The sequence below is a fragment of the Gymnoscopelus braueri genome, assembly GCF_963280865.1.
Source record: "Gymnoscopelus braueri genome assembly, chromosome: 3".
In the NCBI taxonomy this organism is placed as follows: domain Eukaryota; kingdom Metazoa; phylum Chordata; class Actinopteri; order Myctophiformes; family Myctophidae; genus Gymnoscopelus; species Gymnoscopelus braueri.
The window spans coordinates 15057126-15118947 of NC_137612.1; the positions used below are offsets into that span (position 1 = coordinate 15057126).

Here is a 61822-nt window from a genome sequence, read left to right on the forward strand (position 1 = left end):
ACTGAATGTTCAAAGTTGAGTTTTTTGGGGTGGAATTGAATTCACAAAACCCCCCAAAAAACATAAAAAAAATTAAAAGGGAAAATTTATGTCAGACTAGAGCCTTTAAATGCCATCATGATTTCAGTGCCTTTATTAGTATCATTGCATTACACACCCCATGAAGCCAGTCCAGTGTTATATACATGGAGTGAATTGTAGAGTGAGTCTCTCTACCGGTCTCACTGCATGATGATGATGAGGATGACAATGACAATAACGATGCCGTTGATGGTCACGGTGATGACAATGACGATGATGATTCTGGTGCACCTGACTCCGCCCACTGTGAACCCTGAGGTGAACAGAGCTCCCTCGTCCTCCACGAGCTTCTTGATCTCCTTTGGCTGAGAGACAGACAGGCAGAGAGACAGACAGGCAGGCAGAGAGATAGACAGGCAGAGAGAGAGACAGATCACTTAGTTGTTTAAATAGATCAACCTGTGCAGATTATTGTTTTAACCCATTCAATCCAGGAAAGCATCTGTCATTTCAGATTTTAGATATAACCATTATTGTATACTTTGGCTACTCAAAAATAGCAGATCTACAAGCTCAGAGCTTGTAGATCTGCTATTTTTGAAAAATCTTGAACAATTGTGCAATATAAGGAAACGGAGTGTACAGCACACACGCTGTAAAACGTTTAAAATAATTAAACCTGGTTTGTTACTAAATTATAACTTGGTTGTTTAATATTACTTTAAAAACTGTACTACAAAAGTAGTGAAAATAGCTGATCTACAAGCTACATGCCTTGTGAGCTTGTAGATCGGCTATTATTTGATCATTCTTTACCTTACTTTTAGCCAATAGAAAAGTATTAGCATCAAAAACTATTTAAAATGCCAAAGTAAAAGTACTTATGTTTTCAAAATGTGTCAAACCTTTTCAAAGATAGCAGATCCACAAGCTCACAACATGTGAGCTTGTGGATCTGCTACTTTCAAACGATTTTTGACAAACTTGTGAAATAGGACATTCTGCATAATGAGTACTTTTACTCAAGTAAAAATGTTGAATACAGGACTTGTAACAGAGTATGTCTAAGCACTTTTACTTTTAATTTCTTGGACCCAGACTTACAGAAAATACATGAATTAACACAATTTCAAAAGTAGTGAAAATAGTAGATCTACAAGCTGGTGTAGTGAGCTTGTAGATCTGCTATTTTCACTTTTTTTATGTCTGAAAAGGCAATGCATCAATATAAAAAAAGAGAAAATGCACTTTTTAATTGTAATTTTGAAAACTTTGGCATTTTTTAAAATAATTATATACTTCACTTTCACCAGTAGTGTAGTAATATTTAACCAGCTGTATTTATACTTTAACATCATCAAATTATAAATCATCAAATGTTGTAGTCCATTTGGGACTTGTAGTCCATTTGGGACTTTTAGTCAGTTTGGAACTTGTAGTCTCTTTAATGATCCATTAGAAGTGTGAAGTCATAGTGTGTATATTGTATAGTGAGTGTGTGTTACATACTGTAATGTCCTTTAAGGATCCATTGGAGGTCCAGATCTCATATCCAGGCTGCTTTCCAACGATGGCTTCCATGCTGATGTTTCCATCTCTGCCTGGAGCCATGAGGTTAGGGAGGTAGGCATCCATGATTGAAGACATTCTGTTATGGTAGAGAGACAGAGATATAAGAGAGACATAGAGACATAGAGACAGAGAGACAGAGAGACAGAGAGAGAGAGAGAGAGAGAGAGAGAAAGGGGGAGAGGGAGAAAGAGAGAGAGGGAGAAAGAGAAGTGAGGGGAGAGGGAGGGGGAGAGGGAGGGAGAAGTGAGGGGAGAGGGAGGGAGAAGTGAGGGAGAAGTGAGGGGAAAGGGAGGGAGAAAGAGAAGTGAGGGAGAAAGAGAAGTGAGGGAAGAGGGAGGGAGAAAGAGAAGTGAGGGGAGAGGGAGAAGTGAGGGAAGAGGGAGAGGGAGAAGTGAGGGAAGAGGGAGAGGGAGAAGTGAGGGAAGAGAGAGGGAGTGAGACATCCTATGATGCGACACATTGTGAGCTTGTAGATCTACTATTTTCAAAAGATGTTTTAGACATTTGAAAACTTAATGAGAACATTCTACTTTTGTTACTTTAAGAACATTTTGATACTCAAGTACATTTTTTATTCCAGACTTTACTTGTAACTTAAGTAATTTCTACATTGCAGTATTGATACTTTTACTTAAGTAAAAACATTTAGTACTTTTTCCACCACTGCTATGCAATGAGAGAGACATTTATCCATGTGTGTTTGGCTCTACATTAGACCATGGATGTATGGTTTTAAAGGAGTATTTCACCCAAAACATGACTTATTTTCTATCGATTACACTCCCCATGAAGTCTTTAATTCATGAGATGTTTTTCCTCCTACTCAGTCAGTCTCTTATTGTTAATAATTGTCTCAGGAATGAGAGAAAAACTAAACAAATCTCCATGAATTCAATGCTTCATGAGGAGAGTAATTAATAGAAATTAAGTCATGTTTTTGGGTGAAATGTTCCTTTAACATGGATGTACTGGTTTAGCACGCCTGATCTTGACCTCATGTGACAGGCTCTATGCACAGCAAGACACTGGGTCCTCTTTTTATTGTGGTATTTTTTACTTTACTGGAGTATTTCCAATTTTCCTACTTTAGTTACTAGTTACTTTGTAGATTCTGATTATTATTACAAAACCACTTCAGGCCTATATACATTTTGGCCATTTGAAAATAGCAGATCTACAAGCTCATTGATTGAGATTATGAAACATATTTAATCAACAACAGTTAAAACTATAAATCTAATAAAGTCCTACAATGTCTTCAAAGACAAAAAAATAATAATATAAAATTATAGTTATACATTTCTTTATGTGAGGCCTATAGATAAGCATATCGTTGTTGCCAGGCAGAACACATACTTGTAATCAAAAATGAATGCCTTGGGTCAAAAATAGCCGATCTACAAGCTCACTTGAGCTTGTAGATCAGCTATTTTGTCCACGAGCTATTACCCTGGGTTAGTGCCATAGGGTCCATGTACTTAAAGTCTTAAAGTCGACTTTTAAAGTACTTTTAAAGTGTATAAAGTAGTGTAAAATTCACCTGCTAGGTTGAGGAGTGTGAGTGAATCAGCGAGGCGACGAGGTGGAGAGAACAGAGAAGAAACCTGAGGATAGCAGAGGAGGTGAAAATGACTTTGAGAAAAAAGGAACCACAAACAGCTTTTATTGCCCTGCCACTAATGCGCGCACACACACACACACGCGGTAAATGACGAGCACCCATCACAAAATCACATCTTCGGAGCGTCAGGGGTGTTTGGAGGTACGGCCGCTCCCCGGCCCGGGACTCCAGGGGCCTGGCCCTCCAGCCGTCAGATCACGAGCACACAGACCTTTGCTTGGTCGCACTTTGCGAGCCCACCCTCCTCGACATGTGGAGCAGCAGGCAACGGGCGGCGGGCCCATTTAAAAGCATTATCATTATTTACCCCTCCCCGAGCCCCTACGGAACCTCTCCCTCCGCTGTATAGCTCCGAGATGAGGTTCCTCGTTTCCCTCTGTCGTTTTAGCAGGACAGTGTCGCACATTTTCCACTTTATATGTTTCTTACCCCTTTCTGCACATCGTATCCAAAACGTAAAGCTTTTCCGCCATTCTCTCAGATGTTTTAAGTTCTAGCGCACTATAAAATCTATCCAACGAGTTGAAAAAAGTATTTAATTCGCCTCTGTCCTCAGCCGGTTCCATAATATTTTGCATTAGAAGATGCAATTCAACATTTGACCAGTAGGGGAATCAGTAATGTTATCTCTACGGGCGCAACTCTTGCGCAATGTCTTAAAAACATGTAACCGGATGAGGACAGAGGCAAATTAAATACTTTCTTCAACTCGTTGGATAGATTTTATGGTGCGCTAGAACTTAAAACATCTGAGAGAATGGCGGAAAAGCTTCACTTTTTGGATACGATGTGCAGAAAGGGGTAAGAAACATGTAAAGTGGAAAATGTGCGACAATGTCCTGCTCAAACGGCAGAGGGAAACGAGGAACCTCATCTCGAAGCTATACAGCGCCGGTGTTTCAAATTGTAAGGAGACCAGATCAAGTTGAGACCGCGTCTACTGTCGTCCTAGTAACAGCAGATGTTGTCCCCGGTGAAAAAAACACGTAGCTGTCCTCGTCAATGCCGTTTTTTTTTCATATCACAATGTCAAAACATACCGATCTGATTCTTGTTTGGGTGAAGAAACGCCAGACAGACGAACACTGACGTTGCGTTGTGGACGGCTCTCCGTTGGTTTTGTTGTTGTTGTTGAGGAAAAGGAAGACAACCACTTCCTGTGTCAGTCTCTCTAACAATAGATTTACACGTTTTATAAATGCAACTATTTGCCATTGGAGTCGGAGTCAACATGTGTAAGGTACAATCACTATTCAGCCCATTCAAAGCGTGCAAATAAACGCATCAATTAATTAATAAATATATAAATAAATGTTCATTCCCTCCTGGGATTCGAACTCTTCCCAATGTCAGCATAAATACACCAGAGAGGCGCTTACTCCGGTGCGCCATTCTTTTCACAACAAATAGGTACCATAAACAAATCATAGAATATACAACCAGCCATTAAAAAACAAAACAGACATGGTCACAGATTAACTTGAGACCTCAGTCACCACACTGATTTTATTTTACTGGTCTCCAACACGGCTGTTTACTACAGATTTGTTTCTAAAATATCTCACCATGATCATCTATTATTCATTATGTTATAGGCTACTTAGAAATAGTAAATATGACGCATGATATAGGTTAGATAAACTGTTTATAACATGACCAATTATAGAGAAAATATGGCCAAAAGTGTCTGAAACCCCACATTACAGTGACGTGATTATTGACCAGTCAATTTTAAATGTCCTACAAATTATTGAAGCTAATGTTTATGTAATCTAATCACCTGGAAATAGTATGTTTAAGATACAGTTGCAGTCGCTGCACAGAAAATGGCATTTCAAGGCATGTCCATTTAGAGCTCTGGTCTCCGTTAGGAGCGGTGCTCCTCCCATTGACTGCAAATTCCACTACCGTGCGAGGTCTCCAACTGTAGTAAAACTAAAGAAAACAATTTTGCTACTCATCGAAACAAAGGCTGTTTTGTGTTGCTGAAAAACTATTCTCCACGGTGGGTTACATCTCAGCACACCACCTTCTCTGTATAATACACTTTTTGTGCAGAAAATAAAATATGTATTGCAGGTGAGTATTAAATTACTCACCTGCGCCCTCTACAGATCTGGTCAATATAAATAACCATTGATCATTAGGCCTACCATTGATCATAAACGAACAGTTTATCTAACCTATCATGCGTCATATTTACTATTTCTAAGTAGCCTATAACATAATGAATAATAGATGATCATGGTGAGATATTTGAGAAACAAATCTGTACTAAACAGCCGTGTGTTAGAGACCAGTAAAATAAAATCAGTGTGGTGACTTGAGGTCTCAAGTTGATCTGGCGACCATGTCTGTTTTGTTTTTTTAATGGCTGGTTGTATACTGTATGAGTTGTTAACGGTACGCAATTGTTGTGAGAAGAATGGCTCACTGGTGTAAGCACCTGTCTGGTGAATTTATGCTGACATTGGGAGTGGTTCGAATCCCCGAGGGGATAAACAATTATTTATTTATTTATGTATTCATTGATGCGTTTATTTCCACGCTTTAAATGGGCTGAATAGATATTGTACCTTACACACAATGACTCCAATGGCGAATAGTAGCATTTATAAAACGTTTAAATCTATTGTTAGAGAGACTGACACAGGAAAGAGTCTTCCTGTTTCTCAACAACAACAAAACCAACGGAGAGCCAGCGCCCAACGCAACGTGAGTGTTCGTCTGTCTGACGTTTCTTCATCCAAACAAGAATCAGATCGGTATGTTTTGACATTGTGATATGAAAACAACAGGCATTGACGAGGACAGCTACGTGTTCTTTCACCGTGGACAACATCTGCTGTTACTAGGACAACAGTAGACGCGGTCTCAACTTGATCTGGTCTCGTCTTAATCTTTGTCACCGGGAGAGGTTCCGTCAGAGCTAATTTACCCCCTAAACTATCAACAGTAGGTGCAGGGCCTATGCACATTTACCAATAAAAGCCTCCGTTGTCTCCAAATGTATTTTGCGTAAAATCGTCATCGTAAAATATTTGCCCTAAAAAGTCCATTCCTGTCACCATCAATCATTTTGTCAACACTGTGTGAATGGGTTCCACTGGCACGGTGCAGTCAAAGATGTAGGATATCAATCTAATCATAACGGAATCGCTCAGTGGCTATATATTATTTGATAAAAACGTGAAGACAGAAACAAAACAAGTAATGTCTGATCCAAATTAAGTGCATATATATTTGTTTCGCTCTCATCCTCCACCTGTTGTAACTCCATGAGCCTGCCTGACAGCCGCTCTGCTTATATCATGCCCATCAATCGGTGGCTAATAGTAGGAATTTGAAATAGAATTTTGTACTTGTTTGGCCGCCGTGCCAATTCTTGTAAACATTTGAGTTAATTGATTTGTTCGCCGTGCACAATGGTGCTGGATTCTATTTTGTCCACCAGCGATTACCGCGTTAAAGTAGTTTTTAAAGTAGGCTACTTTTAAAGTGTATAAAGTAGTGTAAAACTCACCTGCTAGGTTGAGGAGTGTGTGAGTCAGCGAGAAGTGAAGAGACGATACGCAGAGACCGACGTGAAAATGATTTTGGTGAGCAGGAACATGCAACAGCTTTTATAGCTTTGGTCCTGTCCTCTCCTGTCTCCACAGTTCTCAGTTCTCAGTCTCCACAGTTCTCAGTCTCTCTCAGTCTCTCTCAGTCTCCACAGTTCTCAGTCTCCACAGTTCTCAGTTCTCAGTCTCCACAGTTCTCAGTTCTCAGTCTCCACAGTTCTCAGTCTCCACAGTTCTCAGTCTCTCTCAGTCTCCACAGTTCTCAGTCTGATGATCTCAGTAGATCATATAAAACAATACTAAAACACTAAAAGCGAGGATACAAAAACAAACAAACAGGCTTACCAGTAAACAGGTTAGCAGCTGCACCCAAACATCCCCCTCTAACAACACACTACATGTGTGGTGTGAGGACCCACAGATTGGCACTCTGATTCTGCCTGTTCAGAAGGCCTTAAATACCTGTGTCACTTATGTGACTTTATATCTGCCTCCCTCTAGGGGCTACACTTGCAGATATAAATTACTATATTATAAGCCATACATTAACCACTTTAGCCCTATTTTATACATAGGCTATTTGAAAATAGATCTCTTGTGAGCTTGTAGATCCATTATTTTCAAACATTAGTACTTTTACTTTTGGTACTTTTAAGTATATTTTGGTGCCAATACTTTTGTACTTTTACTCAAGTAACATTTTGAACACAGGCCTTTTACTTGTAACAGAGTATTTTTCTATTGTGGTATTGCTACTTTTACTTTTTTAAGTAAAATATCTGAGTACTTCTTCCACTATGGGTGCGTTTTATGATGTGCATCTGTGTGCCAGCTTTGGGTTAATCTCTCAAGAACAGATTCTGCTCTGCGTTTGAATCTGTCGGTAGCCCTGTTGACAACCCGTGCATATTGGCTACAAGTGGGCGTGCCATCAGATCAGAAAGCAGGCCGCGCTTTATCCAATCAAATGTAGTGGCCGGGATTTACGTGTGTGCCGTTCGTTCCCCACTGGAAACATTTCCAGTGGAGAACGTCCTTGAAGCCGACAAAACCATGGAAAGTTAGTAACATTTTAAATTGCTCTTTCATTATAGAAACAAGTGGGCTTATAACCAAAACGATCCATGTTCTTTGGGAGAAGTGGTGTTAGTGTTCCGTGGAGAAATATTGTTAGTGGGAATTAAAACATAGTCGCACCACCGGAAGTGAAAGGCTGAAGGCATGTCCAAACCCCGGTTTCCCTGAGCACGGGTCCTCCGTACAACTCCGCCCAGAGCCAAATGAATAAGTGAAAAACAGCAGAGGGCGCTGTTTTTCCTTTTTATTTGGCGATGGGTTCCCAGATTGGCTTTGGGTTAACCGTACAGGAGTTGTCCATGCTGGTAGTAGGGTACACAATAACGCCTAAACCCACAATTATTATACCTTCAGCTGTGTTCATCCATGTCAAAATGTCTGCAGTGAAAAGAGTCTATTGTTTTTTTTAGAGTAGCCAATCATTTTTACCCCCTTTTTCTCCCCAATTTAGTCGTTATGCCAATTAATTCCTCCCCACACACATTTCTGTGTTGTCACTGCTGTTGTATCCTACTGACTCACCTACCAGTGAGGAGCCCCCACCAGGAGGAATACATGCAGTGACAAATATCACTCTCCCCGCCCGGCTTACCTCCCCCAAAAACGTACAGTAGCCCAGCGCGGCAGCGCCGAAAAGGAGTCTATTGTGATCAACCATGATCAATTCAAAATAGAAAAAAAGTCATTAGTGGGCAAGGCTAATGAAGAGATTAATACTGGACCCCTCAAATGCACAGGGGTTTCATAACAATCAGGCCTGCACTGAATCTAAAAAAATATATTGTAGTCTGATGTTGACGGTGGTGTAAAGTAACTAAGTACATCTACTCAAGTACTGTACTTAAATACAATTTGAGGTATTTCTACTTTACTGGAGTATTTCCAATTCTCAGTAAGTTTTTACTTCTACTCTACATCCCAAAGGCAAATATTGTACTTTTACTCCACTACAATTATTTGAAAATGTCCGCCACTGCTATGCCCTATATACATTTCGACTATTTGATATTTGAAAATAGCCGATCTTGTGACATATTGTGAACTTGTAGATCTGATATTTTCAAAATATCAGATCTACAAGTTCCATTTCCATTCCATTTTTATTTTCCTTTTTCTCCCAATTTAAGTCATTTTGCCAATTCTCCCTGTCACTGCTGACCCCTACTGTTTGGTCGTGTAGCCCGGTGGTTTACAACCTGGGGTCTGGTCCGGGGCCCATTTGGGGGGGGGGGGGGGGGGTGTTCAAATGGAACCAAATGGACCCGTTCCATTTCTACCCTCCCAGAGTTATGTTGGCTCCTTGAAATTAAAAAGTTTGAGAACCACCGAGTTTGTAATTTGTATATCAGACGTTTAAAGTCCACATTACCAGCTCTGACAGTGTGATAAAACCGGTTCCAGAACCGGTTCCAAATGTGATGGAACCGATTCCGGTTCCTCAATGAATGTTGGATCCAGTTCCTCCGATTCCGATTTCCCAACCCTAGTTTGTTATGTTTTGTGTATAACATTAACATTACTGTAATGCTGCTTTGCTCCTTTTGTTAAACTTACTGACAACAATTGTGGGGAATCTGTTCTAATATAATAAAATGCCTTGGGAAGCTGATGGATACTATTTTGCAAATATCTCTGGAAGATTTGCATTCTTACTTAATTCTTATATTAGCATGTTTTCATGTTTTATCAGATATGTACTGTTAATGGTTTTCTGACAAACCAAAGACTGCGATTGTGTTGTGTCTGTTATTTATTACCTACTCAGTCTGCTAAAGTATGTTTAAGAAAAATATGATTATTTTTGTAGAGACAGCTACACCAAAGAAAGTGTTTTCTCATCAGCATCATCAGTAGATAATTCTGTATTATACATTTACTTTTGAACTAGTTCCAGTTGTTTATGGAAATGTTTCAATTAACCATTATGGCAGCTTAGCCCTTTTGTTCAGTAATATTATAAGTAATGCCATCAGTTTCACCAACACAGGATATGATATTATTACCCAAAGTGCCATAGACTCTGCATGGCAGGGGCGTCCTCCTCCCTGACCGCATACCTGAATGGGACTAGGTGTTAAACGTGGGTGGGGATGATAAAGTCACCATAGGGTTGGGTGGAAGGGGCTAAGGGGTGTCATTGGGGTCGTCAGGTGGGCGACCTCCTTGGGTGTTTCATTGAATAGGCCCACGACACCTCCAAGAGGGTTCAACAGCAACAACTGGTGTCCCAGGTGTGCCCCCCCCCCCTTCTGCCATACCCACTTCTAGACCTCACTCACCTTGATGTCATCTTGGACTTAGACGTCATTTTGGAGCCCAACTGTTGTCTCTCCTCCTGATCCAGAGCCACTGGCTTGCCCTTTCCGCAGCACTGGACAGGGCTCTGATGGCTTGACGTTTGGCCTGGCCTCGGATTCCCATGTCCTCGAGGAGACTGGTAGCTGACCTGCCCATATCATCATATAAATCAGGGGTCTTCAACAGGGGGTCCGGGACCCGTAGGGGGTCCTCAGAGTTACTACAGGGGGTCTGCCAACTCTTTGTGTGATATGATTTTCTTTTTTACATTAACCACTTGAACCTAGCATCCCTTTTCTGAGGAGAACTTTAGCCAAAAATAGCAGATCTACAAGCTCACAACGCCTCGCGCTGCGAGGCGTTGTGAGCTTGTAGATCGGCTATTTTTGGCAAAGAGGTATAGGTGTAGAGGGAAAAAAGAGCAGACCACGTAAAAAAAAAGTCTAATCTGAAACACAATTTTATATAATATAGAGGGGGGTCCCTGCTTCATCTCTCTCTCAGCTAGGGGGTCCTTGGCCTGAAAACGTTGAAGACCCCTGATATAGATGTACCAACTGAATTAGTTGGTGTCCCATTATAAACCTGTGTCTCTACTTATAATAAATCATAACCTGGCTGTCAAGTTTAGTTGAAAAGGTGAACACAGACAACCAGGTTTCCCTGACAAAAAATGTTAACAAAATGTTATATCGCAGGAACCAGCTATTCTGCTTTAATATTGTTTGGAAAATCTAAATAATAAGCAGACTTTTTCAACTCTAAATACAATCATTTCACTCAGACATTTAAGGAATAAAGGTTGCTGAATGTCAATAAATTCAATTATTAACAAATGTATGAATAGATGCCAGCCTTTAGTCAAGAAACTTCAGGTGATACCTGAATGATGAAAGTGACACAGACGGACAGTTGTGTCAATCTGACCCATTTGAGACTATTTGATCTGCAGTGGAGTCCCTGAGAAGGATAAAATGTGGAAAACATTGTGGGAAAACCTAATGAGAGTGTACAGTCATTCTATATCAGTCATTCATCAGTACTAGTCAGTGTGCACCAGTCACCTTGACCTGTGTGGCAATCAGGAAACACTACCCTTCCTCTTCGCCTTGCCTACTTGTTGTACGAACTCTTGCTTTATTGTTGTATTGTTTTATTGGATCTTGTTTAGTCGATACACTTATTTGTTTTAGCTCTTGCTCATTTGATTTTGCTATTTGTCTCATCTGTTCAAGAAAGTAGGTAGCTGATATATTGCACTTTTACCTTAGCGCTAGGTATACTCTTAGTTGCTTGTTTTAGCAGAAAATGTACGTAAGACTATTAGTAGTTTTGTTTCCCTACCTATGTTGAATGCACTTATTGTAAGTCGCTTTGGATAAAAGCGTCTGCTAAATGACTGTAATGTAATGTAATGTGGGCACATATTAGGTTGAATAAAAAGGCTTAAATAATGGACCTTTTTCACAGCAGACATAATAACATAATGTTATTAACATTAACTTTGGGTGTGTTTTATTTATAATTGTGCTTCTGTGTGCCAGCATTGGGTTAACTGTACAGGAGTTGTCCATGCTGGTAGGTAGTAGACAGTACACAATAACACCTAAACACACAATTATACCTTCAGCTGTGTTTATCCATCTGACATGTCAACATGTCTGCTGTGAAAAGGAATCTATTGTGATCAAATAGGATCAGTTCAAATAGAAAAAGTCTTCATTGGACAAGGTGGCTAATGAAGAAATTAATACTCCATGAATCCTCCAATGAATTGAGTACCTGAGGACCCCATTTGAAACAAGCCAGTGCGGCTTTTCTGGGCTTTTCAATCCTATTTAGCTGACCTTGTTTTTGTGAACTGTATACTTCCATGTGCTTTTTTTCTCTGCAAACTTCTAAATAAAGTATTAAATCAATCATTCAATCAATCAACCAATCAATCAAAACTGGACTTGAACTCCTCAAATGCCCAGGGTTTTCACAACAATCAGGCCTGCACTGAATCTAAAAAATGATATTGTAGTCTGATGAAGTTGATGATAAAAACGTCCATGGTCAAACTCGGTCATCAATGTTTGACTCTGCTCTCCAGTGGTGGAAAGTAACTAAGTACATTTACTCAAGCACTGTACGTAAGTACAATTTTGAGGTATTTTTTACTTACTTGAGTATGTCCAATTTTCTGTACTTTTACTTCTACTCCACTACATCTCAGAGGCAAATATTATACTTTTACTCCATTACAATTATTTGAAAACATTCGTTACTTGTTAGTACTTGATGGTTTAGATTATTATTACAAAACATGCATTAACCACATCAGCCCTATATACATTTTGGCCATTTGAAAATAGCCGATCTACAAGCTCACAATGCCTCGCTGTAGATATTCTCAAAAGATTTGTATACATTTGAAAACTTGTGAAATGCGACATTCTGCATAATGAGTACTTTCTACTTTTGGTACTTTAACATTTTGATACCAGTACTTTTTACTCAAGTACATTTTTAATTCCGGCCTTTCACTTGTAACAGAGTATTTCTACATTGCAGTACTTTTACTTAAGTAAAACATTTGAGTACTTTTTTCCACCACTGCTGCTCTCTTCTGCTGACAGCCAATCAACGAGCTCATTCGGGCCATTTAAAAAGCAAGTCCCGGTCAACCGCGCAAGGATATTGTAGGAGTGCGCTCGTTTCGTATAAAGAGAAGATGGTTGTTACTCACTTCCCGGGCGGAGTTAGACGTTTCTCCACTTCTTCTGTCACATTCACCATAGTAACGGTATCAGCCTGTAGGCGAGCCGAACGCACCCTGAGCAAACTACTATAATCCAACCTCTCTGTGCCAGTGTTCTCTTGTGTACACACACACACACACACACACACACACACACACACACACACACACACACACACACACACACACACACACACACACACACACACACACACACACACACACACACACACACACACACACACACACACACACCATTTACTCAAGTACTGTACTTAAGTAACATTTTTTAGGTATTAGGTATTATCTTGAGTATTTCCAAATGTCAGTACTTTTACTTCTACTCCACTACATCTCAGAGGCAAATATTATACTTTTACTCCACTACAGTTATATGAAAACTTTAGTTTCTAGTTACTTTGTAGATTTGAAAATAGCCGATCTTGTGAGCTTGTAGATCGGCTATTTTAAAAAGATTTGTATACATATATTTGAAAACTTGTGAAATGGGACATTCTGCACAATGAGTACTTTCTACTTGTGTTACTTCAAGTTTATTTTGATGCCAATACTTTTGTATTGTAATTTTGAATTCTACATTGCAGTATTGATACTTTTACTTAAGTAATAAATGTGAGTATACTTTTTCCACCACTGACACACACATTTTAACCATTCATTTATGTCCACATAAAGGAGAATACATACAGGGACACACATATTATAGGTGCAGTGAGGTTACATTCACAAAATCATGACATATGTCTTCATGATACAATAAGCATGTCACTCAGTACTCTATGGGTATAAGCAACAGCGTCTCTGCCATATATGGCGGCTGCCAATTATAGCAGAGACAGCACAGTACTTTGCCAGCCTTTTTGGGCATCCCAAGTTGTTGAAGTTCTCTAACAACTAGTCTTTTTATTCAACCTAGGCTGCCAAATATAAAAGCAAATACTTCACCTATTGCCCAGCTCTGAGATGGTATGTAGAAACGGTTGGTATTTAATGACCTAGGTCATAAAGGCTTCCTCTAGGCTAAGGTCAAGGTGCATGCCACCTATAATACACTCTATGACACTTCCCTGGACTCCTCATCAACCACAATAACATCTGGTGTATTAGCTGTCTGTCTGACTGACTGACTGTATGACTGTCAAGATGTCTGGGTTATCACAGAGATGGAACATGGATGAAATGACACGGGATGTTTGTACATTCTCACTGTAGATGCATGATATTTTGATATGTCCTTTGCTTTGAGTTCCACTATTCTATTGTGACGTGCTATGTACATCCCTTTGTATGCACAGCAGCCACACAGACACACACACACACACACGCACGCACGCACGCACGCACGCACACACACACACACACACACACACACACACACACACACACACACACACACACACACACACACACACACACACACACACACACACACACACACACACACACACACACACACGCACACAGCCAATAGGGCTGGATCTGGAACTATACTCGATACTACATGATCTAAATTAAACTGGATTACTGTGTTCCTCTGTTGAAATGGCCCATTCCGATTAGTGCAACACTGAATTTAAAAAAAAAAAGACACTGAACTGTATTTTAATTAGTGTACGCATATAATTGTTGTTTAGGGTATTTAACCATTAAATTATTAAGTGTGACTGTTTGAATATTATATAGGCTACAGTATTGGATATATAAAAGGATAGGTGGGCACTATAGGGACATCTGGGCACCTCTATGTAAAATTGGCTATTTTGTCCAAAATGTCCAAAATAAAATATTTGGACAATGCTCTTAAGTAATGTGAAGTATACATGATGTGCTACATCATTTAATATCAGGCTTAATGTTATCCTTCAACTTCTTGTTTATGTCCCATTTTGGGGTATAAAAAGACTGGTATAAAAAGTAAATAAATAGAGAGAGAGAGAGAGAGAGAGAGAGAGAGAGAGGAGAGAGAGAGAGAGAGAGAGAGAGAGAGAGAGAGAGAGAGAGAGAGAGAGAGAGAAAAGAAAGAAAAAGAAAAAAGGTAAAGCTCTGTGGACGACGAGACAATATTGATTTATCTTAATAGTCAACAAACACAGCTTCACACAAGATGAGCAATAATTAAATTCAGCTTGATTTATATGATTATTATTAGATAACTCAACACGGGGCGGAGGGTGGGGGGGGTCTATTTCCTCAGGTGGATGCATACATTAATACTCCACTCTCTCCCCCATCACCACCTCGGCTCGCTCGCGACGCCCCGCCCCCAACTGGATCATTCGTTCCAGAGTGTTAGTTCAGTTCAGAGATAATACACACACACACACACAGTACTGCTGTCTGGAACATGGGCTGTTATTATTAAATTCTACCACAAATACACCGACGGTTTGGACAGTCAAAAGACTCATCTTTCAGAGGGTTAGAAGGGGGACAACCACCGTAAGATGCGACCATGAGTCAGCCGCTGCTCGCAGAGTTCGTGGCCCCTCCGGAGTGTCCGGTGTTCGAGCCCAGTTTGGAGGAATTCAGAGACCCGTTCAGCTACATCAACAAGATCCGACCCATCGCCGAGAGGACGGGCATCTGCAAGATCCGCCCGCCCAAGGTAAGAGAAGTTTGTCCGTTTAAAGTGTTCGTTTTTCGGCGGAGGAGCTTGTGTTTCTAGTGTCGCTTCTCGCCCGGTTCGTGGCTTCATTTAGCAGTAAAAGTTGTGTTGTTTTGGGAAGAGAGAGAGAGACTCACTCAGCGGCGGCTGATCCAACATGGCGGCCTGGCTGAGGCTGGAGGCTCGAGCTGCTGCTCAGTGCTTCGGCCAAAGCTCTGTTTGTATCGCTCGAGCAAAAAAAAAAAGCAGATCTACAAGCTACCCGTTTGTAGAACTACTCGCTTTCGCGAGGGGTTGGTAGTTTGTCGATCTGCTTTTTTTTTCTCTTCAAGTTTATTTGCATTTCAACCTTTTTTTCCAGCAACAAGGCAATTCATTTCAAAGTGATTCTTCATACGTATAAGATTATTAGCACAATAAAAAGCTAAACAAAATAAAAATAATAATAAATAGAATGTTTTAAATATTTTTATTATAAAGAAGTTAATACAAAACTAAAAAATAATAACATTACAGTGCAAGATGATTTAAAAATAATAATGTACAAAAGATTTGAGTTGATCGAAGCTCTGTACTGTTTTGTCTTTTGACTGTTCTGTTGTCCATCTGTCATTTTACATTTAAGATAAGATAATAAAGTTGATATGTTTTTTATAATACAACCAACATTTGTTGTTATAGGCCTAGCTGGTATTATATATGGCACATTCTCCCCCCCAAAAAATCGACCCAAAGTTTGTCCAGTATGCTAAAAAAAAAGGTTGAATGTTTTGGTTCTATTATTAAACGTTGCATAAAGAATGGTTGGTTGTTGCTTCCTGGATGATTTTGGGCACGGAAGGAAATCAATAAAATGTAGTAATAATAATAGATCATTGAAGCCACCTGTAATCCATTTAAAATACCTTCCAAGTAGAAAGAATAAAGGCTGCATTTTGGTGTTTGGGGTTTCTAACGTTAAGTTAGTGGGACCAACAACTAGGCCCAATTTCTGAGGCCGTTTCGTTGTGACAGTTAATCGTCACCTACGTGCTTCGTGGCCATCTGTTTATGGAGAGATGGATGGACGGACAATGAATGACACGTTTGGTAAAACGTTGCATTTCTGTCTTAAAAAAAGACTCAAGATTTGCATTTTTGCATCGACGTGTTTTTTTTTTTTTAAACCAAGGGGTGACGTTATGTTTATCCTCCTAGGCCTCTTTCTCTCTCCTGTCCTGTTAGATAATACAATTGACTTAGCAGTTTCTCGGACAAGTGTGTTGTGTTTTTGTTTAGTTTTTCCTCGTTTACCCCCCTTTGTATATAATTGTGCTTTCTTCATCTGATGAATTATCTACACTGTGTCTTTAGTTTATATACTGAAAGGGTATATAATACCAAAGTCAAATTTCAAATGTATATATTTTTTTGTGTGGGGGGTTGATTGAAGAAGAACGCCCAAACAGTGAATGTAATTATGCACTTGTTTGTTTACCTACATTAAATGTAGGCTTGTTGACATATTTTGAGATTTGTTTTCGTCCTTAAGTATCTTGTTTGTTGGGTTTTATCCACACTGTTAAAATTAAAATCTCTAGATGTCACCTGCCCCCCATCCCCCCTCTTTTGGGCTTATTATTGCAGAGAGGGCAGATAGAATTCAGTTATGCATGCAGTAGGGTGTGTCCTGGGTGACTATGCAAATATGACAATGAGTATTCTGTTAAGCAGAGATGGCACTGGCAAAGTACCCTGTTTGAGGGACTATCTGTTTAAAAACATTTAGGGTGCAAAAAACATCCTGGATTATATCTATGATGTTGAATAACTTTATCTATTCTGTAAACACAAGACTTGGCAACTTGTGTGATAATCTATTTTGTGTGTCATGACATGAAGGGACTGTGTGAGTTTCTGAAAATGATTGCACCCATGACCAAGGTTGCCAGATCTGCTTATTATAATTTCCCCGCAAGATTTTATTTGAAAATAGCCGATCTTACAAGCTCACAAGCTTGTAGATCTACTATTTTCAAATAGCTGTTGTATATGTTTAAAGTGTTCATGTAGCCCATAGTCGCTTCTTTTGGGCTGGTTTTCCTAGACCTGGTTGCTTGTTTCTCTCACAGAATCTGGCAACACTGCCCATAGCCACCTGCACAGCAACAAACACAACATAAGCATGGCTGAATATTCATAGTACATGTAAACAAAGGAGGTCCTAGACTAGAGGAAGGCCAGAGCCAAGACTAGGCTAGTTATTATCTCATAAACCATCCCTCCTTTAGCAGGGTCTAGTCCAGTGTTGCCATGTCTGCTTATTATAAGCAACTTTGGGCTTGTTTATCTGTTAAGTTGCATGTAAATTATTGGTAGTTGTGGCTTGCGTTTTTTTGGGCTTATTTATTAAGTGAAGTTGATTATTTGGGCTCGTTTCTAAAGTATAGTTGCTTATTTGGGCTTGTTTCTATGGTGTAGTTGCTTATTTGGGCTTGTTTCTAAAGTATAGTTGCTTATTTGGGCTTGTTTCTATGGTGTAGTTGCTTATTTGGGCTTGTTTCTAAAGTGAAGTTGCTTATTTGGGCTTGTTTCTAAAGTGTAGTTGCTTATTTGGGCTTGTTTCTAAAGTGTAGTTGCTTATTTGGGCTCGTTTCTAAAGTGTAGTTGCTTATTTGGGCTCGTTTCTAAAGTGTAGTTGCTTATTTGGTCTTGTTTCTAAAGTGTAGTTGCTTATTTGGGCTTGTTTCTAAAGTGTAGTTGCTTATTTGGGCTTGTTTCTAAAGTGTAGTTGCTTATTTGAGCTTGTTTCTAAAGTGTAGTTGCTTATTTGGGCTTGTTTCTAAAGTGTAGTTGCTTATTTGGGCTTGTTTCTAAAGTGTAGTTGCTTATTTGGGCTTGTTTCTAAAGTGTAGTTGCTTATTTGGGCTTGTTTCTAAAGTGTAGTTGCTTATTTGGGCTTGTTTCTAAAGTGTAGTAGCTTATTTGGGCTTGTTTCTAAAGTGTACGTAGTTGCTTATTTGGGCTTGTTTCTAAAGTGTACGTAGTTGCTTATTTGGGCTTGTTTCTAAAGTGTAGTTGTTTATTTGGGCTTGTTTCTATAGTGTAGTTGCCTTCTTGGGCTTGTTTTCTAATGTTGTTTAAACCAGTGTAAACCACATTTTCATGTCAAGGACCCCCAAATTAATATGTATTTGTTCACGGACCTAAAAATATGTTCTGTGTTGTTAGAATGTTTAACTTTTGTCCAGGATTCCTTTGAAAATAGCTGATCTACAAGCGCACAACGTGTCGCGGTGCGTTGTGACCTTGTAGATAGGATATTTTCACATATCCGATGCATACAGGTTTAAATTGCCTTTAGTCGCTTATTTTGGACTTTCTCTCCATCTCATTTTCATAGACCTGGTTGCTTATTTCTCTCTCAAAATATGGCCACAGTGTTGGCTAGTTATCTCATAGCCATCTCTTCTTCAGTAGCGGTGGTCTATTCTGTTTAGAATTGGCCTCAAGTGTTTTCCACAAGTGGTCACACACAGATTCAAGATAGACAGGAAACATGGAAGCTGTCACAAATGCTTAAAAATGCAGTAAGTAGTAGCTCCATAACAGTGCCCTTACTTTGAGCTATTGTGCCAGGATTGTACCGTAAACCAGCTATTCTTATCAGAGCTCAAACAATCTATGCTAAAATGAAGAGAAAGATATAGCTTTCTCTGTCCCAGCTTTTTAAGTTTTTAGTAAAAAAAAGTATTTAGCAAATATTCCAGGATGGACCGACTTAACCGCATAATTCGTAACATATTGTGAACAAACATGAATTATGTTTTTGCTTAAGCCACTAATAATTTTACATGCTGCTGGGTAAAAGGTGATTTGACAAAATGCCAGTGGAAATGTAGCTTTTCTGTCTTATCCCTGGTGTGTGCCAACATTTTTAACCAGCTCAGTTGTGTAAAGAAGGCTTAACGTCTCTATTCATTTTTCAGTTGAGTTATGAATAACCGTCTGAAACACCTAAAAGTTTGCATGTGTCATTTAAATAATGTTGTATTGGTTGATATATGATTAAAGTATCTTTATTACAGTATATATCAACACATAGCATACAACAGTATGTGGACACAATTTTTTTTTCTTTTCGTAAGTTAACGCCCTATTTGATCATACTACAGTGCCACATTTCGAGCTTGTAGATCTGCTACTTTTTGCTAGTTTTTCCACCTGACAGACGATATCCAGTTCTGCATGCAGAAGTGCCAGTAAAATCAAGAAAACAAAGATGGGTGCAATTAATAACTATTAACGTGGCAATGATACAACAGTGTTATATCTAGGTTTTTCATTTGTTAATTCTGTTTTAAGATCCAAGTCCTTTGTGCAGTAAGTTAGCTTAAAGATCTGTGAAGATACATCTACTACATTGGACGGATGCTACATTCTTTATGGCATTGGTTCTCAAAGTGGGGTCCGGGGACCCCCAGGGGTCCTTGAGGGAGTTCCGGGAGCCTTATGGGTCTGTAACTCTGAGAGTGTACAAATGGAACCAAATGCACCCGATAGGGTCCATTTGGTTCCATTTGTACGCTCTCAGAGTTCAATTACATTATAAATTGGGGTCCCAGAGATAGAAATGCCATTAAATGGGGGTCCTTAGCCTAATACATGTCAAACTGAAGCGTCCTTCACTGCTAGAGCCGTAGAAATCTTCTCTTATGGGGGTCCCAGGGACCCAGGCATATCTTTTCAAATGGGGGGCTAATGAGTGTCAATTTAAGGGTCATTGACATGAAAAAGTTTGAGAACCACTGCTTTATGGTGTAGAAAGGAAAATATTTCCCTTCAGTTGGATCAAAAACAGTGATTTGAATCGACGTTGTTTGATAAACTCAAGATTGTCAGACTTGACAAACCGTCCCGGGTCTTGTCCTGTTTTGAGTCTACAATAAATAGCGGAGAACGTTCTGGTCCATAACAGCATTGTACAGTAAATTCACACACAATGACTTACAGCAGGTCTGCGGTTCAGTGTGTTCTCATAATGGAACTACTAATACTAGTGTTTATTCATTGTCCGTCGGTGGACTAAATGTGTGGTCAGGCATAAATTCTGATTTCTAGGCATCCAGAGACATACCAGTTATTATGTTCAGGCACGAACGGGTGATACAAAACTTGATTTGAAACAAAGTAGTTTTTGTCACATCTATAAATCTATTTAGTCTATTTCTCTTTATATATTTTTTAGCAAAGATATTTGTATTCTCTGGATTAACAATGTGGTTTTGTTTCCCCTGACAGGAATGGCAGCCACCATTTGCTTGCGACGTGGACAGACTGCAATTCACTCCACGCATACAAAGGCTCAATGAGTTGGAGGTACTTTCGATGCATTTGTATTATTATTGCTGTATAGTATTTACACAGTAAAATAGTAGTATTTTACTGCGTATATTAATCTAATTCTGTGTTCAAGTCTGAGATTGGAATACATCAGTTATGGATGCAATGAACTCTACTGATGAGAATAGAACTGTTCACACTGTAACTAAAAATAAGAGTCCCATTCTGCTCCAGTGTATATAAACTATACAAACGGCAGCTTTTTAAACTGATGTGGTCACATTCTGCCAGTCATTCTGCCACACGACTACAATCAGCACATTTATTCTGCCACATTCTTGTCACGTCAAATTAAGTTGATAGCCAAAAGCCTGCAATTGAAATGGATTGGTTCTTTGAAGGAGTGTTTTTAATAATCAGGATGCCACATCAAATACCTCCCAACTTCAGGCTACTACAGTTCATTTGAAATTGGCCTTATCTAGGAAGTTGACGACATTAAATATGTCATCAATGCAACGGTCATCTAGGCAAAGGTCACTGGTAGTCAGACCTCCCTGACAGTCTTTGAATTTCCTTCTGAATTATCTAATTCAGGAGTCTTCAACCTTTTCAGCCCAAGGACCCCCTAGCTGAGAGAGAGATTAACCCCCTCTATATTGTAGAAAATTGTGTTTCAGATTAAACTTTTTTTTCTCTTTTTTCCCCTCTACACCTCTATACCTCTTTCTTCGCCAAAAATAGCAGATCTACAAGCTCACAACGCCTCGCAGCGTTGTGAGCTATTTTCGGCTAATGTTCCCCCTCAGAATAGGGATGCTAGGGTTCAAGTGGTTAATGTAAAAAAAAAAAAAAAACATCCTCTCACACAAGATTTGGCGGACCCCCTATAGTAGCTCTGAGGACCCCCTAGGGGTCCCGGACCCCCTGTTGAAGACCGCTGATCTAATTAGATGAAATAACAGCAAAGAAAACCAAAGTTCTGTTTGTGGTGAGGCAGCCCATAGGGGGACTCCGTCTTCAGGTGAAAATATATTTTAATTTATTTAGCAGATGAGCAAGCTGACCATCATCTGCTAAATAAATTCATATATTTTTTCACCTTAACACGGAGTACCTCAGTATTTTTTCCCTATGTAGACCCTCCAGAAAAGTGCGATTATGCGATCGCAGAATTTACCGCATAATCAGCAAAATGGCGCATAATTATGCGCGGGTAACGTTTTTTCAAAAAGGCCGCATCGCATAATATGCGCTTCGCATTTTTTCAAATCAAGGATCAAGGATTTTAGCCCGTATAATCAAGAGTTTTAACTCGCATAATCAAGGATTTTTGCCCGCCTTTTTCTGGAGGGTCTACCTATGGTCTGCCTCACCACAAGCAGAACTTTGGGTTTCTTTGCTTCTATTCCAATAGAGACACACAGGTACTACAAATTTCACGCCCACTTTTGAGACAGCGCCGCTACTCGAGGTCCGTTAGAACGATGAACTGCAGCTGCCAATGCATTCCCTAGGATATGAAAATTAGCCTACTTTTAAAATGATCCTGCATTAACTGAAGACGATATTGATTTAAGTAAAAATATGTTTCCAAATGTATGGAGTGTCTTTGTCAACATATCTTCTTGTTTTCTTAATAGTTGATGTGTTTCACATTTAATTTTTAACACACTTTAACGAGTTACCCATAATGTTAACACAGCAGAGGGTAGACAGCAGACAGACAAGTTGTCGCATTTCAGTCACATCACTGTCTTTACGAGCGCCGAGCGCCGACCAGTGGCGTACCCACTGTAGAGGCAGGAGAGGCGGTCGCCTGCCCAACTAAGATCTCGCCTCCCCTAAAAAAAAAAAAAAACTGAAAATGTGTCATTGTGTGCTTAATGTCCTCAAAGTCACGCATCCAACAAGCTTTGAACTGAGCAGATTGGACCTTCTGTTCCAGAGATAATGACCTAAACCTATTGAAAACGGCCACTTTCGCCAGTTTTCTGGGTATTGAAAACCTCAAGGGATGCGTCCGTGACCTATATACCATGCGACCACTTAAACTCTGGATCTCCGATGCTAGCGGTTTTGACATACTGATGGAGTATATTATAGTATATTGTGGGTAGTATATCGAGATGAAAGATATGGGACATTAAAAAGGACAAATTAAACAAATGGGACAGATTATTAGAACACAAAAAAAATCGCTACAGCCTCAGTAGTTAACCAGTGAAATGACGGTATTTTACAATGCCTCTCATAGAGATTGCATTGAGAGCTGCAGTTCATCGTTTTAACGGACCCCGAGTGTCAAAAGTGGGCGTGGATTTGTAGGCCTTCCGCTTCCGGCCGTGTGTCTCTATATACCTGTTCCACTGAAGAGCACCTGTTTTGAGCCACTGTGATTGAACCCAGGCAGCACTTCCCTTTTCTTTTGTTTTAGATGAAATAACACTTCCCCCCCCCTCCTGTGTTTTTAGGCTCAGACTAGAGTTAAGCTCAACTTTCTGGATCAAATAGCAAAGTTTTGGGAGCTGCAAGGATGCACTCTGAAAATCCCCCACGCAGAAAGAAAGATCCTGGATCTGTACCAACTGAACAAGGTACGTACACATTGTATTCCTCCTAGATCAACCCAGACCAGTGGTGGAAAAAGTTTTCTTTTTCTTAACTCATTGAGTGCTATTGACGTGTTTTACCGCTATGGTTTCACATGTTTTTGAAAAAATAGTGAAAAACTCAAAAAACATTTTTTTATAGATATCATTATCTGAAGATTTGCAGCTCCATCCACTCCTTGTTTAACTTATAACTGAAAAAGGCTGTATCTCGCTTCCTAAGCACTTTTTTTTTACTTTGAAAAAATCTCTGGCACTGGGACAACATAGCCAGAAATAATTCTTTCACTCAGTGAGTTAAGTAAAAGTATCAATACTGCTATGTAGTACAAGTAATAGTGCGGAATTCAAAATGTACTTGAGTAAAAGTACAAAACTATTGGTATCAAAATATACTTATAGTACAAAAGTAGAAAGTACTCCTTGTGCAGAATGTCCCATTTCACAAGTTTTCAAATGTATAAAACTCTTTTCAAAATAGCAAATCTACAAGCTCACAATGCGTCGCATCACGACGCATTGTGAGCTTGTAGATCGGCTATTTTCAAATGGCCGAAATGTATATAGGGCTGAAGTGGTTAATGTAGGTTTTGTAATAATAATCAAAAACAAAAAAGTAACATGTAACTAAAGTTGGAAAACATATACATTGGAAAACATATACAATAACTCTGGTGATACTGGACTGTATTATCTGTTTCTTTTCAAGTTGGTGGAGGAAGAAGGAGGGTTTGAAATGGTCTGCAGAGACCGGCGCTGGAGCAAGATCTCTGTGAAGATGGGCTTTGCTTCAGGCAAGGCTATCGGCTCTCACCTGCGGGCACACTACGAACGCATCCTCTACCCGTACAATCTCTTCCGGAAAGGAGCCAATCTACCGGTATGTCTCAACTCTGTCACATCATGTCTCTTTCTACCTGTCTTCAGTGATCAAAATTTTGGTGGTCAGTTTAGGGAGGTTTTGATAGTTGATTTCCTGAGCCTTAACAAATATCTCAGAAAATATATCAGGTGTTTCCCAAACAGTGGGTCGGGACCATTTTTGTGGGTCACGAGAAAATATTAATGTTTTAATTTAATTTACTACAAAACAAAACTTCAAAAAGTAGAATTTAAAATAAAATTTTTTTTAAAGGGAATTTCATGAATTTAAAAGAATAAAAAATAAATAAAAAAAACTTAAAGGAGAATTTCGACCGACATCTCGCTGTAGCGAGACTTCCGGCGCCCCACCGGAAGTCTCGCATCAGATCTCAGAAAAAAAATAAAAAAAATAAATGGGTTTTTAGCTGAGGCGGACCCGAGATGGAGTTATGACATTTTTCTACTCTACCACTCGTCCTAGGATATCATAAAATCATAAAAAAGGTAAGAAAAACGTCGAGCGAAATTCTCCTTCAAGAACTAGTGAAAATAACCGATCTACAAGCTCACAACGTGTCGCGATGCGACACGTTGTGAGCTTGTAGATTGGCTATTTTCACTAGTTTTGGGCCCAGGGTAGACATGAAATTTATCTTTTGGGTCTTGAGCTAAAAAGTTTTGTTTTGTGAGTTGGGAGGACAGACTGTTCATGTGAATTCTTCCGATTTCGGAAGCCGGAATCTCACCAGTTCTCACTTGGCATGATCGTACACCCTAATTATATGTGTTCCCCGTGGCTACTTCCCTTGTTCTAGTGTCTCTCAACCACAACAAGTTGAACGCATTGCCCTTGACATTTGCCTATGCAACTCAGCCAAATTGTGCATTGTTATGCACAATGACAATTCAGGAGCAAGGCCTCCATTGACATTGGAGGAATGCGTTGTAGACTAACTAAACACCAAACTCAGAACTAAGGCTTAATTTGTACATAGTGTGCACACGGGTGGCATGGACCTCAAAAAGTTGATTCTCGCCACGCGTTGTGAGTTTGTAGATACTATAGGCTATTTTCAGTTGGCGCCACCCACCGCTCGGTTATGTATTAACACATTGAATGCCAATCGCGTAGATCTACGCAAACCTATTTAAAGCCGCAGCGTGCCAATCGCGTAGATCTACGCGAACCGCCGGTTCGCGTTGATTAAACCCCAGGTGCACTTTCGGATTTTTTTGATCCATTTCCGGTTCCGGTTTGACGACCGGAAACAGAATTATTTGGGATCCGGTTTTGCCGATCACGTCGGCCCTCGTTCTAATGACGAAACTGAAACTCAATTCTCTTCCTGTAGTTTTTTCTCCTCGCATATCCCTGTTTAACGTAAACCCTTCTAACTACAACCATGGAGCTCCGTTTGACATGTGGTTTTCACTGGTAGATTCAGTGAGATGTCGCCGATGTATACAGACAGTGCACAGCTCAATCTTAAGGATTTTAACAAGATCTATGGCGACGTGAAAACAAAAACAAAACAACAATAACACGTTGGCACTGGTGAGTACATTATGAGATTAACGTCTGGCATGGAATGTGTTAATCAGGCTTCAGTCTCTTTAGTCAAATATTTTTTATATTTATTTTACGTTCCCAACCACCCACCCACCCACGTATACCCACAGGCATAAAGCGTGGGGTAGGAAATGGAATACAATAAAGTAAATGGGAAAATAGAATAATAATTACAACCTAACTAGGGATCATGTATTTGACATTTGAGAGGGGGGGGGGGGGGGCGACTCGAGTTCAATATAAGAAAGAAGGGGCTGCGGCTGTCAAATCTTTAGGAACGCCTTTCTTTCCCTGAATGGTAAATCTTAGATGTTCAATCTTTTAATTATGCCATCACCTCCTCCACCCAGAGTGGGTGGCAAAACCTTCCAGCATATCAGGATCAGTTTACTGCCTAATAATAACCCATTAAGACTGGGAAAGCATCTGTCATTTTAGATTTCAACCATTATCTTATACTTTTGCTATTAAAAAATAGCAGATATACAAGCTCATAGCACGGCACCGAGTGCCGCGCTATGAGCTTGTAGATCTGCTATTTTTTGAAAAATCATGAAGATTTGTGCAAATCTTTGAATATATATTTAAAGTGCATATTTGTAACCCAAATCTTTGCTCCTGGGGGATTCTACAAATGTCTTCTAATCTAAATCCTAACAGTTTTTTTGAAAAAACATATGTTGCTATAATCAGTGGTTCTCAAACCTTTTCAGGTCAAGGACCCCAAAATGTGTATATGTATTTGGCCGTGGATCCCCATCTCAAAATATGTTGTTCCAGGGACCCCCCAGAAGCAAAGATTTGAGTTAAAATTGTTCACTTAAAAAATCTATATATATTCAAAGATTTGAACAAATTTTCACGATTTAAAAAAAATAGCAGATCTACAAACTTGTAGATCTGCTATTTTTGCAATTTTTTAAAAGTATGAAATAATGGTCAAAGTGGTTTAACCATTATTAACCAACACAGATGCGTTTTAATGGGTTGATGAAGAGGACGTTATGGCCTTAGATTGACCTGGCGGCACCACTAGTTTATCCAATGAAACCACACCAAATAACGCTGTCAGGGGGACTGGCATCCATGACAGTGTATATGAGAGAGTATGAAATATTGCTGACCAAAATGTGGATAATTGGCAGCCGCAGAACGGTGACCAGGTCATCATGACCACATCTGAAGCAAGTAGAGTATAAGACCATACTCAAGGCCAACTTGATTCTGAGTAGATGAAGCCAACTTCATGGATTAAAGTTCTCAGTCGCCACGGCTGATTTCAGTCATGTGGATTCCATAGAAGTCAGCATGTCTTCTATGTGAAGCATGTCATGCACCGAAAATAGCCGATCTACAAGCTCACAACATGTCATGTTGTGAGCTTATAGATCAGCTATTTTCGGATCTATTTTAAGATCAGAGAGTGTTTGAAGTGGCCTATGCTGCTGCATTGCCTGAAGGAAGACGGACAAAAATATGTTATACTCTTATGTACCTGTACACAAGATGTAACAATAAAGCACAACCTTGAACCTTGACCTTCAGTCTAAGACCAGGAGAAGACGAATGCGTATCTTTTTTCCTATATATTCAACATGATAATATGCAAATATAAACATGGACAATTTAAGCTTTTTAATCTTCCCGAGATTGAGTACAGCACCATAGTTACATTGCTCTCAATGTGTTTTCCTCTACAGAAGGCGACCTTGACCAACGACAAGAAAGATAAAGTGTACAAACCGCACGACCTTCCACAGCGCCAGTCTGTGCAGCCGGTGGAAACGTGTAGCATCGCTCGCCGCGCCAAGCGGATGAGATCAGAGGTGAGTTCTATTCCGATTTCCGACTACAACCGTTGCAATTCTTTTGAATACCCCTTTGTGTATGTTCATTTTGCGTGGAAACGTTTGAGCCATTTCCCATTCCTTTAATAATCCATTAAGACCGGGAACGCATCTGTGTAATTTTAAGATTTCTTTGGCTATTCAAAAATAGCAGATATACAGCTTGTAGATCTGCTATTTTTTTGAAAAATCGTGGAAGATTTGTGCAAATCTTTGAATATATATGTTTTGAAGCGAACATTTTTAACTCCGATCTGTGCTTCTGGGGGTCCCTAGAACAAAATATTTAGAGATGGGGGGGGGGGGGGGTCTGCGGCCAAATGCGTATCATTTTGGGGGTCCTTAACATGGAAAAGTTGGAGCACCACTGATATAGTGTAACATTTTTAGATACATATTTGGCCACAGGCCCCCCATCTAAAAAAAATGTAGTTCCAGGGACCCCCAGAAGTAAAGATTTGAGTTACAAATGTTCGCTTTATAGATTTTTCAAAAATAGCAGATTTGGTTATTTTTGAATGACTAAAGAAATCTAAAATGACACAGATGCGTTCCCGTTTAATATCTTGTTGAAGGACACTATGAAACATGAACTTCTTATGGATGTATCAATCCTTCACTGTCTCTCTAGCAGATGGGCTGTGTTAAAACTGAGCCGGATGACGAAGACTGTGAGAACCGTCCCAATCTCAGGAGGAGGATGGGAATATATGTGGCCAAGCCAGAACCTGGTAAGCAGAGAGTCGAGTCCTGTAGCGTAGTGTTTTTCCGGTGCCAGATTTTTGGGTTTTGATGCCAATCCTGTATTTGGAAAGTCCTAGATCACTGCTTAACCCATTAACGATGTTTGACCAATATTTTGTATTTTGTGCATGCATAAACTGAACTTTTATACAACCACAAAAATCGATCTACCAGCTCCCAATTATTCTTATTATTTAATGGCATGCCAAAAATAGGGATGGCAGATTGAAAGTGGTTAAACTTTTGGACACATTGCCTGCATAATTGCAGATACCGATCGGTTGGACTCTGTCTGGATAGTGGATACCTACAATGTTCGATCATCACGTTCATAACGTTCATAACGACATCATATCTGTCTCTTTTCAGTGAGAACGGACATTATGGAGGTGAAACAGGAACCTCTGAAGATCGAAGATCCAATTGATGACAAAGAAATGTTGCAGCTCAAAAAGAACGATACTGGAGTGAGTAAAGGAAGGCTGTTCTTTTGTATTTTTACAGATATGACGCATGCACCCCCATAGGGTTGGGTACTGAAATTATTGAATTTTTGGTTCTGCTTATCAGTTCCTAAACACGCTAATATCACAGCTTTTTCTGAAAAACTCTAAACGTAACATGTGTGGCGCTTTGACCTCAAATGCAGTTACTGCTCTGTGGCACTCTTCAGTTTAACCCTTTGGTCACCTTTCCCTTTATTCAATACATTTTTCAATTCAAAGAGGCTTTATTGGGCATGCACCCCCATAGACATGTCCCCTCCGTATCACTATGATTCTGAGATGGTGCAAAAATGGAAGTGCATTCCGTTGTCTTTTTACATGGTTGCATAGTGTGGTGTGTTGCTTACACAACAATCTGGGAACCCATCGCCAAATAAAAAGGAAAAACGGCACCCTCTGCTGTTTTTTACTTATTCATTTGGCTCTGGGCGGAGCTGAACGGACGACCCTTGCTCAGGGAAACCGGGGTTTTGGTCTGCCTTCAGCCTTTCACTTCTGGTGGTGCGACTATGTTTTCATTCCCCACTAACAATATTTCTCCACGGAACACTTAACACCATTTCTCCCAAAGGACATGGATCGTTTTGGTTATAAGCCCACTTACCGACAGATTGAAGCGCAGCGCTGGATCTGTTCTTGAGAGATTACTTACACAACAATCCACTGTTTTTGTCCGCCAGGTGGAGCAGTACATGTGTCTGATGTGCGGCTGTGGGACCGCCGAGGACCGCCTGCTGCTGTGCGACGGCTGCGACGACAGCTACCACACCTTCTGTCTGATCCCTCCCCTCCACGACGTCCCCAAAGGAGACTGGAGGTGCCCCAAGTGCCTGGCGCAGGTGAGACTGATGCCCGCCCAACTCTCTCTCTCTCTCCCTTATGAGTTGATTTCTTATTTAGAACAACAACAACAAACAATCATCTGAAATAGAACCCCTTCCTGGGGACCATAGCAATCAGCTGAAAAAGAAAAATATGTTTTTCACACTTTTTTTAGACCAGGGGTCTTCAACAGGGGGTCGGGGACCCCTAGGGGGTTCTCAGAGTTGCTACAGGGGGTCCGCCAAATCTTTGTGATTTACTTCTTTTTTTTTTACCGTAACCACTTGAACCCTAGCATCCCTTTTTCTGAGGAGAACTTTAGCCAAAAATAGCAGATCTACAAGCTCACAACGCCTCGCAGCGCGAGGCGCTGTGAGCTTGTAGATCTGCTATTTTTGGCAGAGAGGAATAGGTGTAGAAGGGAGAAAAGAGCAGACCAAGTAAACAAAAATAGTTTAATCTGAAACACAATTTTATACAATATAGAGGGGGGTCCCTGCTTCATCTCTCTCTCAGCTAGGGGGGTCCTTGGCCTGAAAACGTTGAAGACCCCTGTTTTAGACCATATCCATGGTCATAATGGAGACATAGTTAACAGTAGATGGCAGAATCTTTTTGTGTATTTGTTGTAGCTCCAACCCAAAAAAACACTGCCAGGGAGACCTGCTGCTAAAGCGATAGCAAATAAACTAATAAACGGAATCCCAATACTTCCATCCTCACGTCCTCCACTTGCGTTGTTTCCTCACGCCTTAGTCGAAGGAATTCCAGGTCACGCTGGAGGACGGAGGAAGCGAGGAGGCAGAAATCGGGGGTATTTGTTTTATTTTTAGAACGTAGTTCTTATATGACGTGATCTAAGATTCCCCCCTATGATAAAAAATAACGCCGCGACCCTCTAGCGATGTCAGAGACTTCGGTGCTCTATTGAGATTTAGCTAAGGAGCTCAAACACACAAACCATGGGATAAGAGAGAATCACCATGGGATAAGAGAGAACCACACAATGCCCTGAAGGCATTGGCTAGGTTCCTCCAATCCCCCTGATAGCCTCCATCTCAATTAACCAGCACAACCCTGAAAGAGACGACACACACACCCAGCTCTGACAGAGAGAGAGAGAGAGACAGATATGTAGAACACTAGGCGTCCTGTGTCTCTGACGTATATTATTACGGAAGGACGCATTCAACTCACTATCGATGCGTCCACGGAACGTGGTTAGGTTTAGGGTAGTTATTAACACATTGAGTGCCAGAGGTTTTTTAAAACTGGGTACAGCCAGTGCCAGCGTTTTTTTTTTTAAATCTACCTTTTTCAAGTATTCACAACATATTTTCCGTGATCACGGTCCTCACGGTGATCCCCTCATTACACACACAGGGGTCTCGTAGAATCGGGGGGGGGGGGGGGGAACATTCGGGGGGAAAAAGTACACAGGAGCTGAGATACAGGCTTTTAAAGTAATAAGTTAACTAGGAAGTGGATAGGAGTTTTTTTTTTTTATATTCTTTTTTTCAAAAATGGCTATAGCCGTTTCTGGCACTCAATGGTTGGATTATGAAAAACGGTCTGGGCTGTTTTTGGCACTCAATGTGTTAATGAGGACCCACTTTAATGACCACTCCATGGGTCCAGGGACCCACCATTACAATGAAAACGGTTTTAACATCAACTGCAGAGAGCCGGTGGCTGTCACGAAGTGTCGACACGTTTCACGTCAACACTTCTCAGTAGAAAAAAGCATTGTTTATGTTGTTCGTTAAAGTGTACACACACACACACACACACACACACACACACACACACACACACACACACACACACACACACACACACACACACACGTGCAGCATCTGGTCTGCCTTTTAATGAGATACTCTCTGCGGGAACGAACCGCCACTTCCTGATTAGGAATGGCAGGCACATCGTATAATAGGGAGTTACAGTTAATGACTGACGACAGTCACAATTAGTTAACACTTTCTGTGGGTTTATTTATAATTTTCCCCTTTTTATTATTCCCATCTTTCCACAGGAATGTGGCAAACCTGCTGTCGCGTTCGGCTTTGAACAAGCCAGCAGGAAGTACAACCTCCGAGCCTTTGGAGACATGGCCGATTCCTTCAAGTCAGATTATTTCAACATGCCGGTCCATGTGAGTATGGTCAGGGTTTCCTCTGTTCTTTGATATTGTTGATAACGGTGTTGATTTTGACAGCAAATTTTGAATTCGTTTTTGTCAGAGTCTTTTGAATACAATTCCATTTAGTTTTAGTCATATTTTAGTCATCTGAAATGTTTTAGTCGACTAAATATCATAAGATTATAGTCGACTAAATCTACAGTTGATTTAGTCGACTAAAATGTATGTTGGCGGTGCCTTGATGACATCTTAATGGCTGATTTTTTTTTACTTGGTTGCATACTGAAAATAGCCGATCTACAAGCTCACAACGCGTCGTTCGGCTATTTTCAGAGCGCAACAGCCGAGCGCAACCAAACATCAATTTTAGTTTTTATCATTTTAGTCTAGTTTTTATTTGTTGACGAAATTGTCAATATATTTAGTCATCGTAGCTTAGTTTTTATCTAGTTTTCGTCAGTGAAAAAAGCTAGTCGACGGAACATTTTTCGTCATCGTTTTAGTCGACGAAATCAACACTGGTTGATAAGCGGATCAAGCCAATCTGCGTTATATCTTAACTCTTTGAATGCCAATTTCCCTGTGACATATACATCAATGAACTCACCAGTGCCAGAGAATGTGGTGTTTTTAAGTGGTTTTCAAGTGGTCACAGAAGATTTAGATCCATATTGATCGATCGATCCATTGTGTGTAGACCCAGAGAGGGTCTCTGACTGCTGCCGAGTGGAAAAACATTCCACCCGTGAGGTAACATTTTTTTGCCACAAGCACGCTGAAAATACCCTATTTCATAAAAAATCTGCTTATTTCCCACCTCCCCAACTGTCCACAGAACATTTATATACATTATCATCGCTTGTAAGACGGTTAGTAAAACACAAAGGGGACCACTGATCGTCACCGAGAGAAAAAAATAATCAAACCGGAGCTATCGGTCCCTAAGTCACAGGCTGTTGAAAAAACGTGCCTCGTCGAAACGAGGGCAACAAAAAAAAAACTCGAGTTACAGGCAACTGCAGGAAACTAACTGACAGAGAGTGAATGGAGACGGAAATGACATTATTTCCGTTATATCCGTATCCGCGTGTGCTACAGTTTTACTTTCCCCTCCAGATTCAAGATCAGAGCGCGATCCTATATAAAAAAAAACAATTAAAAACGCGTGTCTAAACGCGTCCATGACCAAGTAGCAATTGACTCGAAAACGCGTCCATGGCAGTCAAAGAGTTAAACAATGACTTGGGTGGGTCGTTAGTTTTTAATCTAAATCAGGGGTCTTGCCTGAATGTGCCGAAATCGTCGGACCTAATATCCTTTTTGTATTTTTGTGCTTATAGATGGTTCCTACTGAGCTGGTGGAGAAGGAGTTCTGGCGACTGGTCAGCACCATCGAGGAGGACGTCACCGTGGAGTACGGGGCAGACATCGCCTCAAAAGATTTTGGAAGTGGTTTCCCCGTTAAAAACGGTCAAGTCCAAATCTCCCCTGATGACGAGGTACAGTGTTTTGTTTTCTAACTTTTTTTTGAGTTGTACCAATACCAATTGATACGTATCTAAAAAGCAGGGTTCATGTGGTTAACCCATTTAGACCAGGAACCCTTATACGTAACTACCTTTTCAATCTGGGAACCCCTTTTGGGGTTGTTGTTGCTATGTACAGTATATAGCAACATACATTTTTTTGGTACTTTTTGTGGAAATATTTGGGAGTTTTTTAGAAAACTTAGAAGCTGTTTTTAGAGTCTAAATGGGTTAATGGGACTCTTGGTCTAAAACACAGCAACTAGACAATTTGCCCGGTCATTCTGCAAATTAGTGACATTCCTGTTGTAGGTGAAATTCACAGATGTTCTCCTATAGTCAGGGATGAGCTGTAGGGGGAGCTCAGGGGGGCGGCGCCCCCTTAGCTCTGAAGCTACTATGGGGGCTGGGAACTCCACATGCACGCGCGAGCCACACCGTCAGCGGCGAGCCGTCTTTAACACCTTAAACAATGGCCTCAACCTGGCTGCTTTGCATAACATTAGGAAAATTCCATTGACCAGATCTGTAGAGGGCACTGTGGAGTAACCAAAAACATGTTTTAATTCCGGTGAAATATATTATTTTCTGGCCAAAAAGTGTATTTTAGATGTGAGGTGGGAGGCTCACAGTGTTCCCATTTAGTAGAGTAGGCTTTCAACTCCATAAAACCGTCTTTGTTTTGGTGAGTAGCAAGAGTGTACCTATTTTTTTTTTTTTTTTTTTTGTTAAAGTAATTCAAGTAAAGACAAGTTGACTGATTATTTTAAGTACTTATGTGTGAGTGAATCTATGTAAAGGGCTTTTATATAAAACTAAAAGGAAAATAGAATAATTAATTCATTGAAATAAAAACAACAAATTAACAATGCAACTAAATAATAAGAAATATAATTACATTAAAAATCATATGTTGAATACATGCATTTCAACTAGCACTGAGCTGGTCGGCTATGTGCACATGCGTGCGCGTGCACTTGACGTCATAAAATAGAGCCCCCCCTTGCTCAAAATTCCACAGCTCATCACTGCCTATAGTGATAGTAATGCCATCTGTTCAAGGCTATATAGCCTGCCTGTGAGTGATCTAGAGCAGTGCTTCTCAAACCTTTTTCATGTCAAGGACCCCCCAAATTGTTATGTATTTGGCCGGATCTAAAAATGGATGGTTTATAAGTGGTTAAAATAAGTGTTGTGGCCTTCCTTTCTTACTTCTGTCCTGCAGGGTTACCTCAACAGTGGCTGGAACCTCAACAACATGCCCGTGCTGGACGCCTCGGTGCTGACCCATGTGACGGCCGACATCTGTGGGATGAAGCTACCCTGGCTCTACGTGGGCATGTGCTTCTCCTCCTTCTGCTGGCACATCGAGGACCACTGGAGCTACTCCATCAACTACCTGCACTGGTAAGAAGAAGAGTGCACTCTCTCTCTCAAGCATGTTGCAGAATTGCACCATCATGTAGAACAGTGGTTCTCAAACTTTTTAGTGTCAAGGACCCCCAAATTGATGTGTATTTGGCCGCGGACCACCAACTGAAAAGGTTTTTGTGCCAGGGACGCCCAGAAGAGAAGAGTTGTGTTAAAAAAAAGAAGAATTCAATATATTTCAAACGCTTTCAAGATTTTCACAAATATTTTTTAATAGCCAACAATACGCTGGGGGCCCCCTGGAACCCCCTCAAGGACCCCTAGGGGTCCACGGACCCCACTTTGAGAACCACTGATGTAGAAGTACTGATGGTGGATGGCAGTTCTTGGTTAGGCTATGTATAAATTTAGCTTGGGCTTAATTTATACTTAGTTGCCAGCTGGTGCCGCACACCGCAGATACAGCTGATCTACAAGCTCATACCGCGTCGTGACACACAGCACAACTAAATATAAATCAGGCCTTTGGGTCTCTGACGGTCTCCTGCTTTAGATTGACACAAATCAATTTCATACATTGAACACAGCTTGCTTGAAAATAAACTAATCACAAATTCCACCAATCTATCTGAATTCAGGATTCTTTTCCTGCACACAATTGTTCAAACCAAATTGGGACGTTAGTGGAAGCCCCCCCATTTCTATGCTTCGCTTGCATCAATGATGTATTTCTGTATTCCATCAAGGAAGCACACAAAATTGATTCTATCTTAACACATTGAGGCCTGAGGTTCAGATTCTGCAAAATGTCTTCTAAATCCTAACATACGTTTTCTGAAAAACGTATGTTTTTATATCAGTGGTTCTCAAACGTTTTCATGTCAAGGACCCCAAAATTATATGAATTTGGCCGCAGACCCCCATCTCAAAGTGTTAGTTCCAGGGACCCCCAGAAGCAAAGAATAGAGTTAAAAATGTTAGCTTTAAAACAATATATATTCAAAGATTTGCGCACATTTTCACGATTTTTCAAAAATAGCAGATCTACAAGTTCATAGCGCGGCACTTGGTGCAGCGCTATGAGCTTGTATATCTGCTATTTTTTAATAGCCAAAGTGTAAAATAATGCTTTTTAGCTCAAATCAAAAAGTGACACAGATGCGTTCCAGGTCTTAATGGATTAAGTCTGCAAAATCTATTAGTAAACCACTGATGATAAAATATATATATATATCACAATTGTATTAGCCCTATTTTTGTCTTTAGTAACTAAATCAAGATTTTTTTTTAACAGGAAATATGAACGTCACTGGTTTCGTGGTTGTGGTAATGTTTGCCCTAGGGGTGAAAAAAAAGAGAGAACTATTAATACCAACCCTGTTAAATCAGTTATGATGGTGATGGGCACAACACGCCGCACAATCCGATTTTGGTTTCCCACAATTAAAGTTTCCCACATGATCGTCCGATTGTTGATTTTTAAAATGTGTGACGCATTATGAGCTTGTAGATCGGCTATTTTCGTCACGCAGAACTGTCGTACTAGAAAGTATCGGTAACTTACAACAATGTATGTCAACTAGTGAGGTTCACCATTTTTATTCACATCCATCATGCAGGTACAATGAATGGAGTGAAAGAGTCACTGGAGAGAGTGAATACAAACAGTATTTTAAGACTGCAAAGATGTGTTTATTTGCAGGAATATGTAAAAAATGAAAGCATTACTCTGTTGATTTCATTTAGTGTTAGCTAGGGGCAGTTGAAATTTATTTTTTGGGGGGTTATAAAAAAAAAAAAAACTTTTCTTCACGGAACCCGTGGCTCGGCCCGGCCCGACTAATTAGCATAGATTTTGGGCCAGAGTAGGGTCTGTTTCGGGTCGGAGTAGGGTCGGTGCTACAACACGCCATTCAGTACTGTTTAGCTTTATGCCGTTTTGATCATATTCACCCCAGTTGTTGCGAGTGCCATTAATTAACCAAGGTGTTATTGTTTACCACCTGCCCAGGGGGGAGCCAAAGACGTGGTACGGTGCCCCGAGCTATGCCGCCGAGCACCTGGAAGGGGTCATGAAGAAACTGGCCCCGGAGCTGTTTGAGTCGCAGCCTGACCTCCTGCACCAGCTGGTGACCATCATGAACCCCAACACACTGATGAACAACGGAGTCCCGGTAAACACACTCTTCATTTATCATCGTTAAGCACTTTTATTGTAATGTCTAATAATAATGATGATGATGTCTATAATAATAATGTCTGTTTAAAAATACAAACTGTAGTCCACTTTTAAAAAGCGTAATCTCTTTTTTTTCTAGATCTTTCGCACCAACCAGTGTGCTGGTGAGTTTGTCATCACATTCCCCAGAGCCTACCACAGTGGGTTCAACCAGGGCTTCAACTTCGCCGAGGCCGTCAACTTCTGTACCATGGACTGGGTAAGAAGAGAACGTGTTTATGCAGTCTTATCCATTTGAACATCATCCATACAGCTTCCTTATTTAGTCCACATTGCACAGATTTTGAAAAGTGGGACGACGTTGGTTTGTACATTTTAGAATTCTGCATCGTCATCTTCTATCTTGTTCACATTGTTCATACAGAGTAAAACATCATAATTGGGCACTAGGGTGTTCCGTATGCAAATAGAAGTCTCCAACCTGATTTAAATCACACAATTCCCTGTGGATTCTTTCTTTCTTATGCTCCAAGACAGATGTGTTTGCAGTCTTATTTCATGGTGGAGAATGAAAGTGTGTGTGTGTGTGTTCTGCCTGCATTGAATGAGGGAGCAGTGCATTAAAACCGAGAATGCATCCGTGTCATTTTAGCTATATATAGCATATACGTTTTCAGAAAACTAGAACAGTGGTTTAGAACAATGGTTCTCAAAAATTGCAGATATACAAGCTCACAGACATGAACGTTTGAGATCTACTGATTTAGAAGGCATTTGTAGAATCAGCCTCAGGGTTAAGTGTCAGAGGTGACTTGGATACCAATACTTAGAGGTGAGCCGTCCCAGCAGGCCTGGAATTTCACAATTTTTGAGGCAAAAGGCCACTTAAGACTGGTATAAATATTTTAGGGAACACAGTGGCTAAATGCCAGGGCGGCAAGGACATCAAACAAAACAATTATTTGATCGCTTTTTCCTCATATTGAATCATAGTCTATTTTGTTTGGCCTATTCTGTATTCTGTCTGGCTAGACGTTTGCATCAAGGTCACTGAGGCCACAAGGCATATTGTCTGTTGGGTGGAAACCGCATATGTCCAAAACTGTTACTTTTCAAGATTCAAATTCAAAAACAGCAGCAGATCCACAAGCTCAAAACGCTCCACCTTCTAGATCAGCTACTTTTGCTACTAAGAAAACACAAACGGTTAGAATAAAGTTAGATAAGGTTTCTCCCCCCGACAGCAGCTTTTCTAACGTATCGAGGGACTCAAGGCCAAACTCACGGCCTCCATTCCTTGCCCTGTGTCCCAACGTTTTCAATCATAACAACACATTTTAATCATTGAATTTACAGTAACATTTTGATCTCTCTCCCCCCGCCCCAAACTCTTTTGTTTTCCCTGCACAGATGCCTCAAGGACGTGACTGTGTGGCCCACTACCGCCAGCTGAGCAGATACTGCGTCTTCTCCCACGACGAGATGGTGTGCAACATGGCCCCCAAGGCGGACACCATGGACATGGAGCTGGCCCAGAGGGTGCACACAGACATGGCCGTCATGATCCTGGAGGAGGAGCAGTTGAGGGAGGAAATCGACAAAATGGTGAGTCAAAGCTAAAAGGTTCCATTATTATCTGGCTGGGACGCGACATACCAAAGCCTATATCGCTTGTGCTGTAACCACACCCCCGCTTCTGTGACTAACGCGGAACTGCCACTCGTCTACCAAAAACCACGCCCCGCTTCTGTGACGCACGCGGAACTGCCTCTCGCCTACAACAACTGCGAACTATTTTGGCCGATAAAGCATAGTTTTTGACCGTGACGGAGGTGCGCAGTCTCGAGCAAACTTGAGCCACGTGCCGAGCTTGAGCCGACTCAGCGGCGTTCTCAGCGGCGTTCGAGTTATGTATCGATAGGGATCTTGTTTTGGGATGAGCGTTTGCCCCCAACTGCCACTCAAAGTGGCTACTGGCCACAGCTCGTCCTTGCACAAGTGGTATAGGCTTTGGGATGACGTGGCTGGGACTACAGGATGCGTCCAAACCAGGGGTGTACTGTGGACATTTCAACTACTGGAGCGCTACGCCACGCACACGAGCGACTTGCATAATGGGGATACTTTAGTGTTGTCATATGCATTTACTTTGCACACTGTAAGGTAACTGTAATTTAGTTCATGAATCCAACAGCCACTGTTATCCAAACGTTCTCTTTGGACTGCTTCAAAACATCTGACAGTATGCCTATACAGCTACAGTACTTTTCCTATGTTAATTCATGCTGTTGTCACTCGGGCAGCTTTTTGTACACTTTGGTAAGAGGTGTGAATGTGCACGTTACGTCCATGCATGTGCGGGCGTGCCGCGCAAACAACTAGTGGCGATCCACCGCGCCCCACCTCCAGTACACCCCTGATCCAAACCCTTGTTTTTTATTATACGTGTAGTAGCAGTTGCCACTGCCCAGTGCCTTAACATTCTTAACCACAATTTCAGGGCTTTTCCCCTGCTAAAATGCAGTCTTCTGAAGTGTCTAATTGTAAGAATCATGTGATTTTAGAGTATTTTCGCTACCAAAATGTATAATTCCAATGCACAATTACAGTGTTCTCCGTCTACAATGTGTTTTCTTTTCCTTTTGAAGATGATGGCTTTTCATGACGTAAAACCAAGCTTGAAAATACAGACGTTAAATGAATGATCTATTCTACTACGTTCACAGCTCGTTTCCTCTTCCTCCTTCTCTCTACCAGCTGAGATGTAATAATGACTGTTATGTGTGTTATTTGCATCGTTCCCACAGGGCGTGGTGCGGTCTCAACGGGTGAACTATGAGCTCATGCCAGACGAAGAGCGGCAGTGCCACAAGTGTCGGACCACCTGCTACCTGTCTGGCATCACCTGTCCCTGCAGCCCCGACAAACTGGTGTGTCTGCACCACCCGTGGGACCTGTGTCCCTGTCCTCCTGGCAACTACACACTCCAGTGAGTAGAGATGTTACCCATAATTTATTTCCTTCTTCCCGATACGATTCAGATACCCATAACCAGTGTTGATTTTCGTCGACTAAAACTATGACAAAAATTTTTTCGCCGCCTAACTTTTTTCACTGACGAAAACGAAATAAAAACAATTACTAAAGCTCCTTACACACTGGGGGCGATTTTTTTTTCATGCGAATAATACATTTTTTTAAAAACCTTCCAGTAGAACTAAAAGATAAGTCATTTTGTTTGCTTGCGCTCAGGTGTTGCACTCTGAAAATAGCAGATCTACAAGCTCACCACACGAGATCGGCTATTTTCAGAATCCCTAGAATCCAAGTGAAATATATCGGATGAACCTGATGTCAGATGCCATTAGCAAGAACGATTTGGGGAGGAAATGCAATCCCTTCGCGTGCAGCAACCCCTTTATGTGTTGCCTAAACAGAAAATGAAAATATGAGCAACATTTGATATTGTAGTGCAGTGGTTTTCAACCCTTTTTCATATCAAGGTCCATTTATTTATTCGGCATTTGAGCCACGGAACCACCGTTTTGATGAGATTTAGACTCTCAGACCCAACACGTAGAATATTTTGTTGTCGTTGGATGAGATGTTCCATGCTGTATTGATGTTGGTACCATAGGAGAGACGACAGGCTAACAAAATAACAATTATTCTACATCCTCTAATTGTGTGGACTTCTTGTAGATTCAGTAATGCAGATGTTTAACAATAATTTAACTCTTGAGAGCATAAAATGAAACCAAGGTACTCAGCGTCTGCGTAGTAGTATATTAGTTCCTCTTATGCATGGACTTATGTTATAATAACATTTCTATGTCTTTTGCTACAGTTACAGGTTTTCGCTGGCTGAATTGCACACCATGATGGCAGCGGTGAAGCTACGTCACGAGTCCTACAGAGACTGGCTGGCTGACGTCCAGGACATAATGGGAAACAACAATAAACTTGAGAAGAAAAGAAGTGAGTTGATAATATAAAGCATTTTAATTCATAACCAATTTACAAAGACCAGCCCACATACATGCATATGCCCTATTTGAACACTTCCCCTCATGCATAGATTAATTGAATTCAGCTTCTTTTATTCAATTATGTTGGTGACTGTTTTATAAGCCTTCATAAAAACAAATGTTATTTAATACATTTATTTAGTCTTTGCTCTTCTGTTTTATTTTTGGGGATTTAATTTGGATTCCATAGAAGCTAGCGTGTCTTCTATGGAAGCATGTAGCACTGCGAAAATAGCCTAGTATCTACAAGCTCTCAATAACAGGGTTACCCATACCATCTTACAATTTTACAACAAATTATACATTTAATCTTATTTTTTCGTCAACCTACCGATATCAACTTAACAAATCAAGACCTGAGGCTGATTTTACAAAATGTCTTCTAAATCCTACGTTTTTTGAACAAACCTATGTTGCTACATCAGTGGTTCTCAAACTTTTTCATATCAAGGACCCCCAAAAATTATATGTATTTGGCCGCGGACCCCCATCTCAAAATATTTAGTTCCAGGGACCCCCAGAAGCAAAGATTTGAGTTACAAATGTTTGCTTTAAAAATGTCACGATTAGAGAAAAAAAAGGAAGATCTACAAGCTCGTAGCGCGGCACTCGGTGCTTGTATATCTGCTACTTTTGAATAGACAAAGAAATCTAAAATGACAGATGCGTTCCCGGTCTTAATGGGTTAACTCCAATAAAAAGGTTCATGAAATATTGGAAGATACCTTCATACATCATTTTGAATCCTTATTTTGCATTTTGCTTTAATCAATGGATGCTTCTCTTTGATTGTGGTCTCAGGTTTGGAAGAACTTCGCGGTTTGGTGGAGCAAGCAGAGGGAAAGGTGTTCCCACAGCTGGACCTGGTGCAGCAGCTACGCACCGTTACTACTGAGGCTGAGAAGTGTGCCGTGATGGCACAGCAACTCCTGAACGGAAAGAGACAGACGAGGTGCATAGATAGACGCTCACATGTTTACACGTTGCTGTTGTCGGGGTAGAAACCGCCCTCTCCATATTATCTAATTATAATATATCCATATTCTAACTTTTTGTGTTGTTTTCGTAAATTAACGCGCTACTCGATCATACTACAGCGTCACACAAAGGCATCAAAAGTAGCAGATCTACAAGCTCGAAACGCAGCGCGAAGCGACACGTTTCGAGCTTGTAGATCTGCTACTTTTGCTATTTCTGAATTTTAATCCTGAAAAGTTACATTTTTGGACATATGAGGTTTCCACCTGATAGAGACGGATGTGTAGCTTATTCTGTCCCTGAAATGCATTTGATGTTTTTTTTTATAGCATCAGAAATAATTGGGAGACTTTCAAGACACATATATCCACAATTATTACAGCACTCGTATAATAATGCCAACAACACGGCCATTTAGCAAAGCAACTATTATTTTTAGAAAGCCAATTTAAAGATTTTCATTTGTATGGAAGGTATCGCTACGGAGGAGGAAAGACCCAAAGTCAAAACCTGTTGACGGTGGACGAGCTGCGGTCGTTTGTGGGACAACTGGACAAGTTGCCTTGCAACATCCGTCAGGGACCGTTACTAAAGGTTAGTCAACAAGAATATTGTTTTTTATCCTTCCAACCACCATAAAAGTTGCTGTACATCTAATATGGAATCTTGAGGAAAATACTACTGTACTTTTTAATATCTTAAAGGGATAGTTCAGCCAAAAAATGACTTCCCATCGAGTAGTCACCCCATGGAGACTTGAATTCATGGATATTTCTTTTTTTGTCGCATTCCTAAGCCAATAATTTGATGACCAGCGAACCGGTAGGCAGTGGCTCCGGTAGCGGTAGCCTCCTCCATGGGGTGACTAATCGATAGAAAATAAGTCATTTTGGGGGTGAACTATCCCTTTGACTCGTTTCCATCTGTCCTCACATCCTAAAAAAATGTGGTTATTCTATACTTTTTATAGAATATAGTTTTAACAATATAGCTGAAATATAACATTGTAGCTGATGTACAAGAGAACAAATAACCAGGCCTCTAAAAATGCGTGCTTGACTTTTCACATCTTCACAGGACCTCCTGACTCGTGTGGACGACTTCCAGCGGCGCAGCGAGGAGGTGCTCTCCTCGGAGGAGTCGCCCCCCAGCCCCGCCGAGCTGCAGGCGCTGCTGGACGTGAGCCTGGGCCTGGACGTGGAGCTGCACCAGCTGCCCCTGCTGAGGGAGCGCCTGGAGCAGGCCCGCTGGATGGAGGCCGTGCAGCAGGCCAGCGGCCGGCCCGACAGCCTCTGCCTGGACACCATGAGGAGGCTGATAGACCAGGGCGTGGGCCTGGCGCCCCACGGCTCCGTGGAGAGGGCCATGGCCCGTCTGCAGGAGCTGCTGACGGTGTCGGAGCAGTGGGAGGAGCGGGCGCTCGGCCTGTTGGAAGCCAGGTGAGGAGGAGGAGGAGGGCCAAGCGCCACCTTGTGGTGTTTTTTTCTTTTTTTTATTGATTGATTGAATAATTTATTAGTCAGAAATAGCGGTGTAAAGTAACTAAGTACATTTACTCAAGTACTGTACATAAGTACAATTCTGAGGTATTTTTTACTTTACTGGAGGTATATCCAGTTTTCAGTACTTTTACTTCTACTCCACTACATCTCGGGTCCAAATATTAGTACTTTTTTACTCCACAATTGTTTTTGGAAAACTTTGGTTACTTGTTACTTTTGTAGATTTAGATGTTTTATTACAAAACCTACATTAACCACTTCAACACCTATGCATTTTGGCCATTGGAAAATAGCAGATCTACAAGCTCACGAGCTTGTAGATCGGCTACTTTCAAAAGATTTTTATGCATTTGAAAACTTGAAACGGGACATTCTGCATGATGAGTACTTTTACTTTTGGTACTCTAAGTACATTTCGATGCCAATACTTTTGTACTATTACTCAAGTAAATTTAGAATTCCAGACTTTTACTTCTACATTGCAGTATTGATACTTTTACATAAGTCAAAAAATGTTAGTACTTTTTCCACCACTGCTTCACTGTCACCGTGCGCGTGCTAAAGCTTGTTAATGTTTGTTTTACAGGCCTAGTCATGGCATGGAAACCCTGGAAGCGGCGCTGCAAGAAGTAGAGAACATCCCTGCTTATCTTCCCAACTGCCTGCAGCTGAAGGACGTCGTCCTCAAGGCCCAGGACTGGCTTCAAGAAACCGAGGCACTGCAGGTGAGAAGAACCCTCCTCCTCCTCATTATTATACCATGATGCTGACTTTTCTCATCACTTCATTCTTCATTCATAGTTTAGGCCTTTTAGATAATAAAGATTATTTTTGCATAATCGTGTAAAGCGGAAATAGCAGATCTACGACGCGTTGTAAGCTTCTTCTTTTTTTGTATATAATTATTAAATATTAAAACAATATCAAGTTCTTTAACTTATATTTAAAGGGATAGTTCACCCCCAAATTTCTTCCCATCGATTAGTCACCCCATGGAGGCTTGAATTCATGGATATTTTTTTGTCATTTGTCTCATTCCTAAGACAATAATTTGATGACCGGCAGCGGTTCCGGTAGGAGACACAAAGACTCTCCTTTGTGTCTCCTACCGGAACCGCTGGTCATCAAATTATTGGCTTAGGAATGAGACAAAAAACAAAAAAATATCCATGAATTCAAGCCTCCATGGGGTGACTAATCCATAGTAAAAAAATTGTATTTGTCATATCTGCCCTGCGCAATTTTTTTATTAAGAAGCCTAAAAGGCAAACGAATGTAATTTTTATTCATATGTTCCAATGTTCAACGCCAAAAACACAATTTAATCGTTAATTATCAGATTAAATGTTGTAATTGTGCCAGCCCTATTCATAGTACGCACATGGCTCCACTGCAACATTTGTGTACATGTGTTCTCATCTCATTCTTCTTATTTCTGGTTCAGTTGGGGGGCCGTATCCCTGTGCTGGACAACCTCTCCGAGTTGGTCTTCAGAGCAGAGAGCATCCCCGTGTGGCTAGACCCTCTGACTCGACTGGAAGCCCTGGTCTCTGACGTGCAGGCCTGGAAGGAGAGTGCAGCCAAGACATTCCTCGTGTCAAACTCTCCTTATTCTCTGCTAGAGGTAAGTGACGATCAACGTTTAAGGTAGCTCTCCACCGCACCGACGTTGGCAGCGTTAGAAAGCATCTGTTGCTGAAACTCTGCTGTTGAATGGGCAGTGGGAACACTGTTGCGTCGGGTCGCAAGTTGTAGGGAAGCGTTGACCGCCGGATAGCAGTTGGCTTGTTGTTGAAAAAGACATCAAGCCATAGACGGCTACTATGGTGCTAAATATAGCCTGTCGGGTAACCGGAAGGCTAGCCCCAAAACACGCTTGCCCCCATTTTTTCCCGCCGACCGCTCGCTGGAGCGGTTCTTGTATTCTTGTATTTGTTTTATTGAAGATAAGGTTAGAAATAAGTTTAGGGTTAGGCATAGTTTTACTGAGGTTAAGTTAGGAATAAGGTTAGGTTTAGGCATAATTTGCTGAGGTTACGTTTAGGAATACCAGGTAGAGACTGTTCCGAGCTCGCCGGATTTGTGCCCGGGGAGACTGTTTTGGGGCGAGCATGTCTGCTCTCAGGTGCATTCAGCTACTACTTTTCACACCTTCCAACTATTATGGAAAATATTATATTCCAGTCAGGTGAAGTTTAGACCATTTATTAGGACGTTTTCAGCAGAGCAGCAGCATACACAGATCAGTATAGCCAGGCCTGCTGGCCTGACCAACAGCCCCTCGGGGCACCAGCCTCTCTTTACCAGAGATGCTGTCCTTGAATGGTCATATTCTATGTACAGACATGTTACACTTATAGACAACATCAATGGTATTGCTGAACCAGCTAGAAAGAGAATAGTGTGTAAATAGACAGTGGAACAGTTGTTGCTTAATGACGGCAACAGGAGCTGTGAAAAGACCCCTGTTGTGAGTTTAAACCTCCTTGGTTCAAATACAGTTAGATAGTACAGAAATGATTTTAGAACAGGTTGGCATTCTTAAATATCCATTACACAACCGACTGATCTCCCGACTGCCAGTCTGTAGTAATCTGTGGTAGTCTGTTTGGTGGAGAGCTACCTTAAAGCATGTCTCGCTAGGCACAGGTAATGAATGTCAAAGCTGTTTGCCAAACAAGGCGTGGTGTGACCGTGTTGAGTTCAGGAAGTTAATCTTTTTTTTTTTCTGCATGTTTCTTCAGGTACTGTGTCCCACGTGTGATGTCGGGGCAGGACCCAAAGCCAGATCCAAAAGGGCAAAAGAAGCCAGTATGCAGATCAGCAAGAGAAGCTCAGCCACGCTGGACTCTCTGAACGACGTGGAAAGAGCACTTTCGGAAAGCAAGGACTCCGCTTCTGCTGTGCGTGTAGTTATATTGACTTTGTCTTCTTTTTACTAAGTGTCCATGGGTCTAATGTGAGCAAAAAATAGGATTGTGAAGTAATCATTTAAATTATCAATTGATAGATGGGACCCTTTGTTTTTGTTGCATAATACTTTTTACCATAAGTATATCCATGTAAGTGAGCCATCACGTTACGATTACGGCAGAGTACATGACGGCTGCCTTTCTAGAGGTGATGAGGAAATGGCAAACCTTATGCAACAGAGGTGTTGACGTCTAGTGGCTGAATGTTGTCTAGTGTTCCTTTAGCCACTTTGAACTTGGTGTCCCTATTTTGAGTCATTTTACGTGATCTCAAAAATAGCAGATCTACATTCTCACAACTTTTTGAGATCGTAGATCAGCTTTTTACACTTTTTATTTTGTTGGAATGGAAAGATCGACACCGGATTTGAACCCGATTTCCTGCACAAGGGCTGACATTTTTTACCATCGAGCTAATAGAACCGACCTGCTTGCTCAGGGAGGGGATACACTTTATCTTGACCATCAGGTCAAAATTCGTGTCAGACCCTGTGTCTAGGTGAGACATGACCTTTGACACGATCTAAATGTCTCGATCTAAATGTCTCGATGGAAGAGCAGGGAGACCAAATACAACCACCCCAATTATATAGTATTAACATACTCTACCAAAATTAAATTCCGCGGCCAAATGTATATCAATTTAGGGGTCCTTGGCATGAAAAGGGTTGAAAACCACTGTGTTATAATAATGTTATCCCCCCCTTTTTTCCTAGATGGCCACGCTCGCCGAGGTACGTCAGAAGGAGATGGAGACCCTGCTGGCTCTGAGGGCTTCCAACGAATCCAAGCTTCTCCTCCCGTCAGAAAACAACGATTGTGAACTGAGCGTGTGCCTGTGCCACCGGGCACCGTCGGACGCCATGGCGCAGTGCCAGCTTTGTCGAGAAGCTTTCCACAGCGGCTGCATCGCCGCCACCGCGACCGACCAGGAGGCCTGGCTGTGTCCGCTCTGTCAGCGCTCGCGGAAACCCCCCCTGGACAAGGTTCTGCCCCTGTTGGCCTCGTTGCAGAGGATCCGGGTTCGACTGCCGGAAGGCGACGCCCTGCGCTTCCTTATCGAGAGAACGGTGCGCTGGCAGCACAGGGTTCAGCAGGGCTGCACCGACGGCATGCTGGAGGAGGTGTCCAAGATGACCAAGAACGGAAAAGTACGTCACGACCACTAGGGCCGTCAGGATTATGACATTTAAGTTGACGATTAATTGTCGCTCAAATAATTGCGATTAATGATTTTAATTGTGTGTTTGGCCATTGAACATTGGAACATATGAAACCTTTTAGGCTTCGTAATAAAAAATTGCACATGGGGCAGATAAATAACTGAAATATACAAAGAGATTATTGACATATTTATATTTTAATACATGTAAAAATAGCTGAAATTGCTGATCTACAAGCTTACAACGCGTTGTAAGCTTGTAGGTCTACTATTTCAGCTTTTTTAAATATTTGAAAATGTGTGAAAATCTTTCACCGTGGAAACGATTATGACGATTATGCAAAAATAATTGCCACTATCTCAAATAATAGTGATTACCGGTATGTAATAATTGTGACAGGCCTACACACCACCACACCGCAGTTTAGCAGTAGTTTTTTAGGCCTGCAACTGTCAATAATCTCCTTGATGATTCTGATGGTTGCTTTTTTTAATTAATCGAATAATCAAGACATGTTTTTAAATATATATTTTTCTTAAATTTATGTTATGGTTATTGTTGTTAGTTTGTACATAGTTGATTAGTTTGACATTTACTGGTTATTGTTGGCCACGTTTTGATTTTCAACATCCTTGTTTTGCAGGCGAGACATTGGTCGAGGACATCTTCACATCCCACTCAGGAAATAAATGGTTATTTCTACACAGATCATCAGTCCACCATTCCTCTCCAGGGTCAGTGCTTGAGCTTTAAGCAGTGTGTGCATCTAATCTATGTTGTATTGCATTCCCTTTTATAGACCATTTATTCCTATACATTGAGACTATAGCACACACACAATAAGCAGTGTTGATTTTGTCGACTAAAACTATGACGAAAAATGTTGGTCGACTACCTTATTTCACTGACAAACTACATAAAAACTAAGCAATGATGACTAAAATTAAGACTAAATATATTGACAATTTCGTCAACAAATACGAACTAGACTAAAATGTTAGTGAGGGACTAGTGGAGAAGAGATCCAGTAGAACTAAAAGACACGTCATTTTATGCTTGTTTGCACTCGGGTGTTGTGCTCTGAAAATAGCAGATCTACAAGTTCACAATGTGTCATAGCGCGACGCGTTGTGAGCTTGTAGATCGGCTATTTTCAGCATGCAACAAAGTGTAAAATCTGCCATTACGACGCCATCAAGGCACCGCCAACATACATTTTTGTCGACTAAATCAACTGTAGATTTAGTAGACTAAGATCTTATGATATTTAGTTCACTAAAGCTAGACTAAAACTAAAAAAAAATAAAAAGTAAGATTTTTTTATTCAAAAGACTATGACTAAAACTACATAAAAATGTGCTGTCAAAATCAACACTGCATGTAAGTGATTCCCAAAACTAGTTGTTTTGAATAGCCATCGTTTTGGTTCACTCAATAGTCCTGCTTATGAGACCTAATGAAGAACTGAAGACCTTTTTACATGTCGATGAGCTCACGCTCTCGTCGCGCATCTCAGCGAATCGCAGCGATTTGAACCGGTGTTTTTGAGGACATGGTTTGGGAATCGCTTACCAGAAGCCACAGGTTATATTTTAGTTTCATTAACTGTTGCTGCTTCCCTCTCTGTCTGTATAGTTCTCGGTCCAGAGCTGGAGGAACTGATGGTGGAGGGGTTCCTGCTGCAGGTGACGTTACCGGAGACGGAGCAGTTGTACATATCCGTGCTCCAATGCCTGCTTCCTCCTCCCAAAAGCCCCTCGGAACAGGACCATAAGCACCACCACCACTCTCACAAAGGGAGCCCCCACCCAACCCAGGTAACCCACCTTAATTTCAACACAGTTTGCTAGGTTGGGATGGGGCTCAGGGGTAGAAGACAGGGTTTAAGTCACCGGGTGCCGCGCTATGAGCTTGTAGATCTGGTATTTTTTTAAATGTGTGAAAATCTTTGAATATATTTTTTGAAGCGAACATTTGTAACTGTCAAATGTCTCAACAAAGGTCTTAATTTTTCTGAAAAACTACTAAAGTTGCTATATCAGTGCTGCTCAAACCTTTTCTTGTCAAAATTATGTTTTTGGCCGCCAATCCCCATCAAAATATGTTGTTCCAGGAACCCCCCAGAAGCAAAGATTTGAGTTACAAATGTTGTTTAAAAAAAAAGAAGTCTAAAATAGCAGATCTACGAGCTTGTTCACACACAAAAGTAGCAGATCTACAAGTTCGTAGAGCTTGTAGATCTGCTATTTTTGAATAGCCAAAGTATAAAAATAATGGTTATTGCTAAAATGACACGGATGCGTTCCCGGATTGAATGGTTTAAAGGGTCTACACCATGAATACATTTTTTTTTAATGATATTTAATATCATATTGTTTATGTCCCTCAAACGTTTTTCAAAAGGTTTGAGCCTAAATCAAGCCTCAGATATACTCATTCCAACTAACCTCTCTCTGGCTTATAAAGCACTTTCACCTGCAATACCACATTGTCCTGTTTGGCACGGGGCGCTATTGAGCCAGTTTGTATGCATGCATCTCCTGGTTCTGTGTGGAAAAAGTAAAAAAATAAAATAAGAAAAAGTAAGAATTCATGGTGTAGTCCCTTTAAGATAGTAAAAGGGACTTAAGGCTGTCACAATATTGTTTTTTTCTAAATTGACAACGTGTGTTGTTACAGAACGGCGGTTCCTGTCACAAAAAGGACGTGGCCAACGGCCAGAGCAAAAGGACCAAGCGGCGCAAGGACAGCTCTGATTCCTCTCAGCACAGGGACAAGAAGGAGAAGAAGTCACGCAAGAAAAGGTCCAAGACGCACAAGGAGAAGAGTCACCACCACCACCACCATCACCACCAGGACAAGGACAAGGACACCACCACCATCAACACCACCAAGAGGTCCCCCTCTCCGGTCAACGCGGTGTCGGACCCTGCTGCTCCGTCGGCCCCGTCCGACTCGGAGGAGGAGGATTATTCTCTGTGTGCCGCACCGTGGTGCAGGGAGCCCGAAGGAGACGAGGTGCGCGTCAACTCCATTCAGTTTCATCCATGTTTACATTCTAGAAAATAGACTAATCTATTTACGTGTCACATCGTGACTTGTTCCAGAGTTTGTGGATCCTGTTATTGTCTCCGCCAGGCCGAAGGCGTGGTGGACAGTGTTGATTTTGTGTTCACTGACGAAAACGAAATAAAAACTAAGCTATGATAAAACCATCACTAAATATACTGACAATTTTGTCAACAAATAAAAACTTGACTAAAATGTTGGGAGTGGAGAAGAGATCCAGTAGAACTATAATCTCTCAAGAACAGATTCTGCTCTGCGTTTGAATCTGTCGGGGGGGGGGGGGGGGTTCGTCATATCGCGTACGCACTGGCCTACAAGTGGGCGTGCCTTCAGATCAGGAAGCAGGCCGTGCTTTACCCAATCAAATGTAGTGGGCGGGATTTACGTGTCTGCCGATTCTTCCCCACTAGAAACAAACCGAAACTCATTTAACAATAGCGTCCTCGGAGCAGACAAAACCACGGAAAGATATTCACATTTTAACTTGCTCTTTCATCATAGAAACAAGTGGGCTTATAACCAAAACGATCCATGTTCTCTGGGAGAAGTGGTGTTATATTGTTAGTGGGAATGAAAACATAGTCGCACCACCGGAAGTGAAAGGCTGAAGGCAGACCAAAACCCCGGTTTCCTTACGTGTGCTACATCGACTTCCTCCCAGAGCCAAGTGAGATAGTAAAAAACAGCAGAGGGCGCTGTTTTTCCTTTTCATTTGGCGATGGGTTCCCAGATTGGTAGAACTAAGACAAGTCATCATGGGTGCGCGTGGGTCACCGAAAATAGTTGATCTACAAGCTGTGACGTGTTGTGAGCTTGTAGATCGGCTATTTCCGGCATGCAGTTAAAGGTAGGGTAAGTGATATTTTTGGGTTAAAACAAAAAGTATTTTGTTAAAAGGTTAAAGCACTATATTCTGATAGTAATCATTGCTATAGAGTGTTTGTTCAGTAACAGGAGTCTCCCCGTCTCTCCAGCTCTTTCTCAGGAGAAAGTACCCATTTTTAAGCTTCAATTTTATAGTGTTCCAATTTTGCCTGCTCATTTCTTAGTGTCATCACTTCCAATTTCACTTGTTTAATCTATATCATGATTGAGTTCTCTATCCTGATTGGATAAAATTGGAAATTAAACTGAAACTGAAACAAAAATGCATTTTCTGTTTTATAAAGAGCTGAAGAGACATGGAGACTCCTTTTACTGAACAAACACTCTATAGCAATGAGTACTATCAGAATATAGAGCTATTTAACACTTATTTTAAGCAAAGAAAATCACTTACCCTACCTTCAAGTGAAAATCATTTTGATGCCATCACGGCCCGCCAAAAATAAATTTATAAAAGTAAACATTTCAGGTGACTAAAATATCACTAAAACTAAATCAGAATTTGCTGTCAAATCAATACTGGTGGTGGAGACCATGTTTTGCCGTCTGTCCGTGTGTGTGTGTCCGTCTGTCTGTGAAGAGCTAATCTCTGGCACCGTTGACCAGGAGGCCAATTTTTCCAAAACACTTTTTTTTAATATTAATCCTACAGATTTTGTCCAAACATCACGCAAATCGGTACACAGTATCTCTATGGGCATGTGATCAAGACTTTTTTTCTATTCCATCCTGATTGGCTAAGATATGTGAAAGTTCACACGTGCCTGTTTTAGCGCCACCAGGAGGCTGATGCATTCCGAACATTGCTGGCCCCACTATAACCTACCTGACCTGGCGGAGACCTGTGCTCCGAGGAGCACTTTTTCTAGTTGTTGCCATGTGGCGCATTTATGAGCTAGGCATAGATGAACTAGGTATATAACAGTGTTGATTTTGACAGCAATTTTGATTTAGTTTTAGTCATAGTCTTTTGAATAAGATTCTGTTTAGTTTTAGTCATATTTTAGTCACCTGAAAAAAAGAATTGGCTGATTTTCACTTAGCTGCATGCCAAAATAGCCGATCTACAAGCTCACAACGCGTCGCGCTGCGACACGTTGTGAGCTTGTAGATCGGCTATTTTTGGTCTGTGACACCCTCCCACACCCTTGATGACTTGTCTTAGTTCTACTGGATCTCTTCTCCACTCGTCCCTCCCTAACATTTTAGTCTAGTTTTTAATTGTTGATGAAATCAATTTAAAAATCTATATATACTTTTTGTTTTAGTCATCATAGCTTAGTTTTTATTTAGTTTTCGTCAGTGAAAAAAATAGACGAACATAGTTTTAGTCGCTGAAATCAACACTGGTATATAGGCTATTTTCGCCCCCTCATTACGACAGTTTTTTTATGCACACAGTTGACCATGCTTCAAAAATGTAATTTCGTTTTTTCTCTCGTCTTGCCGCTCCTCAGGTGGACTGGGTCCAGTGCGACGGCAACTGCAATCAGTGGTTCCACCAGGTGTGTGTAGGACTGTCAGCCGATCGGGCAGAGAAGGACGACTATATCTGCATAAGCTGCACACAGCCGGACTACGACAAGGGAGAATGAAGACCAAAAAAAACTAACGTGGACTTTTTTTGAAGGATCAGCAGCTTCGTTGTTGTGGGCCACACAGCTTCAGTTGTGTTAACCCTGTGGTCTCCCCACTTTAACCTTCCTGCTTGCCCTTAGTGACTTCGGTGCTACTTACTTTTTCCTCGAGACTTTTTTCCAGAGTTACAAGATTTTTTCTGTCACTGTTTTGTTACGGTGGCTGAGGGTTTAATCAGCCAATCAACTAATCCTTCCAACACTTTTTTCTTGATGCAGATTGTACAAAATAATATGGCAGATGTTTCAGAAAACCAACATTGCAGGGATTTTTCAACCAAAAAAAAGAAGAAAAAAAAAACGTCAGTTTGACGACAACACAACAGTTTTGGAACTTCCTGTTTTTTACATGTATCTGAACAATGTGAAGCTTATATCTTTTCTCTTGTAGAGTTAATATTATTTATCTGAGCAATAACTGAACTTATTAATTGAAGTTCGGTTTTTCACATGAGCTTATATTTGTGATTAGAAGTTCTTTGATAGAATGCTTTCTTGAAGCAAGTCTTCCCGTAAAACAGAAATTACATTATTCATTATGCTGTTGAACAGTCACATCTATTATTTTGTTAACACACAAATGACTCTTCGGTGTTGGAACTGAGAGACATGAAATATAGTTTATAGTCTCTTTTCATAAGTTTTTGTTTGTAGTGCTAATAACAGATATTAACTGGAAATGCTATCCCAGAATCCTTTAGAACCTACTGTATGATGTGGGTAGATTGACTTTGGACAGTTAAACTGGTCTCTCTTTTATTGTCACCGGAGTTGCTCTCTAGTGCACCGTTTCCCGATCAGCGGGTAAATATCCCCTTTTTTTTGTTTCCTAAATCTTGTTATTCATTATTATTCTAAAAGATTTTCTCAAAATTTTCACAATTTCAAAATGTCATGAGTTGAAAACAAATTCAAACATTTTTCAAAAATGTCATAAATGAAATTAAAAAAAGAATCAGAAGAAATTCCCTAAATTGGCAAACAAAGGTTTAAGAAAGAAGTAGTGAAAATTTAGATCTGCAAGCTCACAACGTGGCGCGAAGCGACACGTTGTGTGCTTGTACCATTTTCACTGGTTTGGGTCCAGGGCAAACATCTAATTACTCTTTTGGGTCTTGAGCTAAAAAGGTTTGGGAGTCACTGCTCTATAGTGGACATTATTAAATGGTCTTGTTTGTGGGTTTCTATTTTGTAGCCCTCGTTTCTGGCTTTGAGGAAAAAGTTATTCATGTTGGCAAACTTAAGAATGCACTGTCAATGACATTTAGAAATGTAAATTCTGTTTTAGGGTGGATTTCCCCTTTTTGAGGTCTAGAATAAAATGTGTTGGATTTAGAGATAACACAAACTGTGTGATTTAACTGCCACGGGTATAAATATGACCTTTTTCTGCTCCTTTGGGTAAATAATATAATTCATATGTTGCGGTTTGCATTATAAAATTAAATAAAAAAATGTTGTTCCCGACATGTCTTAAACTTATCTCTTCAGTTTTGATGTGACTTTAAACTGCAATCACGGTTCACACGGTCATGACATTTCTGGGATTATTTTGAAATTAGAAAAACTGTTTTCCAGGCCTGGCAAAGGTTTGGAATTAATCAAATGTTTTGGAAGATGTTTGGATATACATAGTTTTGTCTATTTATTTTCAGAAAAACATGTGTAACATTACGTGAAATATGCAACATGGTAAAATATAGTGCTGTGCTGCACGAGCTGTGAGCGAGCGGCCTCATGTATACAGCATGGGTTCTCAAAGTGGGGTCCGGGGACCCCAGCTAAATGATGGATAGTTAGGAACCAAATGGATCCTTATGGCTACAAATGCGGAGGAAGGCCAAAGAAGAGGAAGGTTCCGTTTGTACACTCTCAGACATTAACATTAACATTTTACAATATAAATTGGGGTCCCAGAGATAGAAATACCATTAAATGGGGGTCCGTAGCCTAATGCATGGTCCTTGAAATTTAAATGGTTGAAAATCACTGCTAGAGACGTAAAGATCTTCTCTTATGGGGATCCTGAGGCATATCTTTTCAAATGGGGTCTAGAATAAAAATGACCTTAAAATGACACGGATGCTTTCCCGGTCTTAAAGGGTTAATAATACCTATCATTGTTTGTGTCTGAACGACCAAGCGAGTGACTCCCAATCACTTTGTCATTCGCTTGTCAACAGCACAAGGCTGTATTTATGGAAGGGAAAAGAACAACACGGATAAACTCAAATTCAACAACGTTGCTGTCGGGGCGGAAACCATGCGTCTCCATATTTCAACTTTTAGATGTTTTTTTTGTTGTTGTAAATGAATGACTTGCTTTATAGGTATGAGGGGTACATTGGGAGAAGGATGCTGAAAATGGAGCTGCCAGGTAAGAGAAGAGGAAGGCCAAAGAGGAGGTTTATGGATGCAGTGATCTTGCTGTATGTGTGTGTGTCTAAATCCATGTCATCTAATAAGAAGAGGCTTTCATCAACTAACATTTCCATAAAGCACCAAATAAAGACCGTTCCCACAAATTACACCATGATCAGACAGATGATAATGAACGCTCTCCTCTTTAATCTTCATGCTGTTGTCCCCCTCCATCTCCCCTGGCATGGGCTGTTTCAGAACCCTGAGAATGGCGAGGCTGCAGGACATCATCACTAACATGACAAATAGGCATTTACCCAAATGAACATTGTACCATATCTTATTAATATTATAACCCACCAGCAGGGTTGCCAGATCTGCTTATTGTAATTTCCTCGCAAGATTTTATTTGAAAATAGCCGATCTACAAGCTGCGACGCGTTGTGAGCTTGTAGATCTGCTATTTTCAAATAGCTGATGTATATGTTAAAGTGCTCATGTGGCCCATAGTCGCTTCATTTGGGCTGATTTTCCTAGACCTGGTTGCTTGTTTCTCTCACAGAGTCTGGCAACACTGCCCACCAGCATAGTCAAAACCAGAGGTGGAAAGACTGGTGACGCGAGGTTAGTCAAAACCCAATGATGACCAGGCCAACTTTACTTAAGTAAAAGTATCAATACTGCAATATAGAAATACTCTGTTGTTACAATTAAAAGAGTAAAAGTACCAAAGTATTGGCATCAAAATGTACTTAGGTACCAAAAGTAAAAGTACTAAAATGTTTGAAAATCGCAACATGATGTGACGCGTTGTGAGCTTGTAGATCGGCTATTTTCAAATAGCCTAGGTATAAAATAGGGCTAAGTGGTTAATGTATGTTTCATAATATCATAATTTATATCTGAAAAGTAACTAGTACCTAAAGTTTTCAAATAATTGTAGTGGAGTAAAAGTACAATATTTGCCTCTGAGATGTGGTGGAGTAGAAATTGGAAATGCTCAAGTAAAGTACAAGTACCTCCAAATTGTACTTAAGTACAGTACTTTACACCACTGGGTAGGTATATATATATATATATATATATATATATATATATATATATATATATATATATATATATATATATATATAGCTCACACATCACGTCTAAATGTGACATGTTGTGAGCTTGTAGATAAGCTATTTTCACTGTATTAGATCTACTATGTTTATATTTGAAATAGGGCTCATAATTCATTCATTGTATAGTTTCACCCTTCCTATAAATGTAAAACTTTCAAATGTATTAAGAAATTGTAACATTCTTCAAATGTAGATCAATTTTAAGTGGGATTTGAACCCAGGACCTTTGAATCAAGTGTAGAGTGTCTCTACACAGTAAGCTATTGAGCTATAAAATCATTAGAAGCCAAATAGATATATCACAAAAAAAGCCAGAGTTTTGTGCTCCAAACGGCTCTATTAACAATCCAGACAAGCAACAGCACAACAAACAACGATATATATATATATTTTAAATAATTCAACTGCATATAATATATTTTGTTTGTATTGTTGTTTGTTGTTAGGTAAAAACATTATCGTTGCAGGTGTCATGGTAGGTCACTATGTTAAGACACCATCTATATGATTCAAAGGCCACGGGTTCGAACCCCTCTGCTTCTTTACTGTGAAGCATGTTTTGAACACTAACATCCAGAAACTACACTTATATTATAAGGACTTAAAGAAACGGACCCTAACGGGTCCATTTGGTTCCATTTGCACACTCTCAGAGTTAAATTAACATAGATGTTACAATATAAATTGTGGTCCAAGTGACAGAAATGCCATTAAATGGGGGTCCGTACTCCGTAGCCTAATGCATGTCAAACTGGGGGTCCGTGAAATTAAAATGGTTGAGAATCACTGCTAGAGCCGTAAAAAAAATCTTCTCTTATGGGGGTCCCTGGCATATCTTTTCAAATGGGGGTCCGTGGGCTAATAAGTGTCAATTTGGGGGTCCTTGACATGAAAAGGATTGAAAGTAGCAGACTGGGATAAATTCACTGCGGGTTGATTGATACGGAAACTGTGTGTGTGCGTGTGTGCGTGTGTGTGTGTACGCGTGACATGTGATTAAGCTCCTTGAATCTTGGCTCAGGTGGGACCACACAGCTGCAAGCACTCTAAAAATAGTCCGCTAAAAAACGAAAAAAAACAAGACTCCCCACAAATCGACAAGACACGGCTATGCAGACGACCTGGCAATTTTGCTCAGCAAGCCATCCTGGGAAGCAGTAGAAGAGGGCCTCTCTGAGGACATGAACATTCTGTCTTCATACCTGAAGAACTGGCACCTCAAGCTCAGTGTTGAGAAGACCGTATCAACAATGTTCCACTTCTACAACAAGGAAGCAACCCGTGAAATTAACATCATGGTTGAAGATGCCCGGCTACAGTCCCAGTCCTCCACGACATACCTTGGGGTGAAGCTGGACAGAACACTGTCATTCAAACAACACCTGGACAGTGTCAAGGGAAAGACCACCGCCCGTGCCGCATTGATACGCCGTCTAGCCGGTACTACGTGGGGAGCCACCACAAAGACACTGCGCATCTCCACCGAGGCTCTGGTGTTCCCCGCCGCTGAGTACTGTGCCCCAGTCTGGAGCCGTAGCCCTCATGTGAAGAAGCTGGATGCTGCCCTCAACACCGCCCTACGGACCGTCTCCGGATGTCTACGAGCCACTCCAACAAACCAACTGCCTGTCCTCGCTGGAATCGCTCCAGCAGAGGTCAGACGAGAAGCCGCCACGCTGGCCCTCGCTCGGAAGGCACAGATGAGTGAATCCCACCTCCTCCACAAGGTCGTCACGGAGACACCACAGCGCGCGCGCCTCAAGTCCCGGCGCCCCTTTGCCACACAGGCCCAGGAACTGCTCCGCACAACACCTGCAGACACCTCCAAGGCTTCCTGAGTGAAGGCAAGATGGAGGGACCAGTGGAAGGCAGCAGAACCATCCAGGCTTCACAAATACATCGAGGACCCAGCAGATGTTCCTGGCCAGCACCTCCCACGCAAGGAGTGGACAACCCTCAATCGCCTGAGGACAGGTGTGGGACGTTTCAATGCATCAATGCACAAGTGGGGGGTCTCACAGACAATGCCCAATGCGAATGTGGGGATCCAGAACAGACTGTGGAACACATTATGACCAGCTGCCCCAAATACCGGCCACCTAATGGTGATCGTGGTTTAATTGACGTAGACAATGATACACTGGACTGGCTTGCTGCAACAGAGCTGAAGGTCTAAGGACATACGACAGAAGAAGAAGACAAGACACACCATCTCCAGTGTACTTCCCGTATCTGCATAGTCTCGCGTCTCGCGTTGCTATCTGCGTGAAGTGGGCGGACGCCTTTTTAGGAGACCGGAAGCAGGTTGGCGTCTGCCCACTTCACACAGATATAGCTACGCGAGACGCAAGACTATGCAGATACGGGAAGTACACTGGAGATGGTGTGTCTTGTCGATTTTGGTGGGGAGAGTCTTGTTTTTTTCCGTTTTTTTGCTGACTTTATTATTTTTAGAGTGCTTGCAGCTGTGTGGTCCCACCTGAGCCAAGATTCAAGGAGCTTAATCACATGTCACACGTACACACACACACACACACACACACACACACACACACACACACACACACACACAGAAAGAAAAAGTACCAAGTACCAAAGTAGAAATGATTTAATGACCCCAGGGGTCCTTGGGGGGGTTCCAGCGGGTCCCCAGCAAAATGTTATTATTAAATATGGCTCTTTTATTGCTACTTTTAACTTTTTTATGGATCCTATGTAAGTAAAGCCTGATAAAAGTGTCACACTCCCAAAATCCACCAGGATATTGGAAATTACATCTACCTCAGTTTTACATCTACCTCATTTCCTGGGATTGGACGCTCTGAGGTTGGCAGGTATGCCATACATACAACGTTACGTCCATACGCCGTGCATACGCCGTGCATACGCCGTCCATACGACGTCCATACGACGTCCGAGTCAGACCGTCAAAAAAGACGTCTGTACGACATCCATACAACGTCGTCGCTAAAAGACGCTCATGGGATTACTGGAAATGAATGAAGAAATAATGCCTTCCCCTCCCTCTAAATCAATATGATTTCTATTAACTACCATAAAGGACATAATGTAAAGCAGGCTAAAATAGTTATGTCAACAAGGCAGGGACATTAGCTGTTATTATTATTATTAAACATTGATAAACTACATAAACACACTGATGTAAATACATTTGACTACAAGAGGCCTCTTGAAGACCCCTAACCTAGTGTAAAAAATATTTAAAATCTGAAATACATTTTACACCCATATCCTCAGACAGATGTAGTGTCTGCTGATGGACACTAGATGGCGTACAAACAGCAGTTTTTAGTCTTTTTTGCCAAAAAGAGGGTTAAACACTTAATCAAACACACCCCAAACACACATACACAAAACGTCTTTTTAAACGCTGTTATTTAAGATGTGACGGATGTCAACACAACAATCTGAAGGGCACAACAAACACTTCAGTTAAAATAAGGTGACCGTTGTTTAAAATGATTAAGCAACAAAAACAGAACAATTGATGGAGTAATAACCAAGAATTAAACATGAATAGAATACAATAATTATGGGTCATCAACCAACTGTAATCACAAAGAGACACAAGACACAATTAAGGGAACATCTTTATGTATCAGCTAAGTATGGAAACTGTATAAGGCTATAAATATGATTTGTAATCAAACTGTACAATTTATTCAGTTAAATACAAAAATGTACCAGTCTGGTATTCACACTGTCACAAAATAATATATTTAGAGATTAAGCATCATTAGAATAATCTCATTGCGTTTATATACAAATTATAAATTATCAATACAAATAATCAGTTTTCTTCCCCTACATATTCACACAGGGAAATATGTTTGTCACAGTCAAGTCCTGGCTGACAGGAGAAAAAAACTAGAATAATTTAAGAACAACACAATACTGCCTCATTAAAGTTGGTGGTGACTTTATGCACCACCAACATACTTTTGCTATCTGGGGTGGTACTTTTTCAAGGTTAAAATACAAAAAAACTACTTCAAAGCACCAGGAGTTACCTACAGAGTAGCCTCGATCTCCAAGCTTTTATTGTTTAGTTTATTGTTTAGTTTTGCTAAAAAAACACCTTGTAGGTGTGTTTTTTTGATGTGTGAGAGATGCTGTAGTGGTCTGAAGATCAGACTTTCAAAGCAGAGGTTCCATGTTCGAATCCCAGTCCTGCTACAGTCCATGGCTGGATTACTTCACATTTTCTATGCTAAAATACAAAAGAACAAGTCAAAAGCACTAGAAGACACCTGCTGAGGGCCCAAAGGTGCCTTGGCGCAGTGGTGTGGTGTGCTTGATCGCTTGCCTCTGCTACAGAGAGTTTCCAGGTTCAAGTCCCATGCCATCAAGGTACTGGAGGACCATATATATATGTATTATTTTTATTATTAACTTATATAAGTATATTTCGATGCCAATACTTTTGTACTTTTTTACTCAATAAAATGTTGAGTAATGTTAAACATGTTTTTAACATTAAAACATGTTCTCCACCCCCTGGTGGAGAATAATCGTATAAACTAACTTGTGTTACTCTAAGACAATCTCGGAACCCATCATCGGCAAAAGATTAAGCCTTTTTTTCCCCCTTTGGATCTCTGAATCTGTTTTGAGAGAGAGTGGCCACTGGGCACTAAGGAAGAGTGGGCCTCGTAGCCTTAGATTAAAGGGGTAGTTCACCCCCCAAATAACTTTTTTTCTATTGATTACTCACCCCATGGAGCCTTGAATTCATGGATATTTATTTGTTTTTGTCGCATTCCTTTCTTTATTATTTGATTATAATAAATTTAGCCCCATTGATTCCGGTAGGAGACACAAATGCATTTGTGTCTCCTACCGGAATCAATGGGGACACATTTATTATAATCAAATTATTGGCTTAGGAATGTGACAAAAACAAAAAAATATCTATGAATTCAAGGCTCCAGATGGTCAGTAATCAATAGAAAAAAAGTTATTTTGGGGGTGAACTACCCCTTTAAGTCTATCTATTTTTTTTTTATCGAGTCTGACTTTTACTTTCGTATCTACGAGAGTCTTAGCGACCAA

The 61822-nt window shown here is 40.8% G+C and overlaps 3 protein-coding genes across 5 annotated transcripts in view; 2 read left to right on the forward strand and 1 right to left on the reverse strand.

Moving 5' to 3' along the window:
* LOC308080691 (profilin-2-like) overlaps positions 1 to 6864 on the reverse strand; it is a 7744-nt gene extending 880 nt beyond the window's left edge. Inside the window, exons 1-4 of one of the 2 annotated variants that reach the window (XM_080422637.1) lie at positions 6738 to 6864; positions 3134 to 3197; positions 1531 to 1669; positions 1 to 386 (exon numbers count right to left, since the gene is read on the reverse strand). The exon at positions 1 to 386 is cut by the window's left edge and continues 880 nt beyond it. In XM_080422637.1, coding sequence (XP_080278763.1) covers positions 222 to 386; positions 1531 to 1668 — 303 coding nt within the window. In that variant the 5' untranslated portion in view covers position 1669; positions 3134 to 3197; positions 6738 to 6864 and the 3' untranslated portion in view covers positions 1 to 221. Of the gene's footprint in view, positions 387 to 1530; positions 1670 to 3133; positions 3198 to 4254; positions 4322 to 6737 lie in introns of those variants that run through there. The other variant, XM_080422638.1, reaches the window with a different exon arrangement.
* The window catches only part of LOC308080678 (sphingolipid delta(4)-desaturase DES1-like), a 252203-nt gene extending 242691 nt beyond the window's left edge, over positions 1 to 9512 (forward strand). Inside the window, exon 3 of the mRNA XM_080422600.1 lies at positions 9342 to 9512. The gene's annotated coding sequence lies outside the window, so the exon portion shown is untranslated. The remainder of the gene's footprint in view (positions 1 to 9341) is intronic.
* A 5696-nt stretch (positions 9513 to 15208) lies between these two features.
* On the forward strand, positions 15209 to 54731 carry kdm5ba (lysine demethylase 5Ba). 2 transcript variants are annotated; one of them, XM_080422488.1, is made up of 27 exons: positions 15209 to 15521; positions 20802 to 20879; positions 23318 to 23440; positions 24165 to 24335; positions 27590 to 27715; positions 28368 to 28467; positions 28850 to 28947; positions 29667 to 29825; positions 31847 to 31966; positions 33295 to 33453; positions 34706 to 34887; positions 36863 to 37025; positions 37170 to 37289; positions 38441 to 38635; positions 39838 to 40019; positions 40878 to 41008; positions 41860 to 42010; positions 42510 to 42630; positions 43114 to 43475; positions 44125 to 44263; positions 44983 to 45162; positions 46283 to 46441; positions 47227 to 47661; positions 48317 to 48407; positions 49309 to 49490; positions 50353 to 50691; positions 53085 to 54731. In XM_080422488.1, exons 1-27 carry the CDS (start codon positions 15369 to 15371, stop codon positions 53220 to 53222), a joined length of 4557 nt encoding a protein of 1518 aa, XP_080278614.1. In that variant the 5' UTR covers positions 15209 to 15368; the 3' UTR covers positions 53223 to 54731. The 2 variants fall into 2 exon arrangements, with proteins under 2 accessions (XP_080278614.1, XP_080278615.1); XM_080422489.1 differs by having other exon boundaries at positions 28371 to 28467.
* The last annotated feature ends 7091 nt before the right edge of the window (positions 54732 to 61822 follow it).

Excerpts from the sequence above, each read along its gene's own strand:
- kdm5ba (XM_080422488.1), top strand. The coding sequence starts at position 15,369 with ATGAGTCAGCCGCTGCTCGCAGAGTTCGTGGCCCCTCCGGAGTGTCCG. Across the intron at positions 29,826-31,846 it reads GCCCCAAGTGCCTGGCGCAG|GAATGTGGCAAACCTGCTGT; the intron begins GTGAGACTGATG and ends ATCTTTCCACAG. Across the intron at positions 41,009-41,859 it reads TAAACTTGAGAAGAAAAGAA|GTTTGGAAGAACTTCGCGGT; the intron begins GTGAGTTGATAA and ends TTGTGGTCTCAG.